General features: G+C 41.9%; 2 protein-coding genes across 2 annotated transcripts in view; both read left to right on the top strand.

The window, feature by feature from the left end:
* Positions 1-15,161: 15,161 nt before the first annotated feature.
* LOC115141139 (diacylglycerol kinase beta-like) lies at positions 15,162-61,002 on the top strand. Its single transcript, XM_065027123.1, has 23 exons — positions 15,162-15,281; positions 17,620-17,699; positions 18,205-18,341; positions 19,009-19,172; positions 22,531-22,580; positions 24,159-24,233; positions 24,425-24,544; positions 25,730-25,847; positions 26,066-26,154; positions 26,445-26,561; positions 27,040-27,138; positions 27,335-27,439; positions 28,333-28,406; positions 29,085-29,159; positions 30,770-30,855; positions 32,095-32,184; positions 32,487-32,647; positions 37,511-37,575; positions 47,074-47,164; positions 48,221-48,416; positions 54,574-54,694; positions 54,884-54,944; positions 58,924-61,002. The coding sequence occupies exons 1-23, from the start codon at positions 15,212-15,214 to the stop codon at positions 59,029-59,031; spliced, it is 2,352 nt and encodes a 783-aa protein (XP_064883195.1). The 5' UTR covers positions 15,162-15,211; the 3' UTR covers positions 59,032-61,002.
* Positions 61,003-64,101: 3,099 nt separating this feature from the next.
* Positions 64,102-72,089, top strand: part of LOC115141138 (ETS translocation variant 1-like) — an 18,555-nt gene continuing 10,567 nt past the window's right edge. Inside the window, 5 exon segments of the mRNA XM_029679813.2 lie at positions 64,102-64,223; positions 64,591-64,707; positions 65,159-65,249; positions 65,579-65,626; positions 70,213-70,266. Of these exon segments, the coding sequence (XP_029535673.2) occupies positions 64,663-64,707; positions 65,159-65,249; positions 65,579-65,626; positions 70,213-70,266 (238 nt within the window). The 5' untranslated portion in view covers positions 64,102-64,223; positions 64,591-64,662.

Below are 72,089 nucleotides of genomic sequence, written 5' to 3'. Positions count from 1 at the left end.
ACTCCAACAGAGTTCCAGAATAAATGCCAAGGTGCATTGAAGCTGTTCTGGCTTTGTGGTGGCCCAATGTCCTATTAAGACACTTCACGTTGGTGTTTCCTTCATTTTGGTAGTTACCTGTACATCAGACCGTGGGCAGCTGGCCTGGTCATAGAATAAAACAAACAAAAACAGTGTAGGTGGTCTACCCAATGGAAGCCTAGTTGAACTGCAGAAACGTGAGTAGACTCGTAGGCCTACAGAACATACCTCTGGTACCTGTTATTCAATGTCTTACCGTCGGGCAGACTGTATCGGAGTATGAGGTCTGATACCCACAGGCTCAGAGACTGTTTCTATCTTCAAGCCATCAGACGGCTGAACACTTGAACTGGACTGACCACCATTCTCCTCACCTTAGCACACGTACACCCACACAGACATACACTTTTGTGTACGAAACATTAAGAAAACACCTGCTCTTTCCATGGCATAGACTGACCAGGTCAATCCAGGTGGAAGCTATGATCCCTTATTGATGTCACTAAATCCACTTCAATCAGTGTAGACGAAGGGGAGGAAACAGGTTCAAGAAAGATCTTTAAGCCTTGAGACAATTGAGACCTGGATTGTGTATGTGTGCCATTCAGGGGGTGAATGGGCAAGACGTGCCTTTGAACAGGGTATGGTAGTAGGTGCCAAGAACTGCAACGCTGCTGGCGTTTTTCACGCTCAACAGTTTCCCGTATGTATCAAGAATGGTCCACCACCCAAAGGATATCCAGCCAACTTGACACAACTGTGGGAAGCATTGAAGACGTCATGATTCTGCATCCCTGTTGAATGCTTTTGACACCTTTAGGGGTGAAGGATGGGTGGGGGGGGAATTCAATATTGCGAAGGTGTTCCTAATGTTTGGTATACTCAGTGTACACACGTCCACAAAGACACACACATATACATTCATGCTATACACACATCACAACTGCTACTACCAGACTCTCACTATGACTGCTAAATACTGCACAATTTAAACCCTTCCCCCCCCAATCCCCCTTCCCTGAAACACGTGTACATTTTGGAATATAAATTGTGCCTTCCTGTATTATACTTATGCTAAACTGTTTATTCAATTCTACTGAGCCATTTACTTTATGTACGTGTTCTTATACTTTATTATTTCTTATCGTTGCGTTGTTGTGTTCGTATCCTGTACACACGACTAATAAAATTTGAAACAATGTCTCTCCAGACATGATCATGGTTGGTAGAGAAGTGTATCAGAGTCACTAGCTGAGCCCTGGTCTTCTGATGCTACTGTTTGTTCTGTTGTTGTGTGAAAACACTGTGAATTATTCAAAACAAACAGGAGAGTCAGATGGCTTCTGTCTCACATATTCCCTCAGCACTGTTTGATATTGCACTGTCGCTTTCCAAAATGCCAGTGTGTTACACAGCATATGCCAAATAAAGCTACACGAAAGACGTGTTCCATTCAGTCAGTAGTATTTACTGCAGGTTGTTTTGGTGTAGGAAAGGATATCACATGCACTGTTACTTGGAGATACACAGTTAACAGGATTTTGCCTCTTACCTGTAAAGGTAGGCTTCGCCCAACATGTACTGTTCTGGAGTGTAGGCGAGCCTCCTCCTCTGATCGTCCAAGGACTCTATTTGTTATGCAAATGTTGGCCCTGTGTTTTGGTTGATCATGTCACTTGACCTTTTCCAGAAATGATAATTACACAAAATATGTAAGCAATTGTCATAGGATGGTGCTGAACCATCTGATCCAGGTCATGTGACAGAGGTAAACTGGCTCTGGCAGCCAAAACAGCCAAATACTACATCTAAATGTGAATTGATTCTCCTTGAGATACGGTTCTAGAAACATAAAGCCCTTTACTTTCATTGCAAATCAAAATCATTTCACAAATGCAAAATAAACAGTTACTGTACACGTTTAACTCTGTTTTAACAGTATTTGTCAGTTATAAACCTTTTCTGACGTCCTTCCATTACACGCAGGTGTTTGGAGATTCTAGATATCTCATAAGAATAGCTGGTTGTCTCTGCTTTCGTAAACAAGAGCTGTAGCATGGACATATGGCCGTGTGGGGACCCAAACCATATAAAGGTGTGTAATAATTTAACATTTAGTTTATTGAAAATGATTTCTTGCCGATATGAAAGTATCAACGTTTAGACAGAGCATTTGGGCAGTTCCCTGTCACAATCTCTGACTGGGAAACATGAAGGACCTCTCTCTATAATTATGTGGAAAAACAATTTAGCATTAACATTCCTTTAGCTTAACTATGAGCGTTTTAATTGATAAACATGATCCCTTTTGGTAGCAACATTAAGTAAAATGCATGAATAGGAAGGGTAACGTGCAGAATGTTGTTTGGCAACAATCCTATTGCCGGCATTCCGACCACAAACATACGTTTCTTCTCTTTTCACAGGGCATCAACAAAATATCGGACAGTAAGTGGGCCTACATTTTCCCCTACAGGTCGTAATGCTTGACTTCCATAATCAGGGCATTGTGGGGCTGGATTATGGCTCGACAACGTACCTCAATCCAGGGAAGGAAGATGTCGCTGTATTGCTACTTATCCCAGTTGACTATTTTAAATTATTTAAATACTGCTAGTTTTTAATTCAACTGCATTTTTCGTCCTCATGCTAGGGAGCAGAACCACAGCAGCCATTTTGGAATGGCATGTAGAACGTTGCGTTAAACAACAAAGGATAGTCAGCAAATCAGGCAGCAGAAATGTAACCATCCGAGATATCAAAAGGACTGAACATCCATGATATCAAAAGGACTGACCATCCATGATATCAAAATGATAGTTTTATGGTTATATGGTGTTTTGTTTAAATGTTTTTTTTGTTTTTTACAAACATTGGAGTAAATGAAGCTTATATTTTGGGTTCTGATGGGGTACAATTATTGAACTAAACTCATGAGGCATTTTAGTTATATTCTTCAAGAATCAGTTGGTACATAATTCATTTATGAGTCCAAAAATAGATGTAGTATAACCGGTGTCAGTGTGCTGGCTTAGCATGTAGAGCTGCCTCACTGAACTTGAACCAGGGCCCTCTAACTCGCCAACACACATGACCACCCGCTTGACAAAGTACGAGCCGTTTGAGCTATATAAAAGTTAGCTGTGGAGTGATGTTACGATTCGCTCTTAACTCTGTTACAGTTGCGTAACCTTTTAAATGAGTAGGGCACAAGCTCTGTGACACCGATCAATGTCTCTTTTAGATATAAATTAAGTTACAACCATAGGCTTCAGAATCCAATTTACATTACATTTAAGTCATTTAGCAGACACTCTTATCCAGAGCGACTTACAAATTGGTGCGTTCACCTTAAGACATCCAGTGGAACAGCCACTTTACAATAGTGCATCTAAATCTTTTAAGGGGGGTGAGAAGGATTACTTTATCCTATCCTAGGTATTCCTGAAAGAGGTGGGGTTTCAGGTGTCTCCGGAAGGTGGTGATTGACTCCGCTGTCCTGGCGTCGTGAGGGAGTTTGTTCCACCATTGGGGGGCCAGAGCAGCGAACAGTTTTGACTGGGCTGCGCGGGAACTGTACTTCCTCAGTGGTAGGGAGGCGAGCAGGCCAGAGGTGGATGAACGCAGTGCCCTTGTTTGGGTGTAGGGCCTGATCAGAGCCTGGAGGTACTGAGGTGCCGTTCCCCTCACAGCTCCGTAGGCAAGCACCATGGTCTTGTAGCGGATGCGAGCTTCAACTGGAAGCCAGTGGAGAGAGCGGAGGAGCGGGGTGACGTGAGAGAACTTGGGAAGGTTGAACACCAGACGGGCTGCAGCGTTCTGGATGAGTTGTAGGGGTTTAATGGCACAGGCAGGGAGCCCAGCCAACATTGAGTTTCAGTATTTCAGACGGGAGATGACAAGTGCCTGGATTAGGACCTGCGCTGCTTCCTGTGTGAGGCAGGGTCGTACTCTGCGGATGTTGTAGAGCATGAACCTACAAGAACGGGCCACCGCCTTGATGTTAGTTGAGAACGACAGGGTGTTGTCCAGGATCACGCCAAGGTTCTTAGCGCTCTGGGAGGAGGACACAATGGAGTTGTCAACCGTGATGGCGAGATCATGGAACGGGCAGTCCTTCCCCGGGAGGAAGAGCAGCTCCGTCTTGCCGAGGTTCAGCTTGAGGTGGTGATCCGTCATCCACACTGATATGTCTGCCAGACATGCAGAGATGTGATTCGCCACCTGGTCATCAGAAGGGGGAAAGGAGAAGATTAATTGTGTGTCGTCTGCATAGCAATGATAGGAGAGACCATGTGAGGTTATGACAGAGCCAAGTGACTTGGTGTATAGCGAGAATAGGAGAGGGCCTAGAACAGATCCCTGGGGGACGCCAGTGGTGAGAGCGCGTGGTGAGGAGACAGATTCTCGCCACGCCACCTGGTAGGAGCGACCTGTCAGGTAGGACGCAATCCAAGCGTGGGCCGCGCCGGAGATGCCCAACTCGGAGAGGGTGGAGAGGAGGATCTGATGGTTCACAGTATCGAAGGCAGCCGATAGGTCTAGAAGGATGAGAGCAGAGGAGAGAGAGTTAGCTTTAGCAGTGCGGAGGGCCTCCGTGAATTTGATAGGATTACTTCTCCAACTCACTCCACCAATCATCACTTTGAGACGAGCCAAAGCATGCCATCTCATTCCTAATAGAGCCTCACCATTCGGAGGCTCTATTAGGAAATAAAGGCATACAAATGCCAGACTCAATGTTTGAGTAGAATGTGTCAACCCCAATGAGTCTAGAAGTAGTGCTGCAATTCGTTCTACATTATGTACAGAGTGTGTAGGCCATATAAGTTTGCGAGGCTGTTGGTTATGATGCTTCCAGATGTGTACTGTTTGTCTTTAAATATCAATTAAGCCTGTTGTATGTGTATCAGTCTATCATGTAAACTCAGCAAAAAAAGAAACGTCCTCTCATTGCCAACTGCGTTTATTTTCAGCAAACTTAACGTGTAAATATTTGTATGAACATAACAAGATTCAACAACTGAGACATAAACTGAACAAGTTCCACAGATGTGTGACTAACATAAATTGAATAATGTGTCCCTGAACAAAGAGGGGATCAAAATCAAAGTAACAGTCACTATCTGGTGTGGCCACCAGCTGCATTAAGTACGGCAGTGTATCTCCTCCTCATTGACTGCACCAGATTTGCCAGTTCTTGCTGTGAGATGTTACCCCATTCCTCCACCAAGGCACCTGCAAGTTTCTGGACATTTCTGGGGGGAATGGCCCTAACCCTCACCCACCGATCCAACAGGTCCCAAACGTGCTCAATGGGATTGAGATCCGGGCTTTTCGCTGGCCATGGCAGAACACTGACATTCCTGTCTTGCAGGAAATCAAGCACAGAATGAGCCGTATGGCTAGTGGTATTGTCATGCTGGAGGGTCATGTCAGGATGAGCCTGCAGGAAGGGTACCATATGAGGGAGGAGGATGTCTCCCTGTAACGCACAGCGTTGTGATTGCCTGCAATGACAACAAGCTCAGTCTGATGATGCTGTGACACACCACTCCAGACCATGACGGACCATCCACCCCCAAAATCGATCCCGCTCCAGAGTACAGGCCTCGGTGTAACGCTCATTCCTTCAACGATAAATGCGAATCCGACCGTCACCCCTGGTGAGACAAAACTATGACTCGTCAGTGAAGAGCACTTTTTGCCAGTCCTGTCTGTTCCAGCGACGGTGGGTTTGTGCTCATAGGCGACGTTGTTGTCAGTGATGTCTGGTGAGGACCTGCCTTACAACAGGCCTACAAGCCCTCAGTCCAGCCTCTCTCAGCTTACCTGTCCCGCAGGTGTGATGTTCGGATGTACCGATCCTGTGCAGGTGTTGTTACACGTGATCTGCCACAGCGAGGATGATCAGCTGTCCGTCCTGTCTCCCTGTAGGGCTGTCTTAGGCACCTCACAGTACGGACATTGCAATTTATTGCCCTGGCCACATCTGCAGTCCTCATGCCTCCTTGCAGCATGCCTAAGGCACGTTCCCGCAGATGAGCAGGGACCCTGGGCATCTTTCTTCTGGTGTTTTACAGAGTCAGTAGAAAGGCCTCTTTAGTGTCCTAAGTTTTCATAACTGTGACCTTAATTGCCGACAAGGTAAAAATCTGTTGTTCTGCCCCTGAACAAGGCAGTTAACCCACCGTTCCTAGGCCATCATTGAAAATAAGAATTTGTTCTTAGTTCTTGTTCCTAGTTAAATAAAGTAAAAATAAATCAGGGTGTGGGAGAATTCTCCCCCTGGGTTTACCCTAATGAAAAAGGAATGCAATGCCATTAGGAACAGTCCTTTTCCCCTACAAACATAATGAAGCCTCAGTATCTGTTTTCCTCCACTTCCACTCGTTTTGTCTCCGTATTAGTACTTCTGAACTAAATCATAAATGAATGCAATAAGACTCAGACTGCATGAATGTCCACTTTACTGCATGTGCATCCGTTCCCTAGTCCCAGAATATCATGTAGTGACATCAAAAACGAAGGATGCCCATAGGTGTGAAACCTAGTACACAACACCAATATTTGTGAGATTTCCTGTATGAGATACTATACAGTAATTGTACTGTACCTGAATTGTTTTGTTTTGGCCTCTTCAATAGCTGCACTGAGAGACAGCATACCAGTAAGTGATATCAACATCACAGTGTTTTGTGTTATGACAGCGTCATTTTGTCAGTTATCACACGTTGATATCTTCTTATGACATCTGTTATGCAGTTAATATGACATATAGCTTTTATGATCGAAATGTACAAAAAGCCTTTTCTCTGACTAAAGAAAACATTGTTTCCTCTCTATCTCAGTCTAAAACGATCCAAACAGTTCCATGATATCATCCAACAAAGTAATGTCTTCTACAGGCCCACGTGTATCACTTGCAGACAGAGTTATTGGGTGAGTAAAGCATCTCTGCAATCTCCCGCGGGGAACACCAAGCCTTCAACACAAGATCTCAGGCAGACATCAATAAGAATGCATAGACACTAATGCTATTTACTGTCATAATGTCTTCCAAGAATGAATCCTTATTCGTTGGAACGCTTGATTCAATCTCTGTTCTATTCTTGTCTTAAACGTCCCCCACTGAAAAATACTCCAGGATGAATTCTGAGTGAACGCCTATAGTATGGACAAGGATGGCAGAGTATATTGTAATATACACTTTATATACAAAAGTATGTGGACACCCCATCAAATTAGTGGCTATTTCAGCCACACCCATTGCTGACAGGTGTATAAAATCGAGCACTCAGCCATGTCATCTCCATAGACAAACATTGGCAGTAGAATGGCCCTTACTGAAGAGCTCAAATACTTATTTTCCACCATTTGTCTGTCATAGTTGAAGTGTACCTATGATGAAAATTACAGGCCTCTCTCATCTTTTTAAGTGGGAGAACTTGCACAATTGGTGGCTGACTAAATACTTTTTTGCCCCACTGTACAACATGGTGCAGAAGGCGCCTCTTCAACCTCAGTTTCCTGAATAAATTTGTCATGTCACCTAAAAGACTCACAAATTTTTACAGATGCACAATCGAGAGCATCCTGTCGGGCTGTTTCACCGCCTGGTATGGCAGCTGCACCACCCTCAACTGCAAGGTACTCCAGAGGGTAGTGAGGTCTGCACAACGCATCACCGGGGGCGAACTACCTGCCCTCCAGGACACCTACAGATGTCACAGGAAGGCCAAAACGATCATCAAGGACAACAAGCTGCCGACCCACTGCCTGTTCACCCCGCTATCATCCAGAAGGTGAGGTCAGTACAGGTTCATCAAAGCTGGGACCGAGAGACTGATAGAAGCTGTTTATCTCAAGGCCATCAGACTGTTAAACAGCCATCACTAACATAGAGAGGCTGCTGCTAACATACAGACTCAAATCTCTGGCCACTTTAATAAATGTACATAATAGTCACTTTAAATAAAACCACTTTAATAATGTTTACATATCCCACATTACTAATCTCATATGTATATACTGTTCTATACCATCTACTGCAAAATCCATATATTTATATGTACATATTCTTATTCGCCCCTTTACATTTGTGTGATAAGGTAGTTGTTGTGAATTTGTTAGATTACTTGTTAGAGATTACTGCATTGTCGGAACTAGAAGCACAAGCATTTCGCTACCCTCGCATTAACATCTGCTGACCATGTGTATGTGACCAATAAAGTGGTATTTGATTTGATTTGACTAGGGACCCATATTGTAGTTGCGGTAGTATACTGGGGATGGCACTTATGTAATATCCTATTATTATATACAGCCAGCCAGCCATACTAGACTCCAACCACTATACTGTGGCTATATTTGGATAAGAGCGTCTGCTAAATGACTTAAATGTAAATGTATATTTAGCATAGAGAGGGAAGAAGCTTTAGGTGGGGTAGTCATTATATGTGTTTGTTGAAATAGCATACATTCCTTCCATATGTACTATTTGTGAGACAACATGCTTTGCCATCCATCAGTGAGACTAGGTTATAGGATTACTATACAGATACCGTACAAGTATCTGTCCAGGGAAAAAAGTTTAAAAGTCAATATTCTGTTAACTCACATCCAAATAATGTTGTTGACTCGTCCTATACTCACATTTGTGGACATAGAACATGATATCATGTTGGATCATTGGCCGAGCTGGCCAATCAGCAGTCTACCCACATGAATATTTTGAATGACCGGTATACACACACACCATTCTATTTGTTGGATTACTCCTACACTATTCCAACAGAGAATAGATGCTTTTTAACATATTTAATTAAAAATAATTCGAAAGGAAAACGATTGCACTCATATTGTAATTAATTATAGGTCATATTTCCTAGAAATCTGGAAACACTGGACAGTTATTTGAAATATAGCTTATATCTTTAGTATATAGCTTATATAATGTGTCTCCAGTATACAGCTTATATACAGTTTATAGCTTCATCATATAGCTCTATATTTGCTAAGTAATAATATTTGATTAGTAAGCCCACAGGCTAAAGCCTCATCTGTGTGGTGGATGATCTACAGAAGACAACAGTCAATTATACAGTGATGCTAAGATCAATAACAATTGTGTCAGGAAGTGGAATGACGTAGGTCTCATCTATGCCCTGGTTCATACTTTGTTTGAGTGACTATTCATCCCCACAGCGACTGACTGTTTTCATTCATAGTAGGGATGATGTAAGCACGGCACAACAGACAGACAATCTGACTCACCTAGCTACTGCACGTTGATCATAACGCAATTCTATTAGCATTTACGTAGTGGTGCTTTCATGTCGTTCAGCCGCCATTGTTTGGATGGGTGATGCGTGTGCGTGGATGCTCCCTCCAAAAAAAAGAAGCCAGCCGCTACTACCCTACTATATACACTAATTGCACAGTCATGGGTTAGCACTAAAATACACTGTATAGTAAATCCATAGTGAATTTGAAACCTGGAGTGGAATATGACAAGTACATAAAATGTGATAAACAACTGCTAAGGAATGATATGTTCTCTATGTCAATGTGATGAGCATTCCCCCAACCCCCCCGACTGTCACATGGGAGAAAATGTCAATAACTAGACTGGAGCCAGGCCCACTGGCATACAACACAAATACCCTTGGCCTCGGTTGACTAAAGACTGAGCGAGAGCCTGTAGGTGTTTCTGAAAACTTAAACAGTATTGGCAGATTTGGCCTCTATTTTTCGCTCATTGTTTCAGGCATCTGATATTCAATACACTGAGAGCTTAGTGTCCAATGAGACAACCTCCCAAATAATGGCTATGTGAAAGGTGTGGGGGCGATAGATAGCTGACTATGTATAATCCGGAGCTGTTAAATTAATTGGTGGGTATTAGCTTTGGTCCAAATAGCAGAGTAGACTGCTGGGAGGCGCAGTGTTTTTTGTCCGACATGTTCGCTCTTTTGTGAGGCTGGTACATAGCAGCAGCAAGTTGTACATTCTGTATGAGTAGAAATAATGTCACTGCTTTTCAGCAATAGCTGTTATTGTACTCATATGTTGTATGCTTCTTTGGTGAACACATGGCGTCAAACTATAATATTGTATCCCTCCAGTCTTTTCCCTTTGTATTTCAGCTACAGCCATAGAAAACACAATGTATTTTAAGTATATAAAATGTCAAGGACCCTTGCCTATAATTTTTCCTGTTGATTCCGAATGTAATTGGCCTTGGGCTGCTATCCAATAGCCCTCCACAGCTGCAGCACCACAGTGATGAGAGAATATTACTCCTGATTCATGTCTGTTGAACACGACACCCCCTCCCCGAGACCCCCGGCCCTTGCCCCTTTCACATCCCATCAGTTCAATCAAGAGGTGTTCCCACAGGTCGCCGCGGTTACCACCTGCCTGCTGAATGCTAATGGTGACAAGCGCCACGGCAACGGGAGAGAGAGAACGGAAGAGAGAAGGTGAGGGATAGGGAAAGCGGGAGAGAGAGAGCAGGTGAGAGAGAGAGCAGGTGAGAGAGAGCGGGAGAGGGAGAGAGCGAGAGAGGGAGAGAAAGAGCGAGAGAGCTGGAGAGAGCGGGAGCTCAGGACATCATCCTCACGAGGGAATAGTGGGGGAGCAGAAAGAGGAGGAGAGGAGGGATAAGGGTGACGTAAGCAGTGAGTATGGGAACTGATTATCATTGCGGACAAGCGAAGATCGTTCTGTGCTTTTTATCACTCTCTCCCTCTCACACACACACTCCCCCTTTTCTATTGGAGATTCTATCCTCTAGCACTGACTGCTTCTAAACAAACACACACACAAACACAGCCACACACGCATACTCTTACACACACAGCAGACGGTGGGGTCTAACACACACACACACTCACAAACACACACAAACACAGCGACACACGCATACTCTTACACACACAGCAGACGGTGGGGTCTAACACACACACACACTCACAAACACGCACAAACACAGCCACACACGCATACTCTTACACACACAGCAGACGGTGGGGTCTAACACACACACACACTCACAAACACAGCCACACACGCATACTCTTACACACATAGCAGACGGGGGGGTCTAACACACACTCACAAACACACCATCTGATGACAAACCCTCTACGCTCTCCTCCAGTACATTCAGCGGGGACATGATGTGAGTGAGTGAGTGTGTGTATTTTGTATGCGAGAGTGTGAGAAAGAGCAAGATGCGTGTGTGTGAGAGTGTGTAATCGTCATCTGTAAGCATCTGTCTGGAAGACTACTCCCTGCTCCAGGCAGTTTGCCTTGGCTCTCCAGCAGGTGAGTATCATGTTGATACTACAGTCTATTGTTTGTTCGTTCATTGACCGTATGCGAGCGTGTATTTAGTGGGTGTGTAATGTAGTGAGTGTATTTGTTCATGTGTAGTGTCAGCTACTCTAGTCGTATCGCTGGTGTCTCTTGCAGTAGAATCCTCTACCGGGTGTCATATTGCCGATGAATGAATTGATAGATGCAGAAACAGTGTTTGATAACCTGCGGTGGCACCACTGGAAATGAATCAAGCCTATCGGTATCACAGTGCTGCTACTACAAATACAGTTCACTGCTCGTGGATTTAGACTCACAGCATTGAGACATTTGCTAAAGGGTTGAAGTACTGCTGTGATGCTGCTGTTGTAGTTCTATGGACATTATGGTGCATTATACTGTATGTATACCAGTGGAGGCTGGTGGGAGGAGCTATAGGAGGACAGGCTCATGGTAATGTAATGGAAAGGAAGAGGGAATGGGGGTACAACTGAATGCCTTCAACTGAAATGTGTCTTGAGGGGGCTGCCTTAATCGACGTCCACATCTCAGACTAGAGGGAATGGAGTCAAACGTGGCTGGAGTCAAATGTGGATTCCATATGTTTTATGTGTTTGATACCATTCCATTTATTCCATTCCAGCCATTACATTGAGGCCGTTCTCTTATAACTCCTCTCACCGACCTCCACTGATGTAAAAGGATTATAAACAATAGAGAATGAGAATCATTTTGATCATTTTGCTTTCCTGTGTATCTAACACTCGTAGGGAAGGGATTGTAAATGTGAATTACAAGACAAATGTAACAACTAGTATTTATGATAGGGATAAGTATGTACAAGTCCTAGAGAGGGATTGCAGAGTAGCGATATGTATTTGTCACACAAGCAATTGATCAAAGTTTATGGGAGGTAGTGCCAATGCCTGTAGCAAGCGATTCGATTGACTTCTGTGATTTTTCGCAGTCTAAATAGCATAATAATGCATACATGGCACCACATTACGGTCTATTTAGCCACAGATACTGAATGTATTTCAGATGTACAGTATATTATTCTTAAGTCGTCTGTCAGTATTGTACAATTGCATCAATAATATATAATATATAGCACTATATATAGTGCATTCGGAAAGTATTCTGGCCCCTTGACTTTTTCCACATTTTGCTACGTTATAGCCTTATTCTACAATTGATTAAACTGTTATTTTCCCTCATCAGGCTACACACAATATCCCATAATGACAAAGCAAAACTATTTTTTTGAAATGTAAATTAAATATCACATTTACATAAGTATTCAGACACTTTACTCAGTACTTTGTTGAAGCACCTTTGGCAGCGATTACAGCCTCAAGTCTTATTGGGTATGACACTACAAGCTTGGTACACCTGTATTTGGGGAGTTCCTCCCATTCTTCTCTGCAGATCCTCTCAAGCACTGCCAGGTTGGATGCTGCACAGCTATTTACAGGTCTCTCCAGAGATGTTCGATCGGGTTCAAGTCCGGGCTCTGGCTGCGCCACTCAATGACATTCAGAGTAATCTCGAAGCCAATCATATGTTGTCTTGGCTGTGTACTTTGGGTCGTCGTCCTGTTGGAAGGTGAACCCTTGTCCCAGTCTGAGATCCTGAACGCTCATGAGCAGGTTTTCATCAAGGATCTCGCTTCACTTTCTCCATCCATCTTTCCCTTGATGCTGATTAGTCTCCCAGTCCCTGCCGCTGAAAAACATCCCCACAGCATGATGCTGTCACCACCATGCTTCACCATAGGGATGGTGCCAGGGTTCCTCCAGACGTGACGCTTGGCATTCAGGCCAAAGAGTTCCATCTTGGTTTCATCAGACCCTAGAATCTTGTTTCTCATGGTATGAGAGTCCTTTAGGTGCTTTTTGGCAAACTCCAAGCGGGCTGTCGTGCCTTTTACACAGGAGTGGCTTCCATCAAAAAAATATATAATACCTTATTTATTATAAAAACATATTTTTGCTTTGTCACTCTGGGGTATTGCGTGTAGATTGATTAGAACAAAAATATAATTGAATCATTTTAGAATAAGGCTGTAACGTAACAAAATGTGGAAAAAGGGAAGGGTTGGAAATACTTTCCAAACGCACCGTACGTGTCCATGCATATTCAAGTGTCTCAAGGGTTCCTTAAGTTTAGAACTGTGCAGTTACTATGGGTATGTTCAGAACATCCACATACAAACTATGCCTGTACACAGATACACATATATGCACAGATACACGCACCAAATTCCCGCATACTAGTACACACACACACACACACGGATGACTTCATGCCAGCTCTTTCATTATGAAAAAGTTGTGAACTGAGGTGGTAAAGTACTGTTACATGCATTTGTTGCTGTGAGGTTTTATAATTGGGTCAAAAAGGAAGGAAGCTGGCTCTGAGACTAACACAGGTGCATTAAGAGAGCAGGGGGGGAGTGGAACATTTAGATTCAGTAGCCCACAGAGCATAATACCCCAGGCTAGCAACCGACTAACCCCAAAACACTCATTCTCACACACACACACACACTCTTTATTTCTCTTTACATGAATGTGTAATGCTTTTTGAACCCTTCTCAGTAGTTACAATGTAGAACAGATTAAGATTACAGTAAGCATATCTTGTATTGTGCTAACCCATTGTGTGTGTGTGTGTGTGTGTGTGTGTGTGGGTGGGGGACTACTGCAAGGGAAAAGTGGCATAACATCCCCTCTTCTGACACTGTCCAATCTTCTGTCACCATGGCATTGTCCATAATCAGTGATGCCAGCTGGCCCATCATTCTGTTGTCTTCAAACAGCGTCAGCAGTCCTGGACAATCATGACTTAAACTCCTACATGTCCCTTATACTGTCTGTCATAAATGCTTATTTACACATAAACTAAATGTTGTCCTAGGTACAGTTGTAGGGTCTTAATTTGAGCCAGTTTGCTAAAGCAGGCAACAGGAAATGTGAATTATTATGTGGATTATAATTGATGGACATTTTTGTAGGGGTTGGTACATTTTTGTAGGGGTTGGTACATTTTTGTAGGGGTTGGTACATTTTTGTAGGGGTTGGTACATTTTTGTAGGGGTTGGTACATTTTTGTAGGGGTTGGTACATTTTTGTAGGGGTTGGTACATTTTTGTAGGGGTTGGTACATTTTTGTAGGGGTTGGTACATTTTTGTAAGGGAAAATGAAGCCTGAAATGTCAGCCTTTTTAAACCTCAAATACACTACATGTTTTAAATGTCTTGCATTGCATGAAAGTTCTCCTGCAACAGGGTGATCAAATTAAGATCCTACCTCTGTAAGTAGGACAGCCGTCAAATAATGCATTGAGTTGATGAGTTTATGTTGGACATTGACATGCCATTTAGCAAATTACGAGCTAGCTATAGCACATAGTGCTGGATAGGACAAGATAGCATTAGCTTGGTTGTCAGTCATACTAAGAGTCATGTACTTGTCTGATGTAATACTTATGATAGCATGAAAAATGCGTTCATTAGGGGGTTCAATACGTATTATGAATCAAAAAAAGTCCTCAGTCTCTATTTGACTGACAGACGGATATACTTTTTGGTTACAGATGGACATTTTAGTTTCACAGTTTCTGCGAAACTACGCTATACTATACTATAGCAATGTATTGATGTGAGGATCAATATACAGTCATTCTATGCAATTCTATGACCGGAGATGATGGAATGAATGTCAGAACCCAAACCAAATCTCTTTCTGTTAACAGTCCGCCACTATGATGAAAGAGGCCTAACAACATGTTGTTCTACGTTCTGTTCCAGAGAGTGGACTGTGGGACGATAGTTTGGGGATGTGAGGGAGAAGAGGACTCATCACAATGACCAACCAGGACAAGTGGGTCACTCTGACCCCAGTTGAATTCTCCCTTCTGCAGGAGTACGCTCAATGTAAGTCTGTGTCTCTGACTGTGTGTGTGTGTGTGTGTGTGTGTGTGTGTGTGTGCGCGCGCGCGCGTGTGTACACCGTCGCTTAGGCTCTCACAATCAAGTTTAAACTTCATTGAAAATTGAATCTAGTCAGGTATAAAATGTGACACTGGATTAGTAAACTACTGTAGAGCCCATCCCAGAAGTATGTCCTAATCCACCTCACACAGAGAGAGATTTTCCTACTGCTTGACTACGGCAGGATAACAGAGCCCAGTTACTGTAATGGTGACTGCATAAGAGCAGAGAATATCTCCATGCACTGTCACTGCGTTATGAAACCCAGACTAATCCAACTAGATTTGGTGTAAAGCTCAAACAGTACAAAACCCCCTCTTTCTCTGATGACTTGGAATCATCCATATGTCTGTAATCTGTTATTTGGCACCCATTCTGATTTTGCAGCATACCAGGTCAAGCATTAAATCTGTCTGGTGCTCTGGTGCTGTTTATGTTAAACCATTATTAATCATAACACAAAAGCTTCCCCTGCGGGCCAACGAGAGTTATGAACGTCTTGAAGTTATACTGCAAGTATTCAGGTTTTTGGAAATGAAAGATTTGACTGTGCAAGTTTTGAGATGGATGGTTTTGTTGCCTTTTCAATGGGAATAGTGAGATATACTGAAGTCTTTCTTGCGTTGGTGGTTTCCAGGGTAACAATTAAATAGAGTAACATTATTATTTGCAATATTTATTATATTTTGGTTTTAAAATAGTTTTCGTAAAAGGAAGGAATCTCAAAAGACTTCCCACATGACCACAACAATAAGAACTTCATCCCAGTATAGTAGAGGAGAATGAAACAGAGCTCATTTGAGCAGCAATAAAGACCCTAAATCTATATAGTGTCTTGACTGGAGGTTATTTTATTACATATTCACAGACCTCAGTCCAAATCTAAATAAGGAATGTTTTTTTTGCTTGGGATCTCTTCTGCAGGCCAAGGGTTTCACTTGGCCATGACAAGTGAATTGCTCTACGCGTTTTGACAACATTGTTCCGCCGACTGTAAGCAGTTCTCCAGCCTCTCTTTACCGTCTCTGACTGGGATCGTTTTTCTTCTTCTGCAGGGTTTACCAGGGGCGCAGCTTTGGTTCTAGAAGTGTGTGTGGGGGGGGGGGGGGATTGAGGGATTGGAAATGATGCAGACAATTTACATCTGCAATATTAAAACATATCCAGCTCCGCTATAATGTCTGAAAGTCTGAGAAGAGACGGGGTTTGGGACCAGGGTAAATGAGAAGGAAAGAAAGAGTGAAGGACAGTGTGCGATAGAGAGATTTGGATAACCGTGTTTCAATGGGCTCACAGCTAGTCATTGTGCTCCGTGTGCAGCGACAGGTTATACAATATCCCATTCTCCGAGCTGCAACAATGGCCCATTCCTCTGTTTCCACCTCTCCGTCCCTCCTTTTTCAGTCCCTCCAGCTTACTTTAGCCCCTCCCCCCCACACCCTATTCTCATTAAAAGGTGAAGTGAACGATATTGCACACTTTCCTCACTTCAGATACCGCATGAGCACCAATACTCTACAGTCTACTAGTTATGACTTCATAATCAGAGACGATTATTAGAATGGATTTTTTTTTTGTTGCACAGTGACGTTGCGGTTTGTATTTTCCCAGGTGCTGTGTAGTAGAACACTGATGTGACATGCATTTTGGCCTAAAGTAACCTACACTAAGTCATTTCCTTTAAAGTGTTAGCATTAGGACGACAACGTGACAGTTTTTTGACCATGTAGAGGAGTGATAAAAAAACAGTGCATGAGTTAATAGTTAATACTTTATAACTTATTTTTGGTGGGTTTTATCACGCAGGCAACCAGTCACACGTTTCATGGTCTCACATGGTCATCCTTCCAAATCTACTCTTGTTGCTCCAGAAGCTACAAATATCATAATGGAACAGCTAGAATAACATAATAAAACAATGTCTACACCAGGGGCCCAAATGGACCAGTCCTGCCAGGACACTCCTAGGGCAACATTCCCATAGTTTGAAAATACAGGAAGAGACCTTGACAGGAACCAGACCAAACGGACCAGGCAGAGGAGTCTAACCTCCTACTGGTTCCAGAGTCTGGTGATTCCTCCTGTAATTTCGATGCGGTCTGGTGGGTGTCCGATCGAATTCCTCCTGAGCCGTAGACTGGATCTTTTGCACTCTAACTCCAAGTTTAGAGATAATTGGATGAGATCCCGCAGTGGGATCTCCCTTCACGGACACGATATAAATTGCTATTTAACGGGAAGCCTTTATGGTTATAACATCTGTTGAGTGTTTTTCTTTTAGACTCAACCAAGAAGCTGAAAGATGTGCTGCAGGAGTTCCATGGAGACGGAGTGTTGGCGAAATATAACCCAGAGGAGGTAGTCTTTCTTCCCATAAGACACTGTTCTGGTAGTGATGTGGCAACATTAGCATTGCATGAACCATTGTAGAACTATTTTGAGACTTCTTCATAATGTAGAAAACTACCATCACTTCAGACTTGCTACCAAGTCTTGGTCATTTTGGATGTCAACAACATTCAACACGGGTGTCGGTCTATAGTCACCTCAGACCAATATATCTTGGTTTAGTTTTGGAATTTGAATGTAAGAGGCACTACTTACTTTGGTTATAGTGGAAATGCCGAAAATGTCACACCATGGTTGTTTGTGTGCTTTTCAGGATATGAGTAACTTACTTTTTTAAAAGTTTGATTTATTGAGATTCCCAATGTCTTTATTCAATGCTGCATAGAAGAAAGATATACTCAATCAGGTAATGCATTCCTTGTTCTCCCAGACATGATTTGGTAATGATATGGTAATCAAAGCTTCCTTCATGGGAATTATACCAACCAGGATCATGTTCTGTGTCTTGTTTCAGGAGATTGACTTTGAAGGCTTCAAGGTCTTCATGCATACGTTTCTGGAGAGCGAGCTGGCAGAGGAGTTCTGTCAACACCTCTTCTTATCATTCAGTAACAAGGGACCAAAACCCAGCCCCTCTTCAATAGACAAGCCCAGAGTTACTGGTAAGACCCTGCACTTCAGCTATAACCTTCAGATGATGTCCCTAAGGGGCAAAGTAGCTTTTATGTTGTCTGCGTGCGCTGTTACTGAATTTTTAAAGCTACTTTGCCCTTAGGACCACTGTACCTTCACTTCAGACAAAAGCAAAGGAACAGATCAAGAACGCATAGAAACTATGACCTCTGTGACCTCAGCAGCAGACAAATAAAAGCCTAAAGTTCTTTAGGTCTGCTTTAGTTTTTACTCCTACCACAAAGAGCATGTTCACTGGGTGATAGGTACTGTTGTAATTGGTTCAGTATGGTTAACGCTGTCGTCAGACCCCCCCAGATTGCCTTGTTGTTGTGGACTGTAGCTTACAGGCAAGTCATTGAGTGCAGTGTATGTAGCCACAGCTTGTACTTTTTCACAAAATGTCCAAACTGTACGTGTCCTGAGGTACTACCGACAATCATCATAAACTAAAACTGTGCTGTCTAGTCAACATTTACTACAGTAATATTGGCAAAGACCACACCTATATAACATCTGCAATCAATTTCACAACATGAATTTAGATTTATTGGTAGACAGTTTGAAAGACAGTTTGAGGTTGACATTAGAGGCATAAAGCTCAGCAATGATCCTAACCGGTCTACATTTTGACCTTCTTCTCTGGCCTTCTTCTCTCTGCAGGCCTCAAGCTGATCAAAGGGAACTCGACCCCTCTGAAGGTGCCCCCTCTACCCAGGACTCTGCCCAGACCTCTAGGCATGGTTCAACTGAAGGACATCGTCTGCTACCTCTCACTGCTGGAGGGTGGCCGACCCGAGGACAAACTGGAGTGTGAGGACTAATGATTGTTTTTCCTCTAAAAGGGGAATACAGTGGGGCAAAAAAAGTATTTAGTCAGCCACGAATTGTGCAAGTTCTCCCACTTAAAAAGATGAGAGAGGCCTGTAATTTTCATCATAGGTACACTTCATCTATGACCGACAAAATTAGAAAAGAAATCCAGAAAATCACATTGTAGGATTTTTAATGAATTTATTTGCAAATGATGGTGGAAAATAAGTATTTGGTCAATAACAAAAGTTTATCTCAATACTTTGTTATATACCCTTTGATGGCAATGACAGAGGTCAAACGTTTTCTGTAAGTCTTCACAAGGTTTTCACACACTGTTGCTGGTATTTTGGCCCATTCCTCCATGCAGATCTCCTCTAGAGCAGTGATGTTTTGGGGCTGTTGCTGGACAACACTGACTTTCAACTCCCTCCAAAGACTTTCTATGGGGTTGAGATCTGGAGACTGGCTAGGACACTCCAGGACCTTGAAATGCTTCTTACGAAGCCACTCCTTATTTGCCCGGGCGGTGTGTTTGGGATCATTGCCATGCTGAAAGACCCAGCCACATTTAATCTTCAATGCCTTTGCTAATGGAAGGAGGTTTTCACTCAAAATCTCACGATACATGGCCCCATTCATTCTTTCCTTTACACAGATCAGTCGCCCTGGTCCTTTTGCAGAAAAACAGCCCCAAAGCATGATGTTTCCACCCCCATGCTTCACAGTAGGTATGGTGTTCTTTGGATGCAACTCGGCATTCTTTGTCCTCCAAACACGACGAGTTGAGTTTTTACCAAAAAGTTATATTTTGGTTTCATCTGACCATATGACATTCTCCCAATCTTCTTCTGGATCATCCAAATGCTCTCAGCAAACTTCAGACGGGCCTGGACATGTACTGGCTTAAGCAGGGGGACACGTCTGGCACTGCAGGATTTGAGTCCCTGGTGGCGTAGTATGTTACTGATGGTAGGCTTTGTTACTTTGGTCCCAGCTCTCTGCAGGTCATTCACTAGGTCCCCCCGTGTGGTTCTGGGATTTTTGCTCACCGTTCTTGTGATGATTTTGACCCCATGGGGTGAGATCTTGCGTGGAGCCTCAGATCGAGGGAGATTATCAGTGGTCTTGTATGTCTTCCATTTCCTAATAATTGCTCCCACAGTTGATTTCTTCAAACCAAGCTGCTTACCTATTGCAGATTCAGTCTTCCCAGCCTGGTGCAGGTCTACAATTTTGTTTCTGGTGTCCTTTGACAGCTCTTTCGTCTTGGCCATAGTGGAGTTTGGAGTGTGACTGTTTGAGGTTGTGGACAGGTGTCTTTTATACTGATAACAAGTTCAAACCGATGCCATTAATACAGGTAACGAGTGGAGGACAGAGGAGCCTCTTAAAGAAGAAGTTACAGGTCTGTGAGAGCCAGAAATATTGCTTGTTTGTAGGTGACCAAATCCTTATTTTCCACCATAATTTGCAAATAAATTCATTAAAAATCGTACAATGTGATTTTCTGGATTTTTTCTTCTTCTTTTCTTCTCATTTTGTCTGTCATAGTTGAAGTGTACCTATGATGAAGATTACAGGCCTCATCTTTTTAAGTGGGAGAACTTGCACAATTGGTGGCTGACTAAATACTTTTTTGCCCCACTGTATACTGGAGCTCCTTTGGCTATAATGCAGAATTAGGATTTCCAGAACAAGAATGTTATTTTGTGGTTTACCTGTGAGAATAATGACATTTGTGTACCGTAAATACAGACACTCATAGCCAAACGAGATAGAGCTTCATCCCAATAAACTGCTAGATATTTCCCATTACCTCAGCAGGAGTAGCAGTCTAGCCTTTTCACTGTAGTCTACTTGAATCATTATGTTTACTGAAAGCCCTTATTAGTGTTGCCATGGGGATCTCTTTATTCTACTTCAACTTTAGATGTGTACTTATTTATTTATGAGATTATATTAGATAATTGAACATCAGACTTTTTATGTGTTCTTATAATTCTCATCCAACTGCTGAATAATTGAAGAACAGAGCCGTTCATTAAGCATTAAGTGTGTTAATAATTTAGCTGGTCTGGCCCAGGGAGCACATCATTGGTTTAGCCTTGGATGCTACAGTATCTCTCCTTGTAGAGAGAATCCCACTCTGCCCACTCTGCCCACCCTACCCCTTCCTTCCGTCCAGCCTCAATGATGTCTTGTGGAGCTAAATAGGGCCCTCTGCTGGTTCTTCTAAGAATGACAGGTTTCAATTTACACGTACAGTACATTCATTTAAGCTGCTATATCTGTAGGTCTACATACCTTGTGCAAAGTCAGGGAATGCATGGCAAAAAGAGAAACATCTGAAAAGTGAGTATTGATCATCATCAGTAGCAAGCTAAATTCCCTTGGTTCTGTATGGTTGAGGAAATATACCCTACGTCACCACAGTGGATTCAGTTATTGTTACTGCAACTAGTACTAGTTCAGCTTTGAAGAGGAGGTGAGGTGATGACAACGATAAATAACAGTCTTTATACTCTAGGTTCATAGGGTTAGAGAACTTAGCTCTCTGCCTTTTCCGAGTGACTCGACTGTATGCTATTCCTCTCATCTCTCTCCACCACAAACACCTTCCCAGCTCCAGCAGAGTTCTCATTCCTCCAGGCATCTACCTCACTTCCCCTTCCTCCAGCCCCAGTGGACCGACGTGACCGCACCACAGCAGGAAGCTGTCAATTAGCTCCTAATTAGCGTCTGACAAACAGCAGCTTGACGTCAACCCCATATGAAATGAACAACCCCCCCTCTTCGAGTCCTTAGTGAACTCACCAGCTCACCCTCTTCAATCCAGCTGGGTTTGTCACTAGCCGCACCACTACTGAGATTGAGGGAGTGGGTAGCGTCACGCTGAGACTGGGCTAAAAACACTTTTTCCACGTATTGGGAATATCCATTAGTATGTAAATTACTTGGGGCAGAGGAGAGTGTTGTCACGATTATATTACTATAGAACTGGTGTGTGTGTGTGTCTGTCAGTCACTCTTGTATTAGATAGCCAATCACTGTTCTGGTGAGGGAGCTGTCTGTTTCCATGGTGATGGTGTTAAGTTGTGGCTGGGGGCTAGTGCAAGAACCAATCAGACTTCAACACTGAGATGCTAAGAACACTTTTATGAGGGGAAACATTGCTTTGAATTGATGGGTGTTCAATAGCTGATTGTACCCTTAAAAACTAAAGGAAGTTTTTGTGCTTCAACATAGTAAAGTGCATCCATGAAACTAAATTGGTAGTAAAAATGTGTCTCAATGACATGTATTGCATCTCAAACAGCAATTGAAACTCATAAATGTTTGATTTCTTTCTCTACAGTTATGTTTCGTCTCTATGATACAGATGGGAATGGGTCTCTGGATAGTTCGGTAATAATTTTTCCTTCTTCATACATATTCAAAAAATATGCCAAACATTATTTGAACACAACCTTACATGAAACATCATCTTTGTTATTTTCTAAAGCCTATACCAGTGCCATGTTTGGTTCTGTCCTATACATGCCATGTTGTTTACTGTACTGAAAAATGATTTGGTGCTGCAACCTGAGCTCAAGGGTAGACTTAACATAGTAAATGTAAATCCAAGTGACTCTCCAATTCGTTTCGTATGGCATGTATTCATTTGTGGTTATTTGTCATCCATTTCATATGATATGTTTACAAATTTGCAATATGTATGATATTTTATGAATTCTAATTTGTTGTGGCAATCGTTAGCTAGGTGGCTAACACTAACGTTAGCTAGGTGACGACCATTAGCTAGGCTAGGGGGTAGGGGTTAATGTTAAGGTTAGGGTTAAGAGTCAGGTTATTAAGGTTAGGGCTAGGGGAAGGGTTAGCTAAAATGCTTGTAGTTGCAAAGTAGCTAAAAAGTAGAAAGTAGTTGTAATGTTGCAGATGAGCTAAAATGCTAAAGTTGTCCGTGATGAGATACGAACACGCAGCCTTTTGGGTTGCTAGACGTTCGCGTTATAAGTCTACCCATTCACCCCGACCAACCACCCTGCTTTCGTTTTTGCCTTAAGTAACCTTCTGTATTATGTAACTATACCAAACATAACATATCATACTAATTTGAGTGTCTCAGATTTACATTTACTATGTTACGTCTAGTCTATGAGACCATGCTTGGTAAAATTGTACATAATAGCTACCTTTTTATTTTATTCATTTATTTCACCTTTATTTAACCAGGTAGGCAAGTTGAGAACAAGTTCTCATTTACAATTGCGACCTAATGTTCTATAAATACAATTATTCTTTAGAGGACCTTCTGGAAATCTGAATCTTAGTCATTCTAACCATGACACTGACATGGAAATGTAGAATATTTTGCACAATATTATATATTTTATTGTATTTTTTTTGTATAATATTAATATAATCTAAAGTAACATTACACAAGCCCGGGTGGTGCAGCGGTCTAAGGCAGTGCATCTCAGTGCAAGAGGCGTCACTACAGTCCCTGGTTTGAATCGAGGTTGTATCACATCCGGCCGTGATTGGGATTCCCATAGGGCAGCACACAATTGGCCCAGCGTCGTCCGGGTTTGGTCGGGTAGGCCGTCATTGTAAATAAGAATTTGTTCTGAACTGACTTGCCTGGTTAAATAAAGGTTACATTTTTGAAAAAAAAGCTTTGTCTTGTTGCGGAGGAGCAGGCGAGTGAATGTCTCACGATCATTGCTCTGGCCTGCATGTGATGACTCTCCACTAGACGATAATTGCCCTCCCGTAGGGCAACCATTGTAATTAAGTCATCAAGCCTGTATCAGTTTGCAAGCTGCTTTTGTTGTGCATTGTACAACTCTCCTTTGGAGAGGGAAGATTGAACCAACTGACATGCTGTTCATCAGTCTAAAACCATTGATGTTTGTCATCAACTGAAGAATGGCTATTGTACCATAGATGTGTTTTGACACACAATTTGTTTTCTACTTCTAGGAACTGGAGCACATCGTCTCTCAAATGATGCATGTTGCTGAGTACTTGGAATGGGACGTGACAGAATTGAAGCCGGTAAAATACATATTTTTCATAAACATTTAATATACTGCAGATCCATAGACCTAAAGATCTATGGCCCCCTAGTTTCGGTTATATCAATAACAGGAAAAATACTGTAACTTTGTAAAGCTTGAATGAGGGTGTCATATATTTAATCTCTGTTGACAGATCCTACTGTACTGTCTCTGATTGGTTGTGAGTAGATTCTACAGGAGATGATGCAGGAGATTGACTATGACCATGACGGTACTGTGTCTCTAGAGGAGTGGATCCAGGGAGGCAGCACCACCATCCCCCTACTTGTACTACTGGGACTAGAGACGGTGAGTAGTCATGAAAGTGTTACCTAAACATCATCACTGTTACTTTCAATGGCAGATTTTCTAGACCAGAGCCATAGAGATTGTCTATGTATGGCTCTGATGTGTCCAATTCTGGTCCTGGAAAGCCATAGTGTGTGCAGGATTTAGTTCAAGCCCAGTTAAAGGCCAAATGCAGCCATTTTTATTTCAATATCAAATCATATCTGGGTAACAATGTAGTACCTTACTGTAAAAAATAAACAAAAATAGCTTTTAAGCAAAAACGATTTCTCACGCTAGAACTTTGCTAGGACTTTCTGGTAGCAGTCTGAGGGGAAAACTAGCTGTTTTTGGCACACAGTAAAAAAAAATGACAGCGTTGACTTATTTTAACTCCGTTCATGCAAAAACTGCTAATTAGGTCCTGTGTAGATTGTATTTTCAACCAGCAACTGGGTTTTCGACAAAATGGGCGCATTTTGCGTCCCTTTGATATTTTAAGTAGAAATTATGCACCAAGCCAAACCGAGCCAAGGCGAGCTGTATTAGGCCAGCCTGGTTCCTCATCCAATATAGTTGCTGGAACCGTGCTGGAAAGGACAATGTGGGAAAACCATATTTGAGCCAGCACAGTATGGTTGGGGTGGGCCCTTTTGTGTGAATCAGGTACAAGGTCTGGACATTCCCACAACACTTCCTAACTAGTCAATAGCTTCGTCAGACGGCACCACTGATGTCCCAGCTCTCCTTGTCCACTAGATGGAGTCATCTTTTCAGTTTTTTTTGCTGCCTTTTGTCTTCAATGATCTTGAACAAGTCGTCACTTATCACAGGCTAATGAGACAGTCTCTTACAGTGACATCAGACTGTCATTTTGCTGTGATTGACGTAATAGGTGACATGATTAATGACACCGGATTAAAGGGAAGAACCCAGGCAATCCTCCCCACTGAATATGATGTGTTTGGAGAACAGTAAAATAAATATCAAAATCGTTCACATGGACCACATTCAGTTGCCAAACGTTGTCGAACGCTGGAGATGAAAGTGCCACGGAAAGAGCCGGTGTGATTCCTTATCGTGCGTGTCAGAGAGGCATGTTTGTTTTACATGGCCTATTTATATCTGCCATGTAACGAATCACCCAACCATCAACCAGTCAATAATTAACCAATCACTCAAACCAATCAGTCATCTTTCCTTTAGAACGTGAAAGACGATGGGCAGCACGTGTGGAGACTGAAGCACTTCAACCAGCCGGCCTACTGTAACCTGTGTCTGAACATGCTTATAGGTCTGGGCAAGCAAGGGCTGTGCTGCTCATGTGAGTATGGCAACGTCGACAGTTGTCTCATGTCTACTCTCATTTTTACCATTCCCAAAAGGTTTATTCCATAGCACTTTTTCATCATTAAGAAGGCATTTTTGTGACCCAAATTGCCCCTCGGAAATGTGTCCCCAACCTCAGTTTAGTGTTTGCTATTCTTAAGTTGTTTTTGTAATTTTTTTGAGGGGTCAAAATGTGTATTCCACCTCTCCCAGTCTGCAAGTACACTGTCCATGAGCGCTGTGTGGCCCGTGCTCCTCCGTCGTGCATCAAAACCTACGTGAAGAGCAAGAAAAACACAGAGGTGCGTCCAATTGGAGTGTTTACTAATCGGCACGCTCGGATCAGCGATGCTCCACGGAGCTTAGATCCAGGGCTCCTTCCTCACTAATGGAATTAAACAACTCATTCTGATACTAAGCATAGCTAATTACAATATTTAGTCTGGTTTAAATACATGCCCAATACACAGACAGTATTGTTACATTTTTGTTACTTTCTATCTTGATTTCTTTCTTTCTTACTATTGTGGATTTCTCACTTGTTTTCTGTTCTGCTTTTCTCCTCTGTTTCTCTCTGTTTCTCGCTCCACAGGTGATGCACCATTTCTGGGTGGAGGGAAACTGCCCGACCAAGTGTGACAAGTGTCACAAAACCATTAAGTGTTACCAGGGTTTGACTGGGCTTCACTGTGTGTGGTGCCAAGTCACGGTACGCCCCCCCCCCCCCCCCCCCCGAGGAGAATCAGCCACCTCCTCATTATTTTCTACTGTTTCTTGCTGTTTATGATTTCTTTTTTGCACCTTTTATCCGAGTCCTATCACTTTGCCAATTTACACCAAGTAGCATTTATTTCCAGTATTCTGCTAATAGAAAATAAACCACATGGAAAATGTGTTTTGATATCATTCTTTTTCTAAATAAATCCAGTGTTAGCAGTTGTGTTTTTGTAAATCACACAACATGCTCTTACTTTTTACTCAACAGCACTTGGTGTTTAGCTTAAAACAATTCTACATAGCTGATACAAACTGAACGTTATATTTTATGGCCCCCATACATTTTAAAGGAACTGAACTCTAATATCGAATTTACAATCAAATGAAAGGTAACATTGAATAATATGTTATGATCTTGAATGTCACCCTAATACAAATATGGTTGTAATTGAGTGTTTCCCCTCATCCAGCTTCATAATAAGTGTGCCTCCCATGTGAAACCTGAGTGTGACTGTGGACCACTGAAGGACCATATCCTGCCCCCCAACACAATCTGTCCTGTCGTACTGGTGAGTTTAACTTTCAAAACGATGCCATATTCTGCTTATATACAAATTCACCACATGATAGCTTTATGAAAATATATGTATATTTTCTCATACATAGATCACAGTTTCCCATATTTATAGAGGCAACATCTTTTTGATAATGTCTATTAGATTGTTTTCAAGGTGCCAATTCTACTGTCTGCACTTTGACCCCCAGGAAAGACAGTCTACGGTGAGGAAAGATTCCAGATCCAGCCAATCAGGAGGCAGAGCGAAGATGCAGAGAGCCAACTCAGTCACAGTGGATACCCAAGGACTACAGGTGACAATCCAAATATTTTTCTTTTTCTTCAAAATTTTGTAGAAATTTGTGAAGAATGTGTACTGTAAATTGATATTTCTAATCTAACCACAATTTAGCCTTTGATGGGCGCAGGATAATACGAAATGACACTGGTGGGATTCATATAAGATTAGTTTCTACTGGTGAACAAAACAAGAATCAGCTCCATCCAAATCCTCCCTAATATCTAACAGACAGACAACCGGTGACAATCAACCTGAATCATCTCCCCGCCACATCCATCTCTGCCTTCTCCGGCTAACCAGAGTAATAATCAGGATTATTATTTATAATTAGAGGAAGTAATGGATCACTCCTAGTTGGACAGGGAGCTCATTAATCCACCGCTCGGCCTGCTGGGATAGCAGACAGGGAGAGTTAAGAGCTTCATCTGTGTCAAGGAGATGCACGGGCGCACTGTCACCGCCGCCCGCCACTGAGTGGCAGGAAGGCCAACTCGTAGGCTTCAGCCCGCGATTAGGGCTTGTTTTGTTTATGCCTCGCCTCAGCCCTGGCTGCCTCCTCCGTGGTAGAGGCCTGCTGCTTCTCTCTGTCCACTGCTCTACCAGAGGTAGCAATGAAGAGGCTTGTCCCTAAGGATGGCCCCCATGTCACGCAAGACTCAAAGTGCTTCTCCCAATCAGGAGATGGTGATGGTTATAACTTGAATAAGGAGGGGTATCTTTGTTCAATTTCCTGGGATTTTGTTGGGTATTGGCTGTTGTTCACATGATAAATGTTTGAACCTTAACAGTTTTTTTTATTCACTGTTTATAATAATGATTTTACGCTATACTCTAACGTCAGATCAGCCTACTGCATTATAAGCAATTGGACTGAAATGTCTTTCTGTTTTGATATATTTTGCATAGATCACAACAATAGAGGGAACTCATCCTCTGCTAGTGTTTGTGAATCCAAAGAGTGGAGGGAAGCAGGGAGACAGGTAAGCACACTCTCTCCCCACACTCTAACTCTCCGTAAAAAAAAAAAAAGGGATTCTCAGAACTGCTCTTCAATCAAAGAGCTGCAAAGCCTGGCTGCACACAGAGTGCTCAAGGCTTAGTTAGTCAAATAGAAACACAATAACATTGATGGTGGATTCTGCAGAGGTTCTTAGATGGCACTGTCGTTGACTGTCACATCCCTGGTTGTCAGTGTATAGATTTAGACCTTCTTCTTTAACCCAGGGCCTAATTGGGTTATTACTGAACACATTCATTCTACTCCTTATTACTCCAGTCCTCATTTGTTTAAATGATGAGATCAAAATATGACTTGAGCCAGTTGATATAATGAAATTGAAATGAAAATGAATTAGTCTTTCTAATGACTTCGTCCTCGGCATTGGAGCTGTCAATCATACTGTAGCAAAATGGCATACGGACTATGTACAGGGGTTCAGTTGATCACATTTCAATTAAGCGTTTGCATTTGGACTTTTCTTCACGATCCAGATGTTCTGTGGTAGCTGTAAGGGGAGATGTTTCTGTGGGTCAACTCAACACTATATTGCTGGTTGACACAATTTCATCCTTTTCTTTCCTTGTTTCTCTTTTTTTCCTCTTTCCTACTCTCCTCTTTTCTCCTCTCCTCTTCTCTCTTCTCCGCTCCTCTCCTCCAGGATCTACAGAAAATTCCAGTACCTCTTAAACCCTAGGCAGGTATACAACCTGGCCAAGAACGGACCCATGCCTGGGTAAGTTCTGCTCTAATCATCTCACACAGACTAAGCAACATCACCTAAAGTGCACAGAACACTCTACAGTCATGATTCAACTATCATTATTATCCTCAAGTTACATGTGGAATCAGGGTGGTGGATGAGCGACTGTTTACAAAGCCCTAATGTATTCCGCTGTTGCCCAGTCATAATATCCAACATCTCATGCAGGGGAGGTCTCTCAATTTGAGCCTCTCACTCAATCCGGATTCATATGCAGACGTGATTGAAAGGTGAGATCGGAGATCACAAACAGTGAGACAACAACACTGTGCTTGAGTCTAGTATTGGTTACAGTGTGTGGGAATAGTGATATATTGTGAGTGAGGCGAGGCATGCTGATGTGTGATCACGTATACTGCTGTAGGCTGCACAGGCATGGGTCTGGGGTTGTTGGACTATGCGTGTCTATGATTAAGAAGATGAGCAGATCATCTCGATGCACAAGGTTCCGCCCCTTTTGTTTTAGACACCCCAATTCCGGAACATTCTGAAATGCAGGAACACGTCACTGCCGTGCTCTGATGTTGCTGGACTTTGATTATGTTTTGAAAGCAGAATGTAAATGGTTTCCGAAGAGGAAAAGTCCAATATAAACTTTTGTAGACAGTTAAGTTTATGCTCATAATTACAGTGGCCCAGAGGGGCAAAATAATTGGCTTTACGCCATATATTTATCTTACACGGTCATAAGATTTGAAATTGACCTTGTCGGCCATTGTGTCTTCAGTATTGATTCCCTGTGTTTGGAGCTTTGTTGGCTGGGAAGGCCATGTTTATTGACGAGGCTCTTAGAGACGTGTTGCGCTCAGAAGAAGCCTCTCTCTATCTTTAGCTGGGAACATTCCAGATGACCTTGCCCAGCAGTAACCTTGTTAATATTTGGTGAAGTGTACGTAATGCGGTTGGCATTAGCAAGGTGACTGGTCACCGTGGTCACTAGCAGGCTGAGGCAGCCGCACACACTGCTGTCAATTAGCACTAGCGCTAATGCAATTAGCCCAAATGAAGTGTTTGTTTCTTGGTATTTAAATATCCCCAAAGTTGCCTTTCATGTTCGCGGCCGTCTGTTTTGCACCTAATGCGGTTTGCAGTCCCAGTTGGAGAGTAATTGAGCGAATCATTTATCCGCCATATGAGGTTTGGAGGCTCCCTCATTCAGTTAGGGCTTTGTTATTGTGAAGGAACGGAAGAAGTTGGACTGAACATTGGCCATCTTGATCCGATTAGCCTCTGAACAGACTAGCTGGCTGAAGGAATAATTGTCAATGTGATATGTGTTATTTTGTGAGATTATAGGGGCCTTTGCAGAGCCGCTCCAGTGCAGCAGAGTTACAATATACTGTAGATGTGAGATAAAATAGGGATAAGTATGGAGATAAAACACTTACAGTACCTTTGAATAAGGTAGCCTTGAGTTCAATTTACTGTTGGACAAAATAGTGCATTTTCTCAGGGCAGAATGTCTGAAGATTTTAATTGAATTTATAGTAGATAAAGAAAATAATGTGTTTCTCTCTAAAAGGGGATGATTTCCTGCATTACATGATTGATATTGTGAATATGATTTTTTTGTTGTGTTTAAGGTTGAATTTCTTCCGAGAGGTCCCAGATTTCAGAGTGTTAGCTTGTGGTGGGGATGGGACAGTCGGTTGGATTCTGGATTTTATAGGTGAGTGTGCACTTCCACTGCCACACCAGTGTTACACTGGTGAACAGACTGGTGAACACATCCTGGTAAATACTAGTGATTTATACTAGTGGGATGAATGGAAATAGGCCTAAGTATGAATTTGGTCCTCTCAATTCTAAATATAACATAACTTTTGCATTATAACATTTTCCCCCTTTCCTTAACATTTCATTGTGCTTTCTTCAAAACCTGTACAATTGTGCCGTACAGTGACATTTTTTTGTGCGTTTCAATTATTATTATTTTGTATTACTTTGGTGAAATTAACCGTGCTCTTGTTATTTTGCAAGAAAACATCAAATAATCTTTTATGATTTGTATATAAACATTTTCATTACGTCTAAGCCGGCGTGTTCAAGGGAGGGAGGTAAAACAGGATGATTATGTGAGTTCAAAATCGGCATATTAGTCGTCATTTGAGAAACAGCAGTCAAACAGTCCATTTTTCCTTGAAGACTTATTCCTGGTTCTGCCTTTAAAAATTGCTTCCATTTTTTATCAATCAAAACAAAGAGAAGTAATAACATGGACAGAATGAATGCTACTCCTGAAATAGCCTGTGAGACTGGACATTCACGTCGCCGTTTGTTGTTGCACAGATGTCAGAGTTTAGATTTGAGTGATGGTCAGATAACCATGCTGCACTGAATGGGATTTTTCTTTTTTTACTCAGAGACCTGGGCAAATCAAAGTTAAATAAAAATGTATACAGTATATTAAAGTGGAACCGTGTTCAGTTTTGTTGTTGTGGTCCGAATGTGGGGGTGAGGTCCTCTGTCGCTGGGCCAATTGTGCGCCACCCTATGGGGCGCAGCGGTCTTAGGCACTGCATCTCTGTGCTTGAGGCGTCACTACAGACACCCTGGTTCGAATCCAGGCTGTATCACAACCGGCCGTGATTGGGAGTCCCATAGGGGGGGATTGGCCCGATGTTGTCCCGGGTTTGGCCGGTGTAGGCCGTCATTGTAAATAAGAATTTGTTCTTAACTGACTTGCCTGGTCAAGTAAGGTTACATGGGACTCCCAATGACGGTTGTGATACAACCTTGAATCGAACCAGGGTCTGTAGTGACGCCTCTAGCACTGAGATGGTGTGCCTTAGACCGCTGCGCCATTCGGGAGCCCTGTTTGACTGTAAGTTGCTCTGGATAAAAGCGTCTGCTCAATGGCATAGTAATAATAATACAGTATGATGTTTTTGTTGTACCTCTTGTGTAGATAAGGCCAATCTGGACAGAAACCCCCCTGTGTGTGTACTTCCCCTTGGAACAGGAAATGACCTGGCAAGGTGTCTGCGATGGGGAGGAGGTATGTTTAATAGCAATTTACTGACCCAAAGTGTGCTATTTTTTCACATAAATGTGTGGCCTCATTTTTGTTGTCCAATTACATGATTCATGAGATTGAATTTAGATTTGAACATATATTCATTTTCTCCTTTGACTGTAAATGTTACCGATGTTTGCATGTAGGAATAAATCAGTAGGCATAAATAGTTACAGAGAATATTGTTATAATAAAATACTTATGGCCTATACTGTAACAGGTTTTAGCTTATGTTCTGGGGTATTATCTACAACATAAGCTATCCTATGTTGTTTGTATATTAGGTTATGAGGGAGAGAGCATTCTGAACATCCTGAGGGACATAGAGAACAGCTCTGAGGTGATGTTGGACCGCTGGAAGATTAACGTCACACCCACGGACAAGGAAGAGAGGGGAGACCCTGTGCCTTACAGCATCATCAACAACTATTTCTCTATTGGGGTGGTGAGTTACTTACACTAATATACAGAGCATATGTCACATTAAAGGGCTAGTTCAGTGATTTGAAATATTTGTTTCCTAATATTAGGAAATCTTGGCAGTGGCTATTTTAACAAAGCGAAAGTGTGGATTGCAGTCACTCCTTGTCCATAGACTGCTTTCAAGATAAGTAAACACATATCTAAAATGATCTATCCCTTTCAGCAAGAACGGTGGGTCAACAAACTGGACTAGTCAATAGGAGAGGGCCAAGTTTGATCTAAGGCTCTCACCTAAAACAACACGACTGACAGCTTCATGATTATCGTGGATCATCCATTTCAATCGAATAATCTATACAAAGGCCTCAATTGGATAAATTGGATACTGTATACCGAATTTAAAGAAGCAACACAATCATATGTTCTTCTGAGTAATCTTACTCATTTTGATCAAATGCTAGTTAATACGCCTTCATTGAGATGTGTTAAAGCTTCAACCACCTCTGATTGAAGAATATGTTGTTTTTTGTGCATCTGCGTGGTGTTACGCACCTTTAAACTCATCAACAGAAGAGTCGGGCCCATCTCTGTCCATCTTCAACATAATGACACTGATTACACCCAGCTCGTGTGGGTCATTACTGATAAATGTCAGGGGAAATACGGTAATTGACATTTGCAGGTTGGGAGATAGCGGCATCTTGGTGTTGTGACATTCGAACATGACGTGGAAATGAGGGATGCATGTCCTTAGAAATGTTAGTCAAATAAATACCTTGGCTTTGTCCCGTATTGATGAAGGTAGGTCCACTTAACAGACGAAGGGGTTGTAAGCATTGGAATAAATAAAGATAATTTCTCTCATAATTCCTCAATATTCGTCGTGGCTTGAGGCAAAACATGTATTCTGAATGTATGTACAGATATTGCAATAACCTTCAACCAAAGAAGGGTAGCAGCCTTAGCAGAAGTATTACTTTAAGCCATTGCAACCAATAGACTTCATTGTTATAACACTATTTTCATGGCCTTCTAACAGTGGGATTAGTATCTAACGAATGTGTTGACAAATGAAGTTGTTTTCCCAGGATTAGGAAGATTCGGAGCTCTCGATGGAATTGAGTGTGATATATTTTGTCACATTTCACATCAAATCTTGCTTTCCGTTGGAAAGAAACACTGAATACAATAAAGATTACAAAACAAGTCAAGCTAATAATTACCTCGGAGATTATGCAGATGAAGAAAGATTGTTTCTGTAATGACATTTCTGTCGAGTCAACCTCGGAGGATCAGTAGTAACCAAAAGGGTTCACTATGTCGAGCCACAGAAAAGTGTAATCATAAGCATCTTATTATTGGATTTCAAACATTTCATGTGCAGAGTACACATCTTTTTTCGTCTTAAAAATTCTAAGCATTGCAACACAGGTTGGCATTCATTGTTGTTATTGCACTGGAGGCAGCTCTACAGAATGGTTCCTAGCTGGCACAGCCACCAAGTCATAAAATCTGTTTTTAAACCTAACCTTAAATGAAGACAAAATCAAATTTTTGTTTTCCTGAATTTTTACAATATAGCCAATTTTTACTTTGCAGCTGGCCCATCCAGCGGAAATCACTAATTTCAGATTCATGACAATAAGCATCAACCTGCCATGGCATCAGGCGTTGAAGGTGGCTCGGGCTTTGCACAAACCGAAAGGCGTGTTTGAACTTGCACAAGCCCAGGGGTTGGTGAATGAACGGGGTAACCGTGTTGGATGGGGAGAGTATATTTCAAAACATATTTTAAACCCACCATCCCTGTCAAACTTCACAAAGTACCAGGATCACCTACAACTTCCTCTTCCATTTTTACAAGATTTACACCAAACGCCAAGTCATAAAGTCTTCCCAATAGACCATCATCCGACCACATCGTCAACTATTGTAGCACACCTCCTGTTCCTATCCTTCCAATCCAGCCATTCCGTCCAGTTGAATGGAATTAATGTCGCCATCCCTTTATGAGGACGTTAAAGTGACGTGAAGTGTAATGATCTCAATCAGGGCTTAGTGTGCTGAAGGAACAGACCTAATCACAGAGGAGGTCCTAAGATGATGCAGTCAGTTCGTCTAATGACCCAGGCTCGCATGTCAAAGTCATTACTCTCCCCGTGAAGGAGAGTCATCAGCTGCCTGAGCACCACTCATAATTGGACTAAACTTTGAGCTATGAGAGCACATTACATTACACACGTCCTGTATTAATTTGGGTGCCAGAGTTTTACAATGGTAATTATTTTAAGGAGCCCCCAAGATGAGTGAGAGGGAGTGTGAGAGTGAGACTTCATTGTCCTACTGCTGTTTGGGGATTGAGGTTGAAGATGTTTGTATCATCAGCTCAGATAATCTACTGTCCTCTATTGTACATATGAACTTGCGCTACATTAAATTGGCCCTGAGGAACAAAGTAGCTTTAGTGGAATGTTGTTGCAGTCCATCTAGTTACAGTTAAAGACTGACGGGAACTTCTACAGGAAGGACAGGAACTTCTACAGATGCACCATTGAGAGCATTCTGTCGGGCTGTATCACCGCCTGGTATGGCAACTGCACCGTCCGGGACTGCAGGGCTTTCCAGCGGGTGCTGTGGTCAGCCCAACACATCACCGGGGGCACGCTGCCTGCCCTCCAGGTCATCTACAGCACCTGGTGTCACAGGAAGGCCAAGAAGATCATCAAGGACCTCGGCCACCCGAGCCACGGCCTGTTCACCCCGCTACCATCTAGAAGGCGGAGACAGTACAAGTGTATCAAAGCTGGCAATCAGACTTTTCAATAGTCACTACTGGCTGGCCTCCGCCCAGTACCCTGCCCTGAACTTTAGTCACTGTTACTAGCCGGCTAACACCCGGTACTCAAGACTGCTGCAATATGCACATAGTCATTGAACACTGGTCACTTTAATAATGTTTACATACTGTTTTACCCACTTCTTATGTATATACTGTATTCTAGTCAAGGTTCATCCTATATAACTACTACTGTAAACACATTTTCCATTCATATTCTGTCCATAATGTCTATACACACCAATGTCTATGCACACCGAACTCTGACGTTGCTCGTTCTAATATTTATATATTTCTTAATTCCTTTATTTTAATTTTTTGGATTAGCGTGTATTGTTTAGTATTTCTAGGTATTACTGCACTGTTGGAGCTAGGAACATAAGCGTTTCGCTACACCCGCGATAACATCTGCAAAATATGTGTACGCGACCAATAAAATTAGCTTTGATTTGATTTGACGTATTGTATACAAGGTTATATTAAAGTGGACCTTCTTCAATTTGGAGGTTACTTGAAGTGGTTGCTCACTGGTTTCTGAGCTGCAGTATATTTTCACAGATTTCAAACCAAAAGGGAAACAACTCCTCCTTCCTTTCACTCTCTCTTGTTTTCAGTTATTGTCCTGTTTGTAAGAAAATCAAGTTCCAATCTTTCAGATATATCCATCATCTCACCTCTTCTGGCTCATGTTGAAGATAAATAGAGTCTGCGGGGATCTTGGAAATTCTTTGGTCTTTATTTAACAGCGTCTTGAAAAGACATCAAGAAAACGGCATTGATTTTTTTGGGTTTCTCCTACATGTTGTACTGAGAGCTAGCAGGGGGTCCTCCCTGTGGCTGGCGTTTCAATAGAGCCACTCAACATGGAGCGGGTCAAAACAGATTGCTCAAGTGGGGGGGATAGGAACAAACCCTAAAAGTTTCCTGAAGTTTTCCCCCCTTTTTGTGGTTGAAGACTATTCGTCAGTTGTTGTTTTTACTTGGCAATCATCGTGACTCACAAAGACCATGGTAAATTCTAGTGAGGTTTCATCTTCAAATGGCCCAAGGGTAGTCTACTTTTTTGGTAGCATTTCATAGAATACACCGAATCTTCAACAAACAGGCACAGATTTTCTTTCCTTAGATTCTCTTGATTAATAGAGTAGCTGTCAATCTCAGTCTGTCATTATCATCACACATGCCTGCATGCATGCAAACACACACACACACACACCCAACACTACCAGTGAGTCTACCAATGTGGTGCACTTCTAGCCCCGGGTCAGAGCGAGAGAGAGAACAAGTTGGTTGCCAGGGGAGCCGGCAGCATCCTGTACGTTGGGAGCTGTGATTACTAGCAATGTGTGTTTAATTAATTAGCCTGTGTGGAAAGACGGCGTGCTGTTCGTCAAGCTCTCTGTCAATACCCTCATCCCTGGCTCAAACCTCAACCACCGCCCGCCTTCCAGTTGGCCAGGAATTCAAAAACACCCTAGTTCTGTTTAGGCATATCAATATGCATCGGGCATATTTGTCGTTTTTTGGGTGCAATAGAAAGTTGGCTGAGATGCTTATCACCAGAGGGGAAGAAGTTGACTTTAATTGGTGTTAAAAAGCCATCGTATTGATTTTAGTACCAACATCTTGCCTATATTTTGCGACATCTTTGTATCTCATAAATGAATTAATTTAAATAACAATATCCCACATGTAAATGTAAACTTTTATAGTCTTGTAGCTTATTACAAAATGAAAATATGTATACAGTTTTATACCCCTAATATACAGTACCAGTCAAAAGTTTGGACACACCTACTCATTCCAGGGTTTTTCTTTATTTGAACTATTTTCTACATTGTTGAATAGTAGTGAAGACATCAAAACTATGATATAACACATATGGAATAAATGACAAAAAAATGGAATGAGTAGGTGTGTCCAAACCTTTGACTAGTAATGTACCCCTTATTTATACAGTCATTGGTTAATAGGCCTTTTCCACTGCATACATTAGTATACAAATCAAAGTCATTGCTGAATCCATGTTATTTTCTCTCCCTTATTTAGGATGCTTCCATTGCACATCGGTTCCACATGATGAGGGAGAGACACCCTGAACGCTTTAACAGCAGGTATGTGTTGTTGGGTTTTAACCAACACTTTACCAACACTGCATGTTAACTCCTCCCCCCCTGTTGACTGTCAGCACCTGTGAAGCTGCCACTTCTTACTGGTATATGGTTAACTCCTCTCTCTCTTTCCTCATACTTTAGCCCATGTCTTACTGATTTTTGTTTTGTTTACTACAAATATATTCAGGAGTCAGGCGGATTTTGCATTGGTACAGGGGGGACTTTTAGATTGTTTGATTGGTCAATGTATACAGTAGGTTCTGTCAAAGTATACAGTTCAAACATACTAGGGATAGTTCTGAAGTGGATCCTTCATTTAGCAATATGGGGAAAAAGTGGCATTCAAGACCTCTGGTAGTGTGACACCTGTGAACAGAAATACTCACCAAGTCAGAAAGCTCTATACAATACTGAACCTTGGTCCTTTAAAAACATGGCTGGAACCTTCCTATTGCAATAAACTCTTTCTTCTTCTTTTTTTTTCAGTAGTCACTTGATGCAGTAAATGGACATGCCTCAAATTTTAGCATCTGTGATTACCTTAAATATCGTTGGAGATGAACAAATGTGGCGTCTATGTTCCCATCAATATTTAACACGACCAATACGTCTCCACTAGCAGAAGGGAGTAATGGCGTGGGTAATTGAATTTGCTTGGGTAGTTTGACATCGTGTATCTGTCGGAGTGATGACACACGGTCTCCTAATAATCCCATTTGTATTCATTTATCATATTTACTCTGACTTTAGTTCGACATTTAGCAAACTATTATCCAAAGGTTTGTTTCGGCTATGTGATCTGCAAAGGGTTGCTGCAGTGCAAAATTATATATGGGAGAGTACTCAAATTTTCCTTGTATTGCAGTTTGTGTTTTTTTTCTCTCCAGTATGTGTGTTTTAGGCATATTCCAATACTAGTGTAGCCATACATTGAAGGTACAGGTTTAGCCACGCCATCTTTTTAAATAATTGGGTTAAATCTCAATTCCCAAACTGTTAATATCAATCATTAACACTATATGGCTATATATATTAATACACAGTACACGAAACATGTATACAAAGACATCAAATATATTGTTTTATACCATTTTAAGCCCATGTGAAAAATGATTGAGATATTTTAAGAAAATGATACCATCTGTTATTTGAATTCAATGAATAATTTACAGGAGGGAATGGGTTTAGGATCTCTCTATTACACACTATCCTTGCCAATTGAATAATGCATGATTATAGTTTTTCAAGGTAGCATATATTTTGTTGGATTTGTCCAAGGGGCTCATGTCCATTGCAAGTAGAATGCAACTTATCATGGAGCCATTTCCTTCCGAGTGTATGAACAGTGTTCAATAGCGGGTGTAAGGCAGAGAACACTGTCTGTACAGGATAGAACATTTGGGCCTGTGTAAAGCCAACACCAAGACACATTAAAAGTTCACAGCAGCCCCAACTCAAAAACACAGCCTGACACACATTCCCACGTGTCACAGTTGAACTGCATATACATGTCTGACTCTTCCAAATCAGATAAATTCACCATCTCTCAGTTTCTGTATTACTGTCTTTCAGCAGCCATCAGGCCTGGCATGAGAGACTACTAAGTTACAATGAATCCCCCCACTCCATTCCTCCCTTCCTCCCCCATCGAAATCACAACAGAGACTGCACTACTTTCTTTCTCTCTTTCTCGCAGTCTTTCTCTCTTTCTTCAGAGGATATCAATTACATTTGTCATCGGGTTGACCTTAAAGAAGACATACATATTTGATCAGGTTTAATTAGCAACAAAATAATGGCATATTGTGTTTTAAATTATGAAACGAGGGGATTTGGTTGATGAATGTAATGAATGCTGTGGCCGGGCCGGGGGTGATTCCCTCTCTGTTTTGGCACCTCTGGGCGGTTATGAGGAAGAATGTGTGAAGATTTGACACGTCGGCAGATAGATTCATTTACTGACTGCAGCCTGACCAAGAGGTGATAATGAGGTCGAGGATTAAAAGTAAGACAATCAGTCGACCCGTGACGACGCCACACACTACCTCCCTCTGCCTAGTTAAAATATACTGCTCCTCTTTCTCTCTCTTTGTTACTGATCTCCCATGTAATTACACACTAATCTCTGCCTCAGAAAGAGAGAGAGAATGTAAGGGGGGTGGAAAGAAAGAAAAAATATGTGATTTATAGCCAGGTAGAGATATTCTCGTCGTTTTTGCCTTTGTACCCTCAAAAACAGTTACACTTTCAGCCAATTTCAATAACCTGTTAGCAACAGTTCAATGGCCACAAACACAGGTCTGTGTTCTAAGCCTGAGGTATTGTATTTGATGTATGGCAGTCTATTACTATTACTACTACTGTCTTAAGCACTGGTTATATTACCACTCTCCCTCATGTAGCCTGTGGCTGTTCTGTTGAACCACTCTGGCGTTAACCTTTCCTGGAGGCACAGGGAAGCCCAGGCATGGAGCGCTCTTTAGCATAATGAGTGTGTTCATCAAAGCCTGCCGTGCGCACAGGGCCCACTGGATCCACTCACACACTGCCACACACACTCCCAACCGCTTCCCCACAGGGCCCCTGTGGACCCGGGCAGGGGCCGCCCTCGGACCTCATTTGAGGATGAAATCGTTTGTCTGACCAGGATGTCATCTATAATTAATGGCCACTTGTGAGTGTAATTTAGAGAGACCTCACCTGTGGCCCTGTCCCCAACCCAGTGTGAATGTACACACAGTCACACACATACGCATACATATACTGTACACACAAAAATGAACAAACGCACACACTCACTAATGAATGGATACACACACATACAGCCGTATCGTATATAAACATAGTTTCACACTTGTCTGGACCTCAGAAGTGAGCCACCAGTCTTGTTCAGTAAATCCCATGTACTCTAATTCTAACTGGTTGGTATTTAATATGACACTTATATACAGTCTTAGAAACAAAAGGTGTAGAACCCTTTTGGGTTCCAGATATCACCCTTTTGGGTTCCAGATATCACCCTTTGGGCTTCCATGTGGAACCGTTTCCAGAGAGGGTGATACATGGAACCAAAAAGGGTTCTACCTAAAACCAGCCGAAGAACCCTTTTGGATACCTTTTTTCTAAGATTGTAGATGAAAGCCCTATAGTAGTCTCAATGCCCTCTGATTTCTCATATTGTAGCAGCAGCTCTTACTGTCCAAGACCCCAGCCACATATTGACTCCCCACCACTCCTCCAAAAGTCTCCTAGTCCCTGTTGTGTCCCCCATCCTCTGTCGAGCCCCCATAGCCCCTGCAGAGCCACCAGCTGGCTACACAGTTCCCTTCTCACACCTTCCCACCAGCAGTATGTTCACGTCTAGGGTGAGAGATAACAGAGAGCAAATAATATACATTAGATAGATCGTTTTTAGATTTTATGTGTCTGATTATTGTAGTCCCTATATTATAACAATTGATAGGACCATATCTCTTACAAGCCATTCTGTTACTTCAGTACATTTATTGTGATGAATCTAGGATTATTTGTATTTCAATATTGGACAAAAAAAAAAGATCCCTCCTTTATAGTATGAGCTGAGCTTTGTAACAGAAAAGTTCCAATGACAAGGAACATGTTTTATAAACTCAAATAAAATGATTCGAGCTATCCCAGGAAACCAGGAACATTCCCAGAACATTAGCTAAGATTCCCATTAAGTTCTAGTTAGGGTTTTATTAACGTGATGATAACATCCCCAAAACATTAAAATATATATTGTGTGAACATCAATGGAATGGTATGCTAAACCTAAAACAAATAAAAGTAATAAAAACAGACTCATTTGGAAATTGTGGAACATTGTGCCACATTGTGGGTATGTTCTGTGCAACCTCTTAAGTACAATATGAGAATATTCTTGCAACATCCAGACAACTCCCATAACTTCATTAAATGTTCTGGGAACCTTTACAAATGTTGGACCAGGTGTTCTGTCAACATTCTTAAAACATTAAGGGAATGTCGAGAGCAACCTAACTTAAACATGGAATGTCATCACAACTGAGCATATATTGTACCCACACTGTTCCCATAACCTAATTAAATGTTCTGGGAACCTTTAAAAACTTAGAAACGCTGTTCTGTCAATGTTCTTGCAACATCAAAGGAATGTTTTGTGCACCCTGATACAAGCATTATCTGAATGTCAGCACAACTGGACAGTTTTAGTGTTTTGGGAACCTTGTGATATCCCCACAATGTTCCCACAATCTAATGAAACATTCTTGGAACCTTTAAAGAACAGACTAAATGTGTCCTGGGAACGATCTTGCAACATCAGGCGAATGTTTTATGCAAACATTGTCTAATAATTAGCAAGACTGGACAGTTTTTGTGTTATGAGAACATTTGCTACATAACAAATGTTCGGAGACATTTGACAAACACTTTTGGTTTGCTGGGAGGATACTGATATTATAAATACACCCAGGGATCCTTTGCTTGGAGTTCAAACAAACCCATTCATTGTACTGTTTTATTTGGCATGTCTCTTTAAGAAAGGGGAGACAACACGACACAGGCCATTTTTCAAGCTGCCAGTCAGAGTTGTAGCACTCGGGGCGGTGTCATGTTAAACAAAACAGTGCATTGATGCAATGCACAAAGAGTTGGTTATGTCAACGTGATATTTATCACCTCTGATCAAAAATAAATTAGTGTGAAAATAAGGTCATAGATCATGGGGGCTTAGATTAAGTGTCAGAGGGAAAAATCAATGGCTCTGTGCCTCATGCTAACAGTGGACAGTAGAAAGATCATTGAAGAGTATTACAAGGTGCTGTGGCCTGGGGAGAGCCTAGCCATGCTACACTGAAGCCCGTTTGCCTTTGACACTTTTTAATACAGTGACGAGACAGGGGTTTATAAAGTAGATGAGTTGACTGATGAGGAGAGAACAGGGGCATAATACTGTGCTAAGTCTGCGCAGGGAGCTGCTTGCTTCACTGGTTGGTGAAACCTGAGACAGTGTTGTCTTTTGACATCGCAGTTGTAGCTACATATTGTCTCTCGTGCACTCAGTGGTGGAAAAAAGTACCTTTCTTTGTTTATCTGATCTTCAAAATGAACTTTTGAACTACATTTGCAATATACTATAAGTTATGATATTATGGACACACTCTGGTTAATGAAACCCCTTTATATTCAAAAGTCAAATCTCTTGACCCACATTAAAAGTATCAATGTGTTCAGATGATCATCATTTTCAGTTGATTCTCCATTGATCCTCAATGGCCATTTCACTGGAGCCTCTCCCTGTTCCAGCTGTGTTTCAGATCATGGTTCTGAGCGCCAGTCTATCAGCACATAAAGGATGGGAATCCGATGGGGCCAATGGGATGCTCCTAATTATCTAATGAACAGGGAGATAAGGCCGTGATTTGTTGCCATGGCTCTCTTGTTAGGTTAAGTGGAGGGAATCGACAGGACAGTCAGATGTCGACTCTATCAGTTCTACTTGTTCCCATGTTTAACTACTACACAAAGTAGTAGACGGAAAAGTGCTGCGTTTTGGTTATGTTGTACTGGAAAGAAGTCAATGCTGTAGTAGTATTGTGTTGATTTTGACTTTGTCTATTCCCTTCTTTGACTACGTTAAGTAGACTTGAGAACGACAAAGTGCTGTGTTTTGGTTTAGTTTACAGTAAAATATAACCTTGATATTGTACTGAAAGAGTGAATTTGCTGTATGTTACTACTGTATGTTTTACACATGTTTCAGACATCCTACATTAAGTAGAGGGAACAATCAGGACATTCAGATGTCAACTATCTATTCCCATCTTTAACTACTACAAAGTCGACTTGAGACTGCCTAGAAAGTGCTGTGTTTGGTTTTGGTTATATTGTACTGTATGTGCTGTGTGTACTGTATGTGCTGTGTGTACTGTATGTTATGTGTTTTAGACATGCTGTATTAAGCCTATTACTGTGGTGATAAGTGGTGCACTGTACAAAAGGTACTGTACATCAGAGGAGAGTAATAGCCTCTTGAGTTTGCCTCTCATGTAAACAGAGAGGAACTTTCCGCCTGGCAACCAAATAATACAGCTGCTTGGAAACCTGGGTAGTTCCCCTGTGACTTAAAGGTCGCAGTGCTTCAGATGTGCTAGAGCCTCTTGAAAATAACAAAAACAAACCAAAACAATTTCACCTCAGCGAGTGCTGTAAATTATTCCTCCAACAGCTCACTGCAGGTGTAAAGGCTGCACATCGTTTAGTTTCAGTCACACCACAAGTTGCTTTGTTTTTTAATAGACTCGCGAATAGGCCACCACATTTGTTTGTTTGCAAATGATGCTCATGTCTGCATTTGTGTTTTGTCTGCGACAGGAGTGCTTGTGTGTTTTCGTTCTCGGCTGCCATAGACAAGTCTCTCGTGAGAAGGAACCAGACCTGGGTTCAAATAGTATTTGAAAAAGCCTACATTGCGCATTTGCTGTAGCCGGCCTTGTGCTAGGTCTGCTAAGCACCCAGATTTATGGTGAGGTTTGCACATGGAGCCCAGGGCAGCTGTTGGAAGTCATGTTTGAGAGATGCTAGATGTGTCATTGTGTAGTAGGGCTTCTCAGCACGCCCCATGTCTTCCCCCACTGTCTCTCGCTCTCTTTCGCTCTCTCTTTTGCTCTCGCTTTCCCTCTCTCGCTCTCTCCCTCTCTCTCCTTACTCCTCTCTTCCCGCACCTATTGACCATCTTGCACATTATAAATCAACATTGAGGCTGGGCTATCCTGCAAGTGGCTAATGAAAGCTAATTTATAAAGCAGCTAAATGGCCCTGACAAAACTCCTAATGAGGAAATCAATAATTTAGTGATTGTTACTCTGCTTACACTAATACATCCCGCTTGTAAGGCTTTGATTCCAGCGAAAAGAAGGCCATTTTTTATTGTCTTCAGTTCTGCATGTCAGCACTGTGGTAAGGTTGTTTTTTTTCTCTCTCGCGAAAGCCCCATGATGATAAATCTTCTGTTGGCTGTGTGGTGTGCTTTCAAAGAAATCTCTAAAGAAAGTCAAGCATTTAGCTGTAAATAGACATTGGTGCTCATAAACTTTCTCTATACGGATGGGATGTGATGTGATGCTATGAATGTTGGAGCAGCATTTAGTCCGCCATCAAATCAAATGTTATTGGTCATATGCACATGTTTAGCAGATGTTATTGCGAGTGTATCTAAATGCTTGTGCTTCTAGTTACGACAGTGCAGCAATATCTAGCAAGTAATATCTAACAATTCCACAACAAATACCTAATGGAATATGGAATGGAATAAGAATATATAAATATAAATATATGGATGAGAAATGGCAGAGCTGTATAGGCCAAGATGCAATAGATAGTATAGAATACAGTATATACATATGAAATGAGTAATACAAGATGTATAAACATGATTAAAGTGAATAGTGTTGCATTTATTAAAGTGGCCAATGATTTCAAGTCTGTATGTAGGCAGCAGCCTCTCTGCGGTAGTGATGGCTGTTTAACAGTATGATGGCCTTGAGATAGAAGCTGCTTTTCAGTCTCTCGGTCCCAGCTTTGATGCAACTGTACTGACCTTGCCTTCTGGATGGTAGCAGGGGAACAGGCAGTGGCTCGGGTGGTTGTTGTCCTTGATGATCTTTTTGTCCTTCCTGTGACATCGGGTGCTGTAGGTGGAGGGTAGGTAGTTTGCCCTCGGTGATGTGTTGTGCAGACCGCACCACCCTCTGGAGAGCCCTGCGGTTGTGGGTGGCACAGTTGCCGTACCAGGCGGTGATACAGCCTGACAGGATGCTCTCAGTTGTGTATCTGTAAAAGTTTGTGAGGTTTTTAGGTGACAAGACAAATTTCTTCAGCCTCCTGAGGTTGATTAATGCCTCATTAACTTCACTTATTAAACTGAACTCCAATGTGTATTACATGTACAGTACATAATCTACAAAGATTAGCTAATATTCCTCATTCAGAGACTGCTCCATCTGTTTTTACCAAGCGAAAGATGTTTGAACATCTTTCTTAACACATGTTGATAGATATCTTCTTTCTCCCACTTAATTCATGCTCAAAGGGCTGTGAGTTATTATGACTCTTTCAAGGCTCACCAACTCTATGGGCAGAGTGCAATAGGTTGAGACAAGTCATCTTTGCTGGCCAAACTGTGGCTACCAGAGCGTTTAGTAATATTGATTCACCTTGTAGGCCTTTTAAACCAGGAGAGTCTAGAAGAAATCCTGTCTTCATAGATATTTTTGTTCATTGTTCTGTATAATAGTTTCCCTTTGGGTATTAGGCCTACAGTTATTAATTCTCACTCATCGGTCCACGTGGAGTATTTCAGAGTTTTCATTTGCTTTGTTTCAAAGCTTGCTCTGTCTTAAGGTGTAGCCTACGTTCTGCACCAATCTTCAGATTAACGCCTGGGACAGGTTTCAGAAAGCATCTCGGGGTAGGAGTGTTGGTCTAGGATCAGTTTGACCTTTTTAGATTGCAATGAATGGACAGCGGGGACCTGATCCTAAATCTGCATTCCTGCTCTGAGACGCTTAATAAATACAATCCGGCTCAGTAAAGTAAAAGCATATAGGCTCTATACAGAGTATCACACTGTTATAACAACAGATGGTGACTCTAACTAGCAGGGTCATTGATCATCAGGCTTAGCTCTGGGATCATGTGCCCCTAGGAAACCAGGGGAGCAGCACCCCAGTCCTCAGTTAAATGAAGGGCCAGTTAGATTACCCCCTCTCACCCCTTGCTGTGTTTTAATGCTAAGTACACACCCCACATACTCTAGTGGTTATTCGGCTTTACGTTAGTCTTTTGGCTTCTACGTGTGTGAGACATTATGATTAATGAATGACGTATGTTTTCGGAGATTGGATTTTGTGAATATGTTTTAAATCCAATATCAAATGTATTTTAAATTCTCAGACAATAGTGGATGGTATTCACTGTAGCGGGTTATAGGGCAGCAGGTAGCCTAGCGGTTTTAGTGTTGGGCCAGTAACCGAAAGGTTGCTGGTTTGAATACCCAAGCCAACAAGGTGAAAAATCTGTCGATGTGCCCTTGAGCAAGGCCTTTAACCCTAATTTGCTCCATGGGTGCCGTACTACTATGGCTGACCCTGTAAAACAACACATTTCACTGCACCTCTTGGGTGTATGTGACAATAAAACTTGTTGTATTATTATTTTAAAAAATGTTGATAAACAATGAAGAATACTTCCAAGTCAATTCTGAAAAGTCTGAAATAAATACATATAAATAAAACATTTACATGAATTAAAGCAATTATAGATAGAGAGCTATTCCATAAAACCCAGACGAACTAAAAGAGAGGAATGTGAGAGAGAGAGAAATCGCTTCATCCCCTTTTTGTATTGCTGACTGTGGAAGAGAGATTTTGATGTGGGGAGAGAGAGATTTTTGTTTCCTCCTAGTCCCCTTACACTTCTTGTTGTCTTGTTTTTCAGAACAAAGAATAAGCTGTGGTACTTTGAGTTTGGCACTTCTGAGACCTTCTCGGCCACATGCAAGAAGCTCCACGACTTTCTTGAGGTTGAGGTAAGTACAACTGCCTGCTTTCAATTTTGGGAGATTGGGACTAAGTATTTTTATGCTATTTAATGCTATGACTTGTCACCATTTGATTGCACTACTGTGTAATGAATAAGCAATAATTCAACATAAACTACTCTCACTTGTACTGTTCTCTGCAACAAGAACACCTACTGTTAACATGCAAAATGAAGTCTTTTGAAAGCAGACACAATGCAGTGGCAAACAAGAAGCAAAAAGTATAACACCTTGGTACAATCTCCCGGGGAGAGAGAATAATGCCTCTAATCTAGTGCACACCATTTTAAGACACTGAGCACCAGCCACCTCCTGATCCACAAATAGCCTTCCATTTGTACCAATTTCAGTCGAAGTGTTGAGGAGGGAGGGAGGCCTCCCCTCTACCCCTCCCACTCCCCTAACGGATCCTCAGCCCAACACACAGGTAATTATCCCGGCACGGTCCTGCTGTGTGTGATATTGAGGGATAATGAAGGTGGTGTCTAGCCGATCCATCTCCCCCTCCTCAGAGCCATCAGCGGTGGTAGAGGTCTTCATTAATTAGCCGTGGATGGCTACTTAGTATGGTACTGAAGGGGAGCAGGTTCGGTGTGGAATTACAGGCCATGTATTTAAACTCCACTGAGAGAGGACAGAGAAGTGGCCTGTTATTATACAGCTGGCAACTGAGGGAATTCCTAATATAGATGCCGTACTGGTATAAGGTTGTTAGGAGTCATGGCTGGTGGCAGGTCCCCTTCTGGTGGACATTTCCAGCTTGTCAAAGATCAAATGGCTTCGACATAAACTGTTAATTATCACTCAGCAGTGAAGCCTGCCAGATGAGCATGGTCAAGTTTTGATAACACCTAACTGAGAAGCTCTGGCTCATGCATAATTAGCATGATCTACTTAATGTTATTTAATTGCTACACAAATGTTTCAAGAGGAACATTTTGATTATTGATTTGATGTAATCCCTCTCTCGCTCTCTCTCTCTCTCTTGCTCCCTCCCTCTTCCCTCTCTCTCACTTTCTTTCCTGACCCTTGTCCTTTGTAAAGTGCGACGGCATCACTCTGGACCTAGACAGCATCTCTTTGGAAGGCATCGCAATTTTAAACATTCCCAGCATGCATGGCGGCTCCAACCTGTGGGGTGAGAGCAGGAAAAGGCGGGGCAACCGCCGGGGAGGGAAGAAGACCCAGGATAAGAGGACAACAGTGCTGGACCCCAAAGAGCTTCAATTTGCTGTCCAAGGTAGCTATCGTAATGATGGATACTGGTGAATTTGAAATGTATTTATTGCAATTCCAACTTTGAGGAAACATTGTTCACATTGCCACATTTATTTTACATGGGGTATTTTACATAGGTCCTTTAAGGTCTTTTAAAATGTCAAAGGCTTGCTCATATTCAGGTATGCCTCTTACAGATCAGTACTACAACCAAACGTACACAGGATAACACCAGGCTTGAAATGCTACAACCCAATGGCTGATTGGCTGCCATTTTGTGTGTAGATGTTTTAGCATAGAAGACCCTTTCTCTTAATAACCTGTGACACTAAGAGGCAAGACCTTGTCCAAGCTCACATTAGACAGATCAGAGACAAACTTTGGGACAAAGTTTTCCCTGGCCGCTGGTATGAATATTTCACCAATGACAAGTTGAATCACAGTGCTTAGATTTGGTTTGGGATGAAGGGGTGCGGTTTAATGTCACTGTTTCGCACTGTGACTTGACTGGTAATGGCTTGTGTAGGCAGAAGTGGACAACCCAGCTTAATAGGAGCAGACTGAGGGAGCTCAGTGTCAATTCTGCTGCCTTTATGGGTCCTGAACACAGAAATATGTCAGATGGGAGCTCATCAATGAGGATCTATGAATTAACACAGATGATTGTTTAGGAGGAGTTTAAGGTCAGCAGGTAAACTGGTAAATTGTCTTCAACGGAACGCTGCGTTTGCTTTGCAGCATCCCATTGCAGAGGCAGTTGCAGTGAGTTCTGTGAGGTGCATGCTTTGGATTTATCAAACAATATCATCAAGTTGTATGCGTAGACCGCTTGACAGAAATGGTGAATGTTAAACTTTTGTTGCACACATGTCCAGATGATGCTACGTACCATTTTACACAATGACACTGTAGCTGTAATCAAGGTGTTTGTATTAGGTGTACAGTATTTTATTACAAGGGCATTGTACAGATATATGATCTTAATTTGACCAGCATTGTTGTAGCAAAATAATAGCAACAGGATTTAAACGTTTAGTAGTTGCTTGATTGGTGGTTAGGCTATTAGCTGGACAAAAGTAGGCCACATGAAAAGTGCAATACTGTTAACACAATCGTGTTTTAGTGCGGGTTTTCAGTGAATTTATGTTAATCACGAAACTAATCTGCCTTCCCTGCACCGCAGGAAGATTCTCAGCAACAAAAGAGTGATCAAATTAAGATTCTACATCTGTGGTATGTGGTAGTGTTTTGCTGGTGTATTATGTCGAGGCTTGATTAGATCATAGATTTACATTTACATTTAAGTCATTTAGCAGACGCTCTTATCCAGAGCGACTTACAAATTGATCAACCAAATCAGATTCATACTGTGTATAGTGAAAGTCAAATCATACATGACTGGGCATGTGACAATTTCTCACAGTCAAATGTACAATCATACCAAGGATGTTTTCATGAATTAGTAACACTGCGATGTACACGGCACTGTATAATAGGCAACCCATTGACTACATACCAAATCCATTATCTGCCAGTGTGCTTCCATTATCTGCCAGTGTGCTCCCATTATCTGCCAGTGTGCTCCCATTATCTGCCAGTGTGCTCCCATTATCTGCCAGTGTGCTCCCATTATCTGCCAGTGTGCTCCCATTATCTGCCAGTGTGCTCCCATTATCTGCCAGTGTGCTCCCATTATCTGCCAGTGTGCTTCGCACAGTGGAGTATCGAGGAGATTCCACCTGCTCTTTAATTTCAGTCAATACGAGTCAAGCACTGATGGATGAACCCATTTGGATCATGCATGTTCTTTCTAATAACCTAGGGCATCATCCATTTCACTGAGTTCTACTCTTATAGACTGGGAGAAAGGCAATGGACAGAGCCCAAGAAATGTCAGCTTTGGCAAGGGGGGTTAAGATGGTAGTGGTGGTCGGAGATGATCAATTCACACACTGTTGATACACTACAGTAGTCCCTCCCTTCCATTAATTCACCCAAAAATCATTCGATTTGGTGCAACGGATTTTTTTTGTTTTATCCTAACCCTTAGCCTGAACCTGAAAAGGCACTTAGTGGCCAGTGAGTGAGTGCTGGTTGCCCTTGCTGAAGGTGTGCTCAAGATGAGAGGCCCAACTTGTCAGATCAGAGAATGGCGTATTAGAGGGGCCCGTAAACACAGAGTGCATTAGCCTGGGGGGCCGTGGGGCTGGGGGCAATGGGGGCTGGGGGCTGTACACGTACCCAGAGCACGGAGTGCGAAGTGCAGATCAAACTGGGAAAAAACGACTGACCTTTCTGGAACTGTTAAGTCGTCCCGCTGTTGACGCCAGGAGACAAGCCCCTCAGGTGGAAGGGAATGGCTAGGGGTGAATTATTTAGAACGGGGACGGGGGGAGGGATGGGGGGGACGGGGGGACTGATGCCCTGAGACATGTACCATGAAGATTCTAAAGGTGGTCTCAACGTCGTTCACCCACTCCCTCTCTGTCACCCTGCATATTGTCAGTGGAGTAGAGACTGCCATGGACAGGTATTTGACAATGACAAGGATGCTGGGACTAATCTTGCACTGTGACAACTCGATTATGAGGCGTGGGCTGCCTAATATAGGACTTGGCTGTGTGCGTAAGCCACTGTAACATCTCTGTGACTCGGTCTTGTCTTCTATCTGAAATAAGTGATGTTGATGTGCGAACAGGAATGATTTGGTCTTTATTTGGTCCCCTCTTTTAAAACAGATTGTTTTGAACACTATGAGTGTAAAACTAAATTTGTATTATTTGTATGACTGTATTTTCCATTTATCTACAATAAGGGGTGTTGATGTATGAAAAAGACAAGTTGTAGTGCTAAGCGATTAACCAAATGTATTTTTATCACCCCAGTTATTAAACAACTAATCAGTTCAATTACATGAATTCCATTTAGTTCTGTTTTTTTGTGAGACCAATGTGCCGTTTTCCTAGAGCAAAATCAAATTATTCATGAGAGAAATCAAGTCAAGAACTATGTGGGATGCTGGGCTGAAGGGAGTTGTAGTTTTCATTAAGCAAATATTTAACCTAGTTCATTGCAGAAACGTGGTAATTAACTACAATGGCCATGATCTATTGCACCTGTTCTTTCTGGCTCAGACAGAGATGGATACACTTTATGCCTGCTACATTAGGTTAGATACACAGAGACCGCATTGACCACATGAGAGAGGAATGTACACAACACTACTACGAGTGAGAGAGATAGAGACAGTTTGTGAAAGTATGCCTTATCTACCTTGAAGAACTAGTAAAATGGTTTCTTCAGACAGCTTCGCAGCATATTTAGGCAGGCTAGCCTAGCTAAATAGGATGACTACAGACAGTACAGTATGGCTTCTACTGCCAAAGCAGTGATGAGATGATGACTTTAAGGAATGAAAATGTAATATACACAACTGAAATATTGTATTATTTCATAGTAAATTTCTATGTTTCTATTGATGTCTACCCAGTGTGGACCTGACCGAGACAATGGAATATTTTCCATATTTTGGCGATTGAATGATTACTCTTTTTGGCTTTGGAATTTCTATTAAAAAGATCTAAAATCATTTGAATGTAAATGCAATCTAAACCAATTATTTTTTACTAATCGAACCGAAACCAAACCGACCTATAAAAATCCCTAATCGCTCAACACTAACAAGTTTTTATTTTTGCGAGATCTATGTTTCTACTTCACCCTCCACCTTTTACCCCTTTTTAAACACTGCATGATGAGTGAATGTGGGTCTTCTCTCAGAGTACAGCGCTTGATGATATGTTACAAAACATCTCCGCTATGACCAACTCTCAACCAATAACACTTAGCCAGAATGTAGTAGATAAGTGAGAGCACAGCCATATATTTACATGGCTTTGAGTTAGAGAAACCTGTCCGGAAGTGCTGGTGTCACTAGTGTTCTTCTTTTAAAAAATTGTTTTTAAATAAATCTTTAATCGGTCTCTCTCATCTGACAAGTGTAACCAGTGCTTCTGAGCTCACATGATTTTCTTTTCAAATCTGGGAAAACAGGAGTCTGTTCTTTCTTCCATGACTATAGACTTCAGACCAGGCTGTGGTTATGCATCCATCACTATTATTAAACAGGCACTGCACTGGTTGTAACAGTCAGCTAGTATTAGACACGCATTCATTCATCCTTAAGGGTCTATTGACTCACTCGTGCCTCAATCTAAGAAACATTCATCAAAAAATACCCATCAAAATCGGTCAGTTTAAGTTAGAGATAACCGTGTTTTTTTTTTGTATGGGTTGCGTCTCAATCCGCCTCATTCGCATGTGTCGGCCTTGGAAGGTGGCAGAGCTACAGCAGTGTTTGTCAGACCAGGAGACATGCCGAAAATCGGTCGTCTCAAGAAAACGTTTGTAGCGTCCTGAACAGTTTGGCCTACAAAACTAATATTACACCACTATGGAAAAGGGAGACTCTCGCGAGCGCAATGTTCTACATTTTGCTCTACGAACCCCACAAGTGTCACAGGACTCGTCTGAAGTACAAACGAATGGAAGTATGGAGGTAGTTTTGTGCCCCAAAAAATACATTGTTTAATATTTTTGACTGTCTATTTTGCCATTCATGAATGTGTTATTCAATGCATTTCTATGGGCTATAGTAGTAAAGGCCATATTCAATGTTTTCTCAAATAATTTTACTTTATTTTTTGGGGTTACAGTTCTATATCAAATAGCTAAATAATCCATGGTATGACCATCTTAAAATAATTCCAAACGTTAGCCTAGTCTCCCACCCCTCCCCCAACGGCTTATACTTAAACAACTGAAGTAGCCTCACTAATACAACCACCACTGTTTATGATAATCATATACCAATCGTTTGTTCTTTTCAAAAATAGGCAAATTCATGAAGCCTTATGTCCATTGATGATCTCCCTGCCCTGACCTTGGTTACTGAGAGCAGAGCACACTCCTGGCCTTGCCCACAGTAAGCACTCTGGGGTATACAATATGACCTGTGTGTAGCCCCGGGCAACCAGGAAGCTCCACAAGTTTATCTGTCGCCGTGGTGATGCTGTCCATCATACATGTCAGCCAGGGGCTGTGAGAGCCAGCAGCGCTAACGTGAGAAGGCATGTTGGGAGGGAGGGCCCAGTGTCAGGGGGCTAGCACATTGTGTACACACACACACAGGCACGGACTCATACACACGTACATGCATACACACACACACACACACAGGCATAAACACACACATACACACACAGGTGTGAACACACAGGTATTCACACACCAGCACGCATGTGCGAACGCACACAAACTCTCTTTTTAGCTCTCATGCCACGGCAAGCTTTCCATTCACAATTTAACACAGAGGGTGCCGACCCAGCCTGTTGCTATAGTGACAGCTGGACACTACCCCTCAACAGTAACATCCATAGAAATACAAATATGGTTGATTTATATACTGTGTCTAAGGCATCACTCGAACATCTTAGAAGCCCTGAACATCAGCCTGGCCCTAGCAGCAGCAACCTAGCATTAGCAACAGCACCATACAGCAGCACGATCAATGACAGCATGCTAGTTTGTTCTACCATACCCACCAAGTCCCTAAAATGGGTCTTAGTTTCAATTAGTGTCTCTCTGCACTCCCAACAGGGCATAATTTGCGGAGGGACGAGTAGTCTGAGAGTAGGAGGAGTAACAGGCCCGCTGAAACAGATGGGCTCAGCGCGACACTGGGCTTCCAGCAGGGGCAAAATCAATGCTCATAACTTCAAAACAGAAAATAAATTAATAATTATAGGAAGACAAGATTGCTTTGCATTGCCGGCGCAATCTAATTAATAGGTGTTTTGTTTATGGCTGCTGGTTGTTGTTCTTGTTGCTTATTTTTTTTCCTTTCAACAGTGAATATTCAGGCTTTGGAGAACGGAAGGCAAACTGTGCACCTTGAAAATGAAGCACACCTCTTTTTCGCCTCTTTTATCCCTCCTGTTCTCACCATCTTTCTTCTCCTCCTCCTTCTTCTTCTTTTTCTTACTCAAGGTGCGTGGATTCCCGAGTTAACCAATGGCTTGATTTAGGATCCATTCAAACCTTATTGCTCAGCTCAACAGGATGGTCGAGAGATGGTCTGAGCTCTATGTGTGGCTGTGTTTATGTCTCCGTGTCTGTAGACCCGTCAGACCAGCTGTTGGAGGTGGTGGGTCTGGAGGGAGCCATGGAGATGGGACAGATCCACATCGGCCTGAGGAGCGCAGGAAGACGCCTGGCCCAGTGCTCCTCGGTCACCATCAGGTCGGTACCCCTTGACCACTACCACTGATCATGGTCTGACCACAGTCACCTTCTTTTAACCCTTCCATTCAACATTCTACCTTTTTTGAATACTGTTTACCGTCTAAGAACATAGAAACAATCTAGATGGATGACATAACAGAAGTCAAGAATCATGTTTTAAGATGGATTTTTGTTTGTGGTTGTCAGGACCACCAAAGCCCTCCCCATGCAGATTGATGGGGAGCCATGGATGCAGACTCCCTGTACTGTAAGTCATGTCAATGTTCCGTGCATTGTGGTATTATGAATGCATGTACTGTACAGTACAATGTGCTACACACAGGTGGTTCATATGGAAAGTTCATCATCTAGGTGTCTCTATGCTCCCACATAAGATATTAATGCTTTAAAGTACCCCGGCAGAAGTTCTCGAGAATGAAGCTGCGTTGTTTTAAATATTTGTAATTTATCCTAACTGATATGTAATAACACAAAGCTTTATTTTAATGTGTTCACCTGGTCCCTCAATCTACTCCCCACAAGTACAAGTGTTTGTTTTGTTTTACATTTTGTTCGCTTTTCAAAATGAAATGGCTCAACTTGTGCTGATTTAAACCAGTGTTTGCTTTTAATTACAATGTGACTCCTCTGACAGCAGCATCACAGATGAAGTGGAGCCAGAATTTACATACAGATCGTTCAGTCGTTATGGGAGAATCTAGTGCATGACAAAACAAGTAGTTTATAAGTGCACTTGTGTCTGTTGGCAAAACTCCACAAATCAAAGTTAGGCTCTGACAATATACACTGCTCAAAAAAGTAAAGGGAACACTTAAACAACACAATGTAACTCCAAGTCAATCACACTTCTGTGAAATCAAACTGTCCACTTAGGAAGCAACACTGATTGACAATAAATTTCACATGCTGTTGTGCAAATGGAATAGACAACAGGTGGAAATGATAGGCAATTAGCAAGACCCCCCCAATAAAGGAGTGGTTCTGCAGGTGGGGACCACAGACCACTTCGTAGTTCCTATGCTTCCTGGCTGATGTTTTGATCACTTTTGAATGCTGGCGGTGCTTTCACTCTAGTGGTAGCATGAGACGGAGTCTACAACCCACACAAGTGGCTCAGGTAGTGCAGCTCATCCAGGATGGCACATCAATGCGAGCTGTGGAAATAAGGTTTGCTGTGTCTGTCAGCGTAGTGTCCAGAGCACGGAGGCGCTACCAGGAGACAGGCCAGTACATCAGGAGACGTGGAGGAGGCCGTAGGAGGGCAACAACCCAGCACCAGGACCACTACCTCCACCTTTGTGCAAGGAGGAGCAGGAGGAGCACGGCCAGAGCCCTGCAAAATTACCTCCAGCAGGCCACAAATGTGCATGTGTCTGCTCAAACGGTCAGAAACAGACTCCGTGAGGGTGGTATGAGGGCCCGACGTCCACAGGTGGGGGTTGTGCTTACAGTCCAACACTGTGCAGGACGTTTGGCATTTGCCAGAGGACACCAAGATTGGCAAATTCGCCACTGGCGCCCTGTGTTCTTCACAGATGAAAGCAGGTTCACACTGAGCACATGTGACGGACGTTACAGAGTCTGGAGACGCCGTGGAGAACGTTCTGCTGCCTGCAACATCCTCCAGCATGACCGGTTTGACGGTGGGTCAGTGATGGTGTGGGGTGGCATTTCTTTGGGCGGCCGCACAGCCCTCCATGTGCTCGCCAAAGGTAGCCTGACTGCCACTAGGTACCGAGATGAGATCCTCAGACCCCTTGTGAGACCATATGCTGGTGCGGTTGGCCCTGGGTTCCTCCTAATGCAAGACAACGCTAGACCTCATGTGGCTGGAGTGTGTCAGCATTTCCTGCAAGAGGAAGGCATTGATGCTATGGACTGGCCCGCCTGTTCCCCAGACCTGAATCCAATTGAGCAAATCTGGGACATGTCTCGCTCCATCCACCAACGCCACGTTGCACCACAGACTGTCCAGGAGTTGGCAGATGCTTTAGTCCAGGTCTGGGAGGAGATCCCTCAGGAGACCATCCGCCACCTCATCAGGAGCATGCCCAGGCGTTGTAGGGAGGTCATACAGGCACGTGGAGGCCACACACACTACTGAGCCTCACTTGTTTTAAGGACATTACATCAAAGTTGGATCAGCCTGTAGTGTGGTTTTCCACTTTAATTTTGAGTGTGACTCCAAATCCAGACCTCCATGGGTTGATAAATTTGATTTCCATTGATAATTTTTGTGTGATTTTGTTGTCAGCACATTAAACTATGTAAAGAAAAAAGTATTTAATAAGAATATTTCATTCATTCAGATCTAGGATGTGTTATTTTAGTGTTCCCTTTATTTTTTTGAGCAGTGTATAATTGTGTGTTGGGTGATTTCCATGGTGAGTTACAGACGTCTCAATGCTGAATTTTGAATCAGTCAACCTGTTAAATGTTCATTAAAATGGGATGTTATCCAACTAATTATTAACAACAACTGTTATGCAAATCATGTTTTGCATACATAAGATAATTAACCCCATTAATTTGCACTTATATCATGTATGACTACATCTCTATTGTACACTGGCATAACCTTTAAAGGGCCATGCATTTAAAAAAATATATATATAACCATTGATTATTGACAACTATAACTTATAAATTCCTTAATTATCTTAGTTTAACTGTTGTACCCTATGAGGAATCAATGTAAGACCCAGATGCAGACACGTCAAATTAACAATGGTTTAATATTCCAACAGGGGCAGGCAATAGACAGGTCAAGGCAGGCAGGGGTCAGTAAACCAGAGGTGAGGCAACGGTACCGGACGGTAGGCAAGCTCAGGGTCAGGGTAGGCAGAGGTCAACAATCCAGAGGTGAGGCAACGGTACCGGACGGTAGGCAAGCTCAGGGTCAGGGTAGGCAGAGGTCATTAATCCAGAGGTGGGGTAAAGGTACAGGTCGGCAGGGTCAGGGTAGGCAGAGGTCAACAATCCAGAGGTAGGGTAAAGGTACAGGTCGGCAGGCTCAGGGTCAGGGTAGGCAGAGGTCAACAATCCAGAGGTGGGGTAAAGGTACAGGTCGGCAGGCTCAGGTTCAGGGGCAGGCTCAGAGTCAGGACAGGCAAGGGTCAAAACCAGGAGGGCGAGAAAAAGAGAGACTGGGAACAGCAGGAGCTGATAACAAAAAACGCTGGTTGACTTGAACAAACCAGACACCGGCAACGGACAAACAGAGAACACAGGTATAAATACACAGGGGATAATGGGGAGATGGGCTACACCTGGAGGGGAGTGGAGACCATCACAAGGACAGGGTGTGACAGTACACCATCAGAACCCCATAATATTTGTTTTACTCCATTGTTTGTATACCATTCAATTGTAAACAAACACTGACTGTGTAGGTTTAAAACATGGTTAAAACTATCATTTTGATCTAATGGATGGTTAGTCCCCGTATTGATAGCTTTGTTTGATTACGTTCTCTAGCCCCATCCCTCAGCTATTTACCAAATCAGCGCTAGGGTAGCCGCTTTGTTGTGCTGTGTTTCCCCTTTAATTAATCTATTTGAAAAATCAAATACATTTCTTTATCATAAAATACAAACCTTTTTAGCCATTTAAGCTTTCAAACATGGCCAGCTTCTCTTTCAAGTCCTTATTTTGTGCTGGACCTTTTTTTTGACCTCATTTCTCATGGAAAGGTTAATTTGTCAATTAAATGATACTCCAGTAACATTAAGTTCAATCACGTTGAATATAATTTGGACATCAAGCCCACGCACAATAGCGACCACTACAGCGTTAGAGTTCATGAACGATGAACGGCACGCTTCTCTTTGAAGTAAAAAGGGTTTCTTTAATGCTGATGATACCATTTACCTTGCTCATTATTTTTGTTTGTACTACGAGGGCTATAGTATAATGAGCTAGGTACAGGTCAGGGCGTACCTTGAGGGTTGATATTTACCATGTCATTGATCTGTGGTAATTTAACTTTTTCTTCTTCTGAAATACTACTAGCGTCTAATACTCATAGACTTCAAGCATCAAGCTTTTCTCTGTGGTCGCTTATTGGAATGGCATGATTACATTATTACACAGGTCATGACCTCCCTTGCTGTACAATGAACAGGTATGTTCAGTGGGTCCATGTGCTCCATGTTATGAAAGCATTCACCAAGTATCATATCACCATGTAACTCTATCCTGTTTCCTTCACTCTCTGTCCACACCAGATTGAAATAGTGCATAAGAACCAGGCACCGATGTTGATGGGTCCCCCACAAGGCAACAGCTTCTTCTCCTCTGTGGTCCGCCGAACATGCAACGAGAGCAAAGACTGAGTGAGAGACTTAGCCTTCGGGCGTCTTCTCCAGAGAAACAAGCGTTTTTACCCATGGAAGTCTCTAGGTTTGATGCCAGAATGCTAATTTGTTAGCTCCATTTGGGTCACTAGGTTATGATGCTAGGATTCCAATTTGTTAGCCTAGCTCCATTCAATAGCATACTGTAGCTGTGCATGCTATTTCTGCCGTGGAAATGTCAGTGCTCCCCTTTCTTATTTAGAGTGAGGAACTACAAGGACAGAGGCTTTGGTTCATGATGCAGTGCCACTCCACAATGCCAACGCAGCGGCGTTGTCCTTCTGGAACAGTTGTTTACCTTTCCAGATTATAACTTTATACTGTTACGATGGCATGTTTTTCTCAATGTCATTTTTATAGTGGTCTTGTGCAACGTGCCATGTGGATCAAGTCCTTTGAAGGAAGCGACACATTTCTGTCAATCATTGAAAGTCATTTGTATGGTAAGGTATTGATTTGATCTGCATCAATATTTTTGAATGTGTTTGCATTTAAACACCCCAATGCATGATGGACTTTGGATTACTGTTTATGAAGTGAACATATCTTTCAGGGTGCATAAGGACAGTGATGATATTGAGTCAACATATGGTATAAGCTTTTGGTCTAAGGTAAAGTTTCAGGTTATTTGCTTCACAATTCAACGGGGCACTGACCAGCGCTTCGATGTTGACTTCATCCGAGAATGGATTTAAGAATCTCAAAGGCTCTGTTAGGTTTCTCGCTAAACATGTTTGACAGGTTTAATGCTCAAATGTCTTGCAGCTGGATCATAGAAACTATTTCCATTAAGGATCATAGACCAATTAAGGAAAATGAATGGGTAACAAACGCATGCACACGTCACATGACATATACACTTTTTCTATATTGCACGGGATATCCAGACAATTTCTTCTAATTGTGCAGTTGCACATCTTGAGTTGCATGGGATAACCAAGATCTACTGTATTCTTGAACCTGTGGAATTGTACTGTGTTGGTCATTTTAGAAGTAAAACACTTTGTCAGGGTTCAACTACTGCCTTTCTCTCACAATATATGAAATCATATAAACCTGAAATCAACCTTTTGTGTTCAGGGAGTTCTGTTTTTCAAGGCCAGGTACTGAGGTATTTTTAAGATATAAGATTGCTCAAAGGTTTATACACTAACTATTATTATAGAAAAACCTTTCAACAAATATAATTGAGTACACCATGTTGTACAATCATCACAGTCAAGACTATTACTATTGACATGCTTGAGCTGGAATTGAAGAATCAATCATGAGAATCAGTCTAATCAATTTGTATGACTGGGTTATTCAGAGACGAGAAGAAGTTATGTATTCTCCCTCTAGATATCTGCAGAGGCTATTTGGTCTTGCACATGATATGCATATAAGACTAACCGTAAGAATGACCTGATATTGTTAACCTGAACAGTATTTTGTATTTTTAATTTCAGAAATCTATATAGACTTTTTATTATATTGACAGCATTCATCCAGTTTTCACCTAAACCACTGACCCATACCTCAATATAATATACTACCAAAGATCAACAGAACGGAAGGCCATATTCAGATCACATATTCAGATCAGATCCATACACTATATGAAATTCTTCAAATCTGTTACACAAGAATGACAGTCAAACTGTACATGAATAGATACAAGTTTTCAACTGAAATGCATTCCTGCATGTTTTCTAAGTACAATTCAAGGATAGAAGATTACTGTATTGGATTTCTGTCTCTGTTCAAAGTGCCATCCTGCCTATGGAAGATTTGGGTCTGCTAACTTTTCCATTACTTTGCTTTGTAAGTGCAGTGTTTGTTTTGTACAGTGAAGTTGTATTTTTGTACACAATGTTATTTTTCTGCATAAAGTATAGCTCTTCTCTGTAAATCACATCAATGTGTAGTTCTGTTCAAAAACTGAACAGAACACGAAAACAATTAAATGTTGTTGTCGTTTGACATGCTCATCTCCACGTGTTTTTACCTTTGACCCTGTTGACACCTAATGGCTCTCAATGGCACAATGTCACCGACAGGACATCCTGTTAGTGTTCTTACACCTGCTCTAAACACCTGCTATTTATACAGTGGATACACTCAAGCCATGAGAGATGCCTGTCAAACTGTTTACACCCTGATCCTGCGATGACCCTTCAATGACCCTTTAGCATGCTTTTTTCTTGTTGCTTGATTCAACTAAATCAATATATGATTAGTCTTAAAATAAATGCCCCTTACCAAATCTAATCATTTCCTTTAGCCTATATTACTTTTAAAATGAGAAGAATTTAGATTGTATTACATCATTTCTTTCATAACTCCTCATTCATTATGATCTCATTTATATCTTTACTGTAGGCTTGTGACACATAAAACAATCAATGCCTTCTGCACAAAGTAACTACATGGTGTTGCTACTAATTCAATACAATGTCAAATATAAACTGGAACACATAGCTAATGCTTGTTTTCCTAACTCTCTAGGGATGTTGCAAATGAGTATGTTTACCTCTTCGCTTGGTGTCAGATGGACAGGACACCTACGCTCGACCTGTGTTTCTCAGGCCTCTGGGGGGTTCCACAGGAGTGACAAGATAATTCACTTCCTATCCCCATCAATGTCTTAGGCATCAGGTAGCTTAGCAGTTGGAGCTTTGTGCAAGTAACCGAAAGGTCGCTGGTTTGAATACCCGACAAGGTGAAAAATGTGCCGATGTGCATGTGATCAAAGCTCTTAGCTCTCATTTGCTTCAGGGGTGCCGTACTTCTATGGCTGACACTGTAAAACAACACATTTCACTGCACCTATCCAGTGTATGTACAGTTGAAGTCGGACGTTTACATACACTTAGGTTGGAGTCATTAAAACCCGTTTTTCAACCACTTCACACATTTCTTGTTAACAAACTGTAGTTTTGGCAAGTCAGTTAGGACATCTCCTTTGTGCATGACACAAGTCATTTTTCCAACAATTGTTTACAGGCAGATTATTTCACTTATAATTCACTGTATCACAATTCCAGTGTGTCAGAAGTTTACGTACACTAAGTTGACTGTGCCTTGGGACAGCTTGGAAAATTCCAGAAAATGATGTCATGGCTTTAGAAGCTTCTGATAGGCTAATTTACATAATTTGAGTCAATTGGAGGTGTACCTGTGGATGTATTTCAAGGCCTACCTTCAAACTCAGTGCCTCTTTGCTTGACGTCATGGGAAAATCAAAAGACATCAGCCAAGACCTCAGAAAAAAATTGTAGACCACAAGTCTGGTTCATCCTTGGGAGCAATTTCCAAACACCTGAAGGTACCACATTCATCTGTACAAACAATAGTACGCAAGTATAAACCCCATGGGACCACGCAGCCATCATAACGCTCAGGAAGGAGACACGTTCTGTCTCCTAGAGATGAACATACTTTGGTGAGAAAAGTTCAAATCAATCCCAGAACAACAACAAAGGACCTTGTGAAGATGCTGGAGGAAACCAGTACTAAAATATATATTCCACAGTAAAACGAGTCCTATATTGACATAACCTGAAAGACCGCTCAACAAGGAAGAAGGCACTGTTCCAAAACCGCCATGAAAAGCCAGACTATGGTTTGCAACTGCACATGGGGACAAAGATGGTACTTTTTGGAGAAATGTCCTCTGGTCTGATGATTCAAAAATAGAACTGTTTGGCCATAATGACCATCATTATGTTTGGAGGAAAAAGGGGGAGTTTGTATAATATTAGGAATAACTGTTTAGAATTTTCCCCCAAATCATTTGATTTTCATATTTACATTTGAGTCAGTTAGCAGACGCCTTATTCAGAGCAACTTAGAGTTAGTGCATTAATTTAGTGCATGTATAGCTAGGTAGGACAACCACATGTCATAGTAAGTACGTTTCCTCAATAAAGTAGCTTTCAGCAAAGCCAGAGCTAGTAAGGGGGGTCAGGTTTGAGTGTTAGTGATATCTTTCTTTTGTAAAGCCCCAGACTGCTCTCACTGTGTGTTAGTGTCCCATTGTTTGTGATGCAAACCTGTCCTCAGTTGCCCGGTGACCTGTGATTTGCTTACAGGTCAGTGCCTTCTGCAGGTCTGAGGCACACAACAATGTATCCCTTACATTAGGGGAGAGCTGCAGTTTTAGCAAGTCCCTCTGGAACCACTTCAAAACGCTGTTTCCATGGTCACAAAGTGTGTGTGCTCACGTCTGTGTGTGTTGCCTCTGAATGAGAAAGGACAGAGGGAGCATGTGTTTGTGTGAGTGATTGTGTGTGTGCGTGGATGTGTTTAACTATACTTGTGGGGACAAACATTTGACCAACTGGGGACATTTTGTTAGTCCCCAAAAGGTCAAATGCTATTTCTAGGGGGTTTAGGGTGTGGGTGTGTGTGTCGGTTATTCTATCCTTGTGGGGACCTAAAATCACAAGGATAGTAAAAAAAATAATTGTGGGGACATTTCCCATGTCCAAATGAGGACAAAGGCTATTTTAAGTTTGGGGTAAAGGTTTAGAGTTAGGAGTAAGGTTTAGGTTTAGAGTTAGGGAAAATAGAAGAACATAAGGTGTGTATGTGACCGTGTGTGTATATGACCGTGTGTGTATGTGTATGTGACCGTGTGTGTATGCGACTGTAGTGTATGTGACTGTGTGTGTTTGATCAAGAACGTGCTCTGAGAAACGTGCTCTCAAACAAAACAGGTTCTGTACACAGGTAAGCTATTTCCTTCTTTCAAATGTAGCATAAAGTAAAAGTATAATAAGTGGCTTTTTTTGAGAAACATTGTGCAAAGTGATAAAAGTGTAAACCAACATGACATGCACACGCAAACACACACACACACACACACACAGAGACATGCGCACAGTTGTGACACTGTTCTTCACAAGTTGTTCTCTTTAGAAGTTAAACACACATGATTAAAACTGTGCCTGATTGAAGGGTGGAAATCGGATCCAGTGAAAGACATTGACAACCAATAGGAAACGGAGAGCCTTCTTTTTCCACCGGAGGCCCCAGGAGGCGAAGCCAAGCCGCGCGAAAGCAACACTAGAGCAGAGTGTGCGCAAGCTTCAGCCGGCAGATTCAGCAGCGGGCTTCACGTCGCTGACTTCTGTTTCTTACTAAATATAGGCAGAAACCCGTGAATGAATGCGGCGCATGTTAATTAGGTGAGTGTCCCTGTTCTTTTATTTTCTATTTACCTTTCCCTTGGAATATTATATAGAGCTGTTGGTCACGTTAGGTGGTTGTTCTCAAAATGTATCGCCAACCTTGGCACAGCCTATAGCTAGAAGTGGACCGTTTGTCAACAACCTTATGCATAGCCTACCTCTTTACAAAGGTGAGTAAACACAACTCATTGTGAGCTATGCAGCTAATATATCAATTATTTACGTTTGTAGTGGGATAATCGTACTGCAAGTTTACTGCGGAGGTGTTTGTACCTTTTATGAATGAAACTATTTCAGGTCGACTACCTCGGTAGGTTTAGACGGTCTCTTCATTTGATTCTTCCCCCAATCCATCTTGATATAGGGTCGGACGGCACATCTGCGGACAATTCTGGCTAATTGCTTATCAATTAAAGTAGAGCATTAGCGTTGCAGAATGGATGGGATTCAAGACCAACAAGTGCCTTATATTAAATCCAATGTGAGTGAGAGACACGTTTTTTTTGTTTTTTTAACGTATAATCCAAGACCAAATAACAAATTAAACAGCACTTAGATATCATGACATTGTTATTCATTATTGTGTTATTAAGTTGCTGTAAAACCTGCAAGCTGGTCACTCAGTTGGTCGCTCAGCCACCTCCATGTACAGATGTATGTAAGGATAGCATAATATTTGAACTATTACTGTGTAATACATGATGTTATATATTCTAAGAAATATTGTAATAACGTTATTGCTAGTAATAACTAAAGTGTTGCATTTCCTCTGTAGTTATAGGTAAAGAAAAGGGACAGGGTAAAGTTTAAAAGTGTGTGAGCTGTGTGATTGATGGACATCTATTGACCTCTCAGCTGTCATCTGTGTAAGTGTGCTAGTACACAACAGAATCACTCCAGTGGGAAACATTGATTTCTTTCCTCCCTTTTAGAGGCCACAAGGGAAGACGTCCTACAGCGAGAGACCAGCAAATGACAGAAAAATAAAATTCATTAACTCTGACCTGACCCTGGACACTGAAGGTAGGTAGAGCAGAGGGGACGAAAAGGTTAATTTCACGGCTTCTTAACATTTAGCAAAATTCAATTGGTTTGTGGCCACCTGCACTCTTAAGTAAAATCTCAATTACAACACTTTCACCTGTGAAGATTGCGAGTAGCATCTATCAGTGGCTACAGACCCAAACTGAGTTGTTATTAGTTACACACGTGCCTCTGAATCATCCAGCCAAGCCTCCAATGGCATTCTAAGCCTATCAGCCTGTCATAGTGGAGGGAATTGTTTCTGAAGCTTTTTTTGTCCTGTTTTTTCTTCCCCTCCATGATTGTCCTCCATTGTTTTATTCTCCTAGAACTCTTCCAGGACCTCAGTCAACTGCAAGAGACCTGGCTGGCGGAAGGTAAGTGTTTACCCGTTTACTGTAGTGTCGAAGCTCAACGAGCTTACTTAGTTTAAAAGACAGAGTAAGAGAATTGGAGAGAAGGAAAGGGAAAGGTAGAGATGTAGACAAAAAAAAATCAGCCCCAAGTTCCATTCCTACTAACGTGCAGTCCAATTAAAGCTTCTGTGGAAGAGGCACCTTGTGTGTCATGCATACATGAGAGACTGTGATGAGCGTGGTCTTGAGGGAGACTGAGGAGGCTCTACTCTGTGTCATCACAAATTACCAGGAGAAAGCTGTCCGCTGCTCACTGTCTCTTCTGCTTTTGGCAAGAGCTAACGCACACACGAGCCGCCACCACCGGCACCAACTCCACCGGTCGTCTACCATCTCCTCACTCTCTATCGCTCTCTCTCTCTATCTCTCTATCTCTCTCTCTCTCTCTCTCTCACTCCCTCACTCAATCCCTTTCTTTTCCTCTCGGCGCATCTCTCTAAAGATCATCCTCCATAGCTGTAGTATCAGCTGTCTTTTCCGTTTCTTTATTTTTCTCTTTGGAAGAAAAAGAACGGATTTACTTTTGACTTAGAAAAATCAGTTGGTCTGTGATCAGCAACTGAGATTTTGTTTTGGTTGAGGGTTCATTTTTTTTGTTTGTTTATTTAATACTTTTTTCTCTAATGGCAAGACTTGCTCTGTGTGGTATAACTCAGACGTGATGCTTCAGGATTTAAGCGCGGGTGTCTTCTTTCCACCCTGTTTGCAGCACAGAATTTTTGGTCAGTAAAGAATATTGATCATATTGTGCCTGTACCATTTTCGTGAGATGCCTGTGTTTGTGCATGTCTTAGTTTGTAAACGTGTTAGTCTGCTGCTTGTATCTACATTTGATCTTCTCTTGAATATAATTTACATATTGAAAATGCTTTTCTTTGCATGTCCCATGCAAAGAAAAGTTTGCAATGTTTATTCCTTACAATTGATTGCCAATAAGCTGCAGTCTGCGTTAATAGAAAAACTTGGCCTTTTATTCTTTAACTTTTGTTGGTACATTTTGGATGTTACTATTGCTTTGATTACCTTTAGAGTGACCTGTAAATTAAAATATGCAGTATGTCCAATCTATGTTATTGGCATTTGGGTTTTAAAACATGAAATCACAAAGGTTCAGACTCTGAGTAAATAGTGGTGTAAATATGTAGTAGGATGTGGATTCAACGTGCGAGTTCTTTGTGGCTTCTATAAAAGTCATCTACATTACTTTTTAATCATTATCATTTCCCTTGTCGATATGATTGTATGCATGCGTGAAGTTTGTACTTGCCTCTTGCTTAGGGACCAAAACAAGCCCACGACATTGTGTGCTGTATAATTTGGTCCCATCACCTTAACTCGTATTGTAAATGTACCATGAGTTCCCTTTCTACACATAGTATAACAGCGTTGATGTCTGTATGTGGGACATCCTTCTCAATGCACTGCATATTTATTTTTCTCCTTATATGCACTGCATACACATCATTGATTTATGTGGACTGCATTATGGAAGACAAAAACATGCCAACATCTTGTGTCAGCTAACTATTTCATAGAAATATTGTTTGGATTAGAATTAGGCTACATTTGGTATAAATAATGCCATCACTCTTTTGTGGTTCAATCTATGTCAGTGTCAGGACTTTTGCCCTTTGGTCTCTCAAGCTTTGAGGGGGAATCGACGTTTGATGACAGATTGAACTTTTGATGTTTTATATTCAGACCAGATATTTCAAATTCAAATAGAAAAATGTATACTTATGGTAAATTCTTCAGCTCTACTGTTACATTAGTATTGAACAACACAACCTGTTCCTTTATCCAGTAGGCCTTAGTCTCTACTGGCAGATGATTCTAGTCGTAATGTTAAAGTATACAGCAGATCGTTAACCAATAATATACATTTTTATTATACTCAATCAACTGTCATGTTTTTCTGGTCTTTTTTTCTTCTCGGTTATCTTATTACATTTTCCACGTAGGTAGAAACATATTTCTCCCTGCTTTGCACAGGTGGATAGGCAACTTAATCATTGATGAGATTCATCTATTCTTTAATACATTTAAAAATGCTTGCAGTGTAATTTAGGGGTTTTAAAAATGAAAAGTATGCTTTGAAATAGATATTGGAATACTTTACCAGCTACTCTCTGCCAGTTAGATTATGAAGTATATACCGCAGGGCTTGTAAAAGAGTAAGATGTCGTTTTAATATTTTAGTATTTAAGTGGGGGAAAAGGCCTTGGTTCCTGATATAGATATTACTGTAAGGAGTACAGTTCTGCATGTCATGGATCAATGTGATATACGTTTCAAGATTGAAGTAGATTTAATAAATTACTTCCTGTCCATTAAGATAAAAAGGAATACCTAGCTACCTATTTCAAAGATTTATTCATTCAGGTAATTGGAAATAAGAGGAGGAATTATGGGAGACAGACTGAATTTCCGACATCACAAACCGAGAGGTTGAAGGGTTCTTAACCTGGCCATTTTGGCCAAGGCTTTTTTTCTCTCTCTTTTTGGGAGTTCTTCAAGTATCAATTTCACTTTGAGATCTATTTGCTGAGGTTGCCACAATTTTAGAAGACTGTCATTTTTTTAGAATAAAATGTTGACACAAATGTGAAAAGGATAGTTGACGTAGTCTGGCTTATTGAATTCAACGTTTTAAAAGGAGACGGTAAAAGCTTTTCCTCAACCCGTTCTTTTCATCTCAGCCCTGTTGGCGCGCGAGCTAGATTTGTTTGAAACCGAACACCATCAGACACACAGCACTTGTAGGTACAGGGACCATGATGGTGTTGGGTTTCAAACAAATCTAGCTCGCGCGCCAACAACAGGGCTGAGATGAAAAGAACGGGTTGAGGAAAAGACAATGGATGTGCCACTACTGCTCAGGGCCTGTGTATGGGGCTTTGCTGTTTTTCTTTATCTCTTCTTTTCTCTCTTCTTTTCTCTCTCTCTTTTTGTGAATGGCGGCAGAGTTCCAGTTTTGGTGCTCTCCCCAGGAATTGTTGCAGGGATCAGCTGGCCCATTCACAGACTGGGTCCAGTGACTCATACATCCTGCTGCAGCTCCTGGCTGCAACATCACTTTGTCCCGCTCTCCTTTCGTTTCCGCCTGTCCGTTGCCATCCTTCTTCCCCTCTCGCTTTGAACCTTGCGACTTTGTGATGTCTGCAGTGCGCGTGTGTTACACAGTGCTCGCAAACTTGAGGCAGATAGAAGTTGTACACGGTTGTGGTCGAGACGTTGTCGTTTTTTCTTTGAGTGGTCCGGCTTGCACTGGGCGAATGTTTGCCAGTCATGGTCTTGTGGTGGAGCCAGTATTTTGAATTGAAAGAAAGTTCTGGTCTGTAATTATTTATAGTGGCAAGGTGTGACATTATTTTGCACTAAAAGGTGCTTTGTATGAAACGGTTCACGTTCTTACAATGGCCATATTGATGCAGAAATCACAGTGCATACCACACACCCTTTACAAGAGGGGGCTTGGCTGGCACAAAGAATTGAAGTCAGCAGGTGCACAGGGTTTTACAATTATACTTCAGTTGCTGTTCTGTTGATTTTTATCACTATACAGTATTGCACCACACAATACAATTAATCTTTCCATGTGTGTATCAGAACAGTGTACTTTATTGACAATTGTTTTACGGTGAACATTAGCTCACACAAGGCTTGACCTAATAGTTTTTCACTTGTTGTTACACAACTTAGTGTTGTGAGAAAATAGGAGTTTTTTTTTTCTATTTTCTTGGATTGTTTGTTTTCTCTCGTTTTGAAAAGTGAACAGATCCTTTTGAAAGGGAAAATACAGAACAACTTGATCATGTGACACAGACCTGCCTCGACATGATACTGATTCAGTGATAATGAGAATCCACCTCTTTGTGCGTAAAAATAGACGTGCTAATGACACATTTACATTTCTAATATTGCCGTTTGCCACAATTCTCCAAACCCGTCAAACTTCAGGGACCTAAAAAGTACAAATATGTGTGATATAAATATGTACATGCCTAATTGGACCCTGTGCGGAACCTTCATTGTCTTAGCATTAGCCGAAAGCACAGGAGTGTGAATGATCGGTGAAACACTCTGGATTGGAGCAGAGCTGACTTGGCAGGTACAGGTGGATTCAGCAGAGAGGAAGAACCCAATTAGTTACTGTTAACAATGGGTGTTATTGCTATCGGCGTGGAGATGGCAAACTCCTGAAGCTACAGCATCATCAAAAAACGGACTAGACAACCTCAGGACATGTGTAATCAAGAGAAAGAGGGGAAAAACAATACATTCTTTCTCCCTAGAGACTGTGATTTGAACTTTTAGCTACTCTGTTTGTCCATCGGTGCGTTATACCTTGGATAAACATTGGGAGGATTCTGCGGTTACATTGCTTTGTTCATGAATAGATAAATGTCCATAAAGGGATTTGTTATGTCTTTAGGGGCTTTTCGCCAAAGGAAAGGATTGCGATGGTTAGACTGGATATCATGAGTCTGGTGTTGTCCAGCGGCATGATAATCTGCTTTTCCTCTCCTCTCTGCTTCTTTCTCTAGCTCAAGTTCCCGACAATGACGAGCAGTTTGTCCCAGACTTCCAGACTGAAAACTGTGAGTATATGATGCTACAATGTTATTGTATTTGTGTATGTATGTGTGAGTCTGTGTATGTATGTGTGAGTCTGTGTGGGTGTGTGTGTGTGTTTTTCCATGTCTCTCAGTATCCCCACCTTCACTCTCACATGTGCTCTCCAGAGAGCTAGTCTTGCGGGTTGGCTGACGGGCAGAAGAGAGGGGGTAGAATAGGTAGCTATGATATTATAGCACTGGAGTTTATTTATGTAGGAAAACATCCAAATATTTTGAGTCGTTTGCAATGAGGGATAATAATCAAATAGTGTTTTATTTATATAAATTATATAATAATCTCAAACTCCAGTATTTTATCCTCTGTCACTGTCGGAATGTGTTGTGGTGGTTATACTGGAAGAAATCCAATATATCTTGACATAAATGCGCTATACATTATAATGCACTTGGTGGCACAGTACAATGAGCATTTAAAATGAGTGGAGACGAGGCTGTTGTTGGCACAGTGGGGTTATGAAGGAAGTCAGCCAACGTGGAGACAGAAGTGGAGTGAGTGGAGCTCAGTGGGATCCAGTGCTAGCACATGTCTTTTAGATGAGCCAAAAGGCCTGTGCAGCAGTGAGAAAGCAGGAAACTGTGTCTGTAATGACCATTACCCCCCTTCATCACTCACATGTTTGATATTCACCTCAGAATATTTTATTCATTTCAATACTTTTATTTCTACATTTGTCTCAAGGAACTGTTTGGCTTTGAGGAACCTCCTATCAGTTTCTCTGAGCTCCATAGACATACAGTATGGTACATATCCACTATAGGATCCAAAATGGTTGCACAGTAACATCCATAAAGTCTTGAGGTCCCCATGTCCTTCAAAGCCATCCAGGGCCCACCATGTCCATTGTAGTAGGAGACTGCCGACCATAGGAAACGTCCTGTTGGCATGCCGGAGCAGACTGGAGAGGCACAAACAGATGGTGGGAGGGCGAGGGCACCGTGGTTGGGCTCTCGAGCAGGCGTCCCAGCCTGCATCACTCCAATATGGGTTTCACCAAGGAGAGAGTGAGAGAGGATGGTGGGATTGTTTAGAGGTCAATAGAGGTAAAACGAGGTGTATGACATGTGCAGTCCATTCAGTCTTACAGTATGATGAAATATACATTGAGAACAGGTGGAAACGTGGCAATAGACTTTGAGAACACTGTTGATATAAGCTGATATTTTTGACATATTTTTTTTGCGCTTCATAGAGAAGCATTCATGTCCTCACTTTATCACCTCACTTGTGGACAATTTTTCCATGTCCATCAACCATAGTTAACATCACATTTGAAAGGGAAACTTCCAGACACTGAATCTTAAGGCTTTGCATATGGAGGAGATTTTCTTTGTCTAATACCTTCAATGTTAGTGGTTTCCATGCTCTCATTAGCATAACTTAGCAGGGTATGAAGAAGTACTGTAGGTGGTGTAAAATGAGACCACATAATCAGCAGATAAGCTACTACCATTAACAGTAATGGCAAGCACTTAGTTTGTGAAAATTGACCCCCCCCCCCCCGTTGCTATTTTATGAATGGACTGGAGAAATATCTGCCAAAAGTAGACTTCACTGTAAATGCCAAAATACACAGTTTGTAACCCAACACACACAACTGTTGCCCTCAAGGGCGTTTTGTGGTAATTTGGAATGATTGGCACCAAAATTACATTTCTATATTTATTTATTTAATATAGTGGCTGTATTGAGAAAATGCACTGTGAACGGCATAGCTGGTTGGGAGGTATTTCAAATATGATTTAAATAAGGGAACCAAAATAATCAATGAAAGAGATTGTGTGCA

This window comes from Oncorhynchus nerka, linkage group LG14, assembly GCF_034236695.1.
Source record: "Oncorhynchus nerka isolate Pitt River linkage group LG14, Oner_Uvic_2.0, whole genome shotgun sequence".
NCBI classification, from domain to species: Eukaryota; Metazoa; Chordata; class Actinopteri; order Salmoniformes; family Salmonidae; genus Oncorhynchus; species Oncorhynchus nerka.
The sequence above is the reverse complement of the archived record's forward strand: the minus strand, read 5'-3'. Positions and strand labels throughout refer to the sequence as shown.

What these genes read in the sequence shown, in the direction of transcription:
- LOC115141139 (XM_065027123.1), top strand. Translation starts at nt 15,212, where the DNA reads ATGACCAACCAGGACAAGTGGGTCACTCTGACCCCAGTTGAATTCTCC. An exon ending in TCTGCAGGAGTACGCTCAAT is followed by an intron (nt 15,282 to 17,619) that starts GTAAGTCTGTGT and finishes TTTTTCTTTTAG; the next exon opens with ACTCAACCAAGAAGCTGAAA. An exon ending in AATATAACCCAGAGGAGGTA is followed by an intron (nt 17,700 to 18,204) that starts GTCTTTCTTCCC and finishes TTGTTTCAGGAG; the next exon opens with ATTGACTTTGAAGGCTTCAA.